General features: G+C 34.7%; 1 pseudogene; it reads left to right on the top strand.

Annotated features, from left to right (window-relative positions):
- The first annotated feature begins 13,201 nt into the window (after positions 1–13,201).
- Positions 13,202–71,527, top strand: LOC122894475 (annotated as a pseudogene).
- The last annotated feature ends 562 nt before the right edge of the window (positions 71,528–72,089 follow it).

The following is a 72,089-nucleotide window of genomic DNA, read 5'->3' as shown; positions in this document are numbered from 1 at the left end:
AAATGATGACCAACACACACATTTGAACTTTTTGAGGAATGGAGAAGGTAATAAGCAATTCCTTAAAACTATTACTGACAGTTTTGATTATAAAGCTTACATTTGATAGAGGAATGTTCCGTATCATTGATAAGTTTTAAAAATTTGGCAGTACACCTAGGAGTGTTCTCATTTTTCCTAGGAGAACATACTACAGCTATTCAATATGATGGTATGAAATATAAATGAAGTTATTTATTAGGAACTGTAAGTCAAACTTTTCCTTAGGTCACTAACATAAATGAGATCTATGGTTTGCAGACCTTATATCAGCAAAATAAAAGTAATTGGATCATACTTCATCTGCAAATAATGCTAAATTCCTTTTGTCAAAATTTAAAGTTACCATTTTGCTTATAGAATAATATATTCTAATGCTTAGCTATCTATATAATATGATAGAAAACATTTAAGGCTAACTAAATAAAATATTTTCATTTAACAGAAAATATATTATACAGAGGTGCTTATGATGAAATTTGACTTTTAATTGATCTTTGAAAGCATTTTTGTATCTATTTCACAACTTGTTTCTTATTTTTATGATATATGATTCATATAAATGGTCCAGATAGAGTCTCCATTTAGTTCTTGGAGGAACTAACATGAATTTAGAAATGAAACATTAAAGTGAGTACCTATCATGCTCAATCCAAATCTGATACCTATTAGAAGACAGTTCATTTCAATGTATTTATATTTGAATTGAATCTCAACCACTTCCAAATAAGAATTGTCAGTTGACTTGATGAAAGACAAAACAAAAGAATAAAATACTTGCTAGTGATACTTTTTGTTTTTTTCAGTGCTTGCAGATTCATTTGTCTAAATAGTTATAAAATGGTAAACCACTTTAATTTTAGGAGTATTTGTTATATAGCCTAATATGTATATTTAAAACAATGTATCCCTATTTACATTTACCAACCTGAATACATTATAGCTGAAAAGATTTCCATTGAAAATTTGAGTCAAATTAAATCATATGAAATCAAAGTTAGACTCTTCTTGCACTCAGTGACTACCATAAGTGCAAAATATTTCCTGTGGCCAACCACAGGGTTAGATGCAGTAGATTTCATGGTGAATGTGATACAGTTCTTGACGTTCTTCATATTATATGGTTGCAAAAGATAAAATAACAACAACAACAACAACAACAAACCCTATAGATTACAATAAGTGTTAAATTTAAAATAAGCTTAAATGAGGTAGAGCCAGATAGTGGAGAATAGAATGAATGCAGTATAGTGAGTATAGTGTAACCCCAGTGAACTTTATAATTTATTGGAATGTAGGGCCCATGAAGATAAGGACACAAGATGCCTGAGGTACTATCATATCCCTAGTGATTTGCAGATTATCTAACCCATAATAACACTCAATTAACATTTTTAAACTAAATGAGTGAATGAGTGGCATATTTTTTTCCTAAAATGACCTTCTCAATGACTTTCCAAGGTCATCACTTAAGTATGGACTTAAAGGATGAAGAGGAGTCCAACATAAGCAAAATGGGTGAAATTTATTTCAGAAAAAAAGAGAGTAGGTAAAATGGCCAAAAGGTAGAGAAAACTATTTGTAAAACTAAAAGACTATACAGCTTGAACAGAATTATCAATGGGGGATATGGAAGAAGTTAAATTGGGGTGTTAATAGAGCTTACTGAAGTAAATAGCATTATAGGACATGGAAAATTTAGACTTTTCTTTCACAGTCATTGGATGGGATTGAACTGCTATGAAAATGTTTCTGACAACTATCAACTCATGAGATTGTCCTAATGAGCTATAAAAAACAGTGTCATTGCCTCCCTTGACTTGCAATCCACTATAAATATTTCTTGCTACCAACAATAGCTGACTTTCTTTATTTGCATGGCACAAGTTTATGTAGTGAGTTTGGATTAGAAAATATAAGACCTTTTTCTTAATGTTCTTGAATTTGAGATAGTAAATAGTAAGATTTAAGATAGAAACTTTTCATGTAAAATATATAAAAATCTTTTGATTCTTTAATTCAAATTGTGAAAGTTTAAAAAACAAAACCTGGGACGACAAAGATTATCTAATTATAAATTAGACCAAAAATAAATAATTTTAAAAAATGTATAATTATAAATAACTATAAAAATATAGATATAAAGTAGACACAAATCATATCATGGAGAAAGAGGCTTTATCTTTCAAAAGAGTGGGATTTTCTTATATCAGACACTGTATGAATATATTTCATAATTTAAGATGACTGTCTAGTGGGGGAAAACAGCTATATCCTAAACAAACAACAACAAAAAAATGTACATTTTGAAAGCATTAAGAGGGAAACAATGCATTTTATACACCAACAGTAATGGAAGTCCCCTGGAGAAGGCAATGATTAGACTGGCGCCTGAGAAGATGAGATTTTCATCAGGCAGTCCACCATATGGACATACCAAGCAATGGGAGATTCAAATGCCATATAGAGCTGAAACTGCAAATGGGGCCAAATCTTGCTGTATTTTTTTTTAAGTATTTAAAGCACATATGCTTTGTTAATCAGAAGGCCCACCATACTTTATTACATTAAACCATTTTAGCTTTGTATGTTAACTCCTGGCCACTGTAAGCACCTTAGTTGGTAACTCTTTAAAGAGAAACTAAAAGAAAGAAATAATAAAAAGCTTTCCAATGCCCTCTGTGTAGTCAACTAGCTAAAAGGCACAATTACTGAAGATTTTTTTTATTTTATTCTTATAAATAACCCAAATCAGCATGCAAAAAGCTATAGTCCAAATCAAATTGCATCTTCTATGAATCTTTTAAATAAAATTTTCTTGAGACACAGCCACAAAAGTTCAGTTGCATGTTATCAGTGGTTGTTTTCATATGATAATAGTAGTGACCATATAGTCCGTAAGCCAAAAGCAGTTATTATATTGCATTTTAAAGAAAAGGTTTGCCAATGCCTAGTCTAAATGAAAGAATAACTGAGAGCAAAGTCGTTCAATTATGTATAGATACTATCATATCAGTATACATGACATATAAGGAAATTCATATGTACTTTGTCTTATTTACATCTGCACAGATCTTTTTTGCTGTAGTGTAGCTGAAGATGTCTTGCATGAATCCAGAGGCAGAAATGGAATCCATTCGCTGATTTATCAACAATACTCCTTTAGCATAATTTCCCAGTCTACTTGCATGCTGTTTAGTGAAATCTGAAGGGGTCATTCATTACACAGATGATCAAGCTATCCACGTGTCACCTTAAAAGAACACCAGTTGCACAGATAAGAAAATGAAGTAAAGACCCAAAGCTCAATGTAAATAAAGAATGTTGAATTTTAAGTTAAGTAAAAAGTGATAGTAAAAAAAAAAAAAAGAAAAAGAAAAGAAAAGAAGCATGGCATTAAAATAAAATAGATTAAAAAAAAAAATAAAGCTAAATGCATATCCTGGCTTTGATTGTATTCCTGCAAATACTGGCAAGGGGAAGGAAAGATGAATAAATCGTATCATCGTCATTCCAACTTTATTTTCAGTGTCTGTCTGTCTATCCATTTGGCTCTTAAAATAAAGTGCAGGCACATATTTTAAAGCAACCCACAACATGATTAATAAGGGCAGCACTGTAAAGAAACATAAAACTGCCCTGTCTCCTTCATCTGTTCTTCTGGTGCAGTGATTAACCTTTGAGTTTATGAGTATTTTTGCACTTGCTTCAGATAAAGTATTTTATGAGTTCTTCCCTCCCAGGCAACTTGGATTAAACTTATCAGGCCCAGGAAGATAGTGACCCATAATGGCTGTTCCCTTTGAAAGCATAATCTTCCTCTTGCTGCATTATCGGAACATTCCTTGTGCAAACCAGATGGAAACATCAAGGCAGAGACAAGGCAACTTGTTATAAGGTCACATTCTACACCATATACATCATTCATGCTTAATTGATTTGCAGCCCCACCTAAAGACAGATTGCCATACATTATGAAGGCTGAGAATATGAAAAGATCATTTTTGCTCCCCATTAATTCCCATTTGGAATGGCTCCTGACTTTACAAAACTTTTTGGCAGCACACTCAGTGATGACTGATCACTCCTTTTCCGTGTAGAAAGAGGGCAGGAGCAGGAAGATTTATCTTTTAGTAAATTCCTAATGAAATAACAAAGTGTTGTTGGGGTAATTTTAACTCTCAGCATCTTACCATCCTCCCAAAATAGCAATTCAACAATGACTGACTTCACCAATAGTGTAAGGCTCTACAGTCATCTCCTATAAAGGGGCATTTGATTCTGCTTCTGACACTGTGTCCAGGATAAGGGAATCAGGTTAACGTCTGTTTCCACCTCTGACAGTTCACATCTTTCTGTGTGTCAGGAAAATTCATCATCCTGTTACCTCTCCCAAACCTGGGCTTTTATACCAGGATTGGTGCATATCTGATCTGAGGTAACTCAAGACATCCTCCTCATTAAAGCGTACCCCAATTTTGATTGGTAATTGTCCTTGTTCCTCTTCCATTAGGATAAAGAATATTTTACCGGCAGTAAAACAAAAATTAGGAATGTTTTCTGTCCATGCACCTCTACTCTAATCTGTGGTTTTTATTTTTTTTTAATTATTAACATATAATGTATTATTTGCCCCAGGGGCACAGGTCTGTGAATCGTCAGGCTTACACATTTCACAGCACTCACTATAGCACATACCCTCCCCTATGTCCATAACCCAGCCATCCTATCCCTACCCTCCCACCCCCCAGCAACCCTCAGTTTGTTTTGTGAGATTAAGAGTCTCTTATGGTTTCTTTCCCTCCTGATCCTATTTTGTTTCATTTTTTCCTTCCTTACCCCTCAAAACCCCCATTCTGCCTCTCAAATTCTTCATATCAGGGAGATCATATGATAATTGTCTTTCTCTGATTTATTTCGCTCAGCATAACACCCTCTAGTTCTATCCACTCCATTGCAAATGGCAAGATTTCATTTCTTTTGATGGCTGCATAGTATTCCATTGTATGCAGTGATCCAAAGGGGCACGTGCACTTGAATGTTTATAGCAACAGTGCCCACAATAGCCATACTGAGGAAAGAACCTAGATGTCCATCAACAGATAAATGGATCATCTGTGGTTTTTAATGAAGGAGTGTTCTAGAACAAAGGAGAGAATGGTAGACAGATGGGGTTATTCAGGAAGAGATGAGACTTAGAAATAATCTTTCAGGAAATGTGGTAGCATTAAGAAACAAAAATAGAGATTTCCCTGGTACACAAAATGTCTTCAGAAAGTGCCTCAGTAAGGAAAACAAAACAATATACACACACCAACAAAAGAAACTTCTTATAAAAAATTTGTCATATTGGGGCGCCTGGGTGGCTCAGTGGGTTAAGGCCTCTGCCTTCGGGTCAGGTCATGATCCCAGGGTCCTGGGATCGAGCCCCACATCGGGCTCTCTGCTCAGCGGGGAGCCTGCTTCCTCCTCTCTCTCTGCCTGCATCTCTGCCTACTTGTGATCTCTGTCTGTCAAATGAATGAATAAAATCTTAAAAAAAATATATTGTCATATTGAGGGAAGATGTATGAATCGAGCCAAGAGATGATTCCAAGTCAGAGATTCAGAAACTGAGGACACAACGAGGACAGCATGAGTAACATCATATGCTGGTTTACAAGATCCTGACTTGTCGCCTTTCCAGTAGGGCTGTGAGTGATATTCATCACGGTGCTTGCATTTACCATATGGTGCCATGCAGTTCATTTTGGTTTGATAATATTTTCTGATAATATGGCCTTCACCAAAATAATGCTTTTAAGTAATTTTGTAAATAAGGAACAAAGATCTTTAATCAGAAGATGTCCAATCGTAGATTTTTAATAGAAGTACTAGTTAAGAATTGTCAGCCTCTCCATGAATCTGGATTCTGTAATCTAAGTCCTGATTCACAGAAGAAAACTATGATTTTTTTTTCCTAGGGCTAATTTTAAATGGATAAGAACCAATATGTATATATTTCTCAATATTGCAGCATTTGTTTTCCTGAGAAAAAGATCAAAACGGTGGTTCAGGAAAGGCGCTTCTAGTGCCAACATCTATTCTGCTAGTGTGACCACCACATACACCCACCTGTTTCCACAAACCTTTGGTTTATTTTTTGAATGGAAATCACACTGGCGGGGATGATAGGGGAGATAGGATGAAAAAGAAACTCTGGTTTGAAGTCTGACATCCCTTCTGCTGGCCCGTGAGCCTACACTGGCAGAAAACAAGAAGGCTTTTGTGCTCCCGGAGAGACTTTGCCCCTCTGTACCTTCCACACCTTCATCTACTAAGTCAGGTGGGACCACAGAATTCTGTATGCCCCTGAAGAGAAGTCCCTCATGACTCAACTTTGAATCATCAGGATAGTTATTTTTTTTTCCTTTGATCCATGTTTATACCAGTCACCGTAAACAAACCAGGTCACTTAGATAATAATGTCACCCATCAGACCTTATACCTCTGTACTTGCCATCTTGAATTTCTTCCTAATGTTGGAATTCCTTCCTCTGTGCTCTCTGCTAATTATCCATTTTGTTATCAAGATCCTTTGCATGTAAGAGAAGTTATCCGAAAGTTTTCTTTATCTTCTGAGATTGATTCTCTGAGGTACACCATCCCCTGCCGTCCTCCTCATAAAGGTGACTCTTGTAACTTTTCTCCTGCTACTTCACCTGAAGGGAGGGTGGCAACCTTTCTCACTCCTCACAGTCATTCATATCTTCCCCCATGAAAATACCAATCTTTGAATTTCATGGCGTTAAACTGTAAAACACACTACCCCTGTTTATAAAAATCATTCACTAACTCCTAGGGCAATTTTATCCTCCGGTTTTGTATATTTTCTCTCCTGGCTCACTATTCCTTACTTCCACACTATTCCTTCCAGAACACTTGGTGATTGCAACATCCACATCGATAAAACTTCCAGCAAACTGACCTCTCAGTTCAGTGGTTTTCTTGTCTCTCATCTCATCAAAACCACTCGATGTCATGGTGGTTCTCTGGTAGAACTTGTCCCTACTCATAACTTCAGCACTTCTTAAACTCAATTTCAAAACTTCTACTCTCCAGTGATTTCCATCTGGCTAGTTTACTCCATTTACTTCCTTGTACCTGACAATCTTTGCAGCAAGTGACATATATAAAACGTAAGTTCATTTAACGTACTAATATTTAATTATTCCTGGTTCCAATCATCTTCCTCTCTTTTCTCCTTACTTGGCATAAATTCAACAGCCAATTACACTAGATTTTTTTTTCCCCCCATACATCTTCACATTCCTTAGTCTGTTTTCATTTTTTAGTTTGGTGAAACCGTAATCCCGATTTAACCCAATTTTTATCTTACCTTGTTTTTGCATCAGTGGCAAGCAAATGAGAGTGACGGAAAATGTAACTATGCTGTCATCTCTCACTTTAAATTCATAATCACTCATTGCAAATGAGTCATATTGGCCTCTAACTAAATACTATACTTATCTCGTCTATTTAAGTCTTCCAAATAATTATTTAGTAAATCTGTCCTTTTATATCAAACTCCTTCTCCATATTCACACTTTTTTTTTCCTATTTCACTGAACAAATTGAAAACAATCTTTATGTTCCCATCACACATTGAGCCATCAACATGCATCCAAGTTCATGTGCTGTGCCTTTTCTCCTGTTCTTCCAGAAGACCTATCTGTGCTCCTAGTAAAAGTAAACTCTGCTACTTGTCCACTAAAATCCATCCCCTATTACACACTCCATAGTATCACGCCAGCGACTTTTTTTTTCTCAACTGTTTCAGCAATTTGTTCCCTTTTAACTAAATCTTTCTATCAGTAAAATTAGCTTGTGTTTTCTTATTTTAAAAAAAGTCTTAAAAAAAAAAAAAAACCTCTTCAACTTACCTCTCTCTCCACCTGTTGCTTAATTTTCCTCCTTCTTTTTATGGCAACATTTCTAAAAAACAAATCCTTTACTTATTTCCCACTCAGCTTCCTAAACATTTATCACTGCTATGTCACAGGGCTCATTCTTCATGCTTCCTGTTTGCTTATATTCCTAAGCTTCCCTGGCAATTCGTCTATTTTTTTTGTTTGTTTGTTTTAGACACTATCTATATGCTCATAACTAACAAATACATAGCCAAGATCAGTTTCTCCTTGAACTCCAGACTTCTAAACCCAACTCCTACTTGACGTTAATCTCCATTCAATTGTCCAATAGTTCTCCTGACCTTTCAATGTTCAGATCTGCTCCTCTCTCCTCCTAATCTGTTCCTTCTCTTCTTTGTTGTCTGTTTGTGGCAACTCCTTTTTTCCAGTTGCCCAGCTCAAACACTGTGGAATAACCCTTCTTTCCATTCTTGTCTTTTATACTCCACATTCAATGAATTATCATGTCCTGTGGAATTGGTATTCTACCATTTTCTGCTATCTAAGCAAAAAGTCCTATTGCCCTAATCACATGAACTATGATCTTTTGCCCAATGTTTTGCTTACAGCTTCCAAACTGAAGACTGTGCTTCTACCCTTAAGCCCCATTAAGTCTGGTCTTAATATTGCAGTTAGAATGATTCTATGAAGACTAGGTCAGATCCTCTTTTCTCTATGTTCAATGCCTTCTAATTGTTCTTCGTCTTACCCAGAGGAAAATCCAAAGTCCTTACAATGACACATAAACCCTTCCAGGTCTTGTTCTCTGTTACTGACTGACTCATATCTTTCTAACTCCATTCTTCTCTTTCCTTTGGACATGACAAGTATGTTTCAGTCTCAAGACCATTGCACACACCATTCCTTCTGCCTAGAGTCTAATTCCCCTAGATAGCCATTCCACTCACTTCCTCACTAGCTCCAAGTCTTTATGCCAATAATACTTGCTCATAAAGACTCATAAAGACTCCCATAATCCCCTACATAAAACTAGAGCACTACCATACCCTCACATAGCCCCTGATTTGTCTCCACAGTAATTCATCCAATCTAACATACTTTATATTTTATTACCTGTATTTTGGAGGATTTTTTTTTCTCTGTCTCCTATATTAATATGAACTTCACAAGGACAGAAATTTTAATCTGTTTTAAGTCTGCATCTTGCTTTCCATCCATAGCCTCACCTAGAACAGTGTTCCATTCATGGTTCAAAGGAATGAATGGATAGGTGAATAAATAGAAATATCAGCCCTCATCCAATTTTCAGTCTCATGGAAGGTAGTGAAAGGGACAGAAGCTTTCAACATTATATCTGCATCATTACACTTTGACTGCAGAAAACTCAAGGTGTCACAGAGCCCAAGTGTCCATATATGACAAACATTTGGAGAAAAGCCCCCTCTTCCTAATTCTTTCCAGATCCAGCAATTTATTTGGCAATCTAAAAACCAACAGTATTCTACAAATGACATTTTTGATGAGCAATGACCATAATGTTATTTTCTATATTATATTTCAGAGCAGAGACTATGAGTCTGAGGGGGGAAAAATGAGGAAACTGTGTGTGAGGGATGGATCTGCAAAACACAATCTGTCCTAGCATATATTAAACCTTAATTTGGAAGTCTCAGAAACTATTGCTCTACTTAAAACTTTCTGAGGTGTATCTACTCTCCAATAATATATAACCTGTATGAGTCCCTTCCAGAACACATACAGGTTATATGGGAATAAGCATTGCATATGCTCTTTTTCTGCAGACTTGGAAAGACAGGGCCTATGAACATTGTTCTACACATTATATAAACTCACTGAAATTTCATTCATCTCTAAGCAAGGTGAGGATCTTAGTTGAGACACTGTGATGTTACTACCAGGCTATTCACAGGAACTTCTCCAGAGGCAGGAAGCCACATACAAGCTGGCTCAATGATTTATGTGGCTGTTAGTCCCTCCAAAGTCTAGTTGATTTTTTAAATGCCTGAATTAAGCATCTTCTTCAACAGTACATATTTAGTTCATTATGGGAGAAATAGGGAATTTGGGGGTGCTTGGGTCATTCAGTCAGTTAAGCATCTGCCTCCGGCTCAGGTCATAAACTCAGGGTCTCAAGATTAAGCCCCACAGAGCTCTCTGCTCAGTGGGGAGTCTTCTTCTCCATCTCTCTCTGCCCCTTTTTTCTCTCACTCTCACTCTCTCAAATAAATAAAAGAAGCTTAAAATGAAGAAATATAGAATTTTATAGAAATGAGTCCTAGAATTACAGTCCACAACTGTAAATAAACTGGACATTTATTTTACAAAGTTTTTTTTTTTTTTCAGAAAGGTTTTTTTTTTTTCCTGTGAATAGTTTCTTCCTTAACAAAAAGTAATAAAACAAATACTACATCATGACTTATCTTATAAGGTTACCTCCAATTATGATATATTTTAATCTTTAAGGAACATTCTGATGCCTTGTGTAGAATGTTGTACTTGTAGGAGTCAATAATATCATGTGTACTAAATGTGTTTACTTACATCCCTACCTCTCCCTCTAAGAGGGATGACAAAATGTTTAGGGAAAGAGAAGCACCCTTATATTTGCATACCAACTACATTTTATAGTGGTTGGCACTTGGTAGATTTTTGTTTGAAATGTATAGACTGTTTGGAAGAAAAAAAAAGAAGAGGAGGAAGAACTAATTTACTTGCTCCTTATTGCAAAAGCCTGTTACATGTAGTGTGGTAATCTGAAGAGAATTCGGGTTGTGGAGCCCTGTTAGATTTTGTGCATTTGGAACAGCACTTGCATTTAAAATAAGGGTCATTACTATTTCAAGTGGTAAATGTCATCTTACTAACAATTTTACATCTATTCATTGTTGATTAAAATGATAATTCTCTGTACAAAGGGGGCAATTTTTGAAATAATCTAAGGTTGCATTTAGTAAGAAAAAGCATCAGGAAGATGGGAAGACCCAGTTGCCCTCCTTAAAAGAAAACACTTTTTAACACAAGGTTGCTTCCATTAGGAAACAAAGACATCTTTAAAACTAAGTTTACTTTTTTAAAGTACATTTTTAAAAAATACATATTTTTATAGATAATGAGCCTCATGAGACCAGGGACTCTGTTACTCATCAGGGTTCATCCCAAGGACCAAGGGAGAATTTCACCTCTAGTATGCATCAGTGGCCTTTATCTGAAAATGGAATGACACAGTCCACACAATCAGACGAGGAGAGAGAGGGGTCCAAGTTAACATGTCTATGTCACTGGGGCAACTTGTTCTATTACATTCATCCCTTTCTCAACATATGAACCAAATGGTCTCTGACCATGTCTGAGCAGGAACTGCATCCAGGAGAAAATCTTGCCTTTGTCTCTGCTTTTAACAGGGGCCTCATTACCTTTAACTCCCCCAAGAGCATTCTAAGTGGCATTCAGAGAAAAAAGAAAAAAAAGAAAAACAAAAAACAAACAAAAAATGGATTAGAAATTTGAAAGCAAGGAATATGCCAGTCTGCTGCATTTCTGACAACTACAATACTACCAAGCAGAGGCAACGTGTCAAGGATGCAACTTGTAATTCAAAATAGTTTATTTCTTGAGCTCCAACATTTAGATATAAACTGTCACTGCTTCATGGCAAGATGTCTTCCCTTCCTCCCCACCTTGCTCAAAGGAGCTGTCAGGTCAGGAAAGGGGAAAAATAAAACAAATGCTTTTTCTCTTTCGATTTCCCAGCGGGGAAGCCCTGTTGAAATGCCAGGCATGCCCTGCTGCTTTCTGCATCAACAGATGGCAGAAGGCTGCATTCCTTGTGTTTGTTTCCCATTCAGCAAATTGCAGGTCACATCTGGTCTAGCCTCTGCTTGGTCTGAGCAGATGGGAAGTTCACATTCTTTAAAGGTGGCTGGCTTTAAAAAAAAAAAAAAAGAAAGAAAGAAAGAAAAAACAAAAGTGGAAGAGAATAGAAATAAAAGAGAAAGAGAGAGAGAGAAGCCTTTCAAATGGTGACAAGGAAACCTGAACAGCTGGTATGATTTCAGGAGCAGCAAACCATTCAGCCAGACCCCAGCCAACAATGAGCAGGGCAGAAGCACACTTAGAGACAGCTAAGCAATCCAGGACAGCAGAGCATAAGCTTCCAGATGTAGCAAAGAAGATACGCATGCAATTCCATTTACCCTGCAGAGATTCTGTGGTTTACACATTTTTCTACCCTGATTTTTACAAGTGAGCTTTAGGTTTACCATGTATGCTTTATAGTTTTAATATGCGCATCTACTATTTGTGATAAATCACTCTAACTCTTCTTTGAAGATTGCTAAAATTGACCAAGAATCTGCTAAACGACCATCAGGCAAAACAGTTGACCACAGGAATCATGGTTATGTGCTTTGGGGCAGGAAGAATGTTTCTGAGCGACACTGGCAGTATTAAGAAGCAGTTCCCAAATTTGGATGTTCATGATACTCATCAGTTGTGATAGATATAGATATAGACATAGATACAGATATAGATATACATAGATATATCTCAGAATTTCAGCCTCAGCTATTCTGATTGTGTGGATCTAAATCAATGTTACTAAAATTTATTTTTGTTTAAAAATAACCTTTGTTGTTAATCATATAAGGTTCAGAATCTCCCTTGCATCTATGATTCACATGCAGTAGTTCTGGAGAAACATTTGTTCACGCACATTTTTTTAATGAATATTCCAAAGGGTTTGTATGCCAACAAAGTTTCAAGAACACTTTAGAGTAAAGCTTGGATATCTTACTATTTAAAAAGCCACACACGTAGTTCAGGTGTTAAGAGAGGCTTGAAATATCTTATTTGGAGGTTAATGTTTGACAATAGTGTCTAGGTTGTACAGCATCAAACCTACTGTAAATATTTTGGCATTGAAGTCTCAGTTTTTAAACTTGGTCATCCTCAGACCTCAGACACCTTGAACACTCCCAAAGAAGAAAGAAGGAGCAGATTACATTTAGTAAATAAGCTACTTTTTTTACAACGAGAAGAAGAATGTCTCTTTGTATTCATATTTGCTTGGACGGTCACTTGTGTTGCAACACTTGTTTTCAACATGTGAATTTGTTCCAATAGGTTTGATATATTAGAGAACAATTTGAGCATAACGTGAATTTCATGTTTGCTTATGCATGAATTTCTCTGCAAGAAACACTAGGAAAACACAGAAAACTGTATCCAGCGGAATGGAGGTAAGCAGAAATAAACAAAATGGACCGCCTCACGTGCACACGAGAGCACACACACACACACACACACCTCAAACATCTACCAGCTACAATGGTTCACCTCTCCTGTTATCAGCCACACCCATTCACATCTGGTATTACAGCCTGCAGTCTGGGGTTATTCACCTTCTGCTACCTCCCCAGAATCATGTGATACAACCCTTCATACAAACCTCCACACCTCTCAGGGTAATCTTTTCCTCTTCTCACTGATATTTTTCTCTCTTTTCTTTTTTTCTCTCTCTCTTTTCCTTTCCTCTGGCACACAGGGTAGTAGGCACAGGAGTCAAGCTGATGGGCCAGAAGAGACTGGGAGCTCATTTCCTTTAGGAACTGTGAGGTTCAACAGTCATACTGTGGAAAGAGCCGAAATGCCCTTCAATAGGCGAATGGATAAAGATGGGGTCCATATATACAATGGAATATTACTCAACCACCCAAAAATAATGAATACCCAACTTTTGCATCAACATGGATGGAACTGGAGGAGATTATGCTGAGTGAAATAAGTCAAATAGAGCAAGTCAATTATCATATGATTTCACCTATTGTGGAACATAAGGAATACTATGGAGGACATTAGGAAAAGGGAGGGAAAAATGAAGGGGGTGGGGGGATATCAGAAGAGGGGAAGAACCATGAGAGACTGTGGACTCCGGGGAAAAAAACTGAGGGTTTTAGAAGAGAGGAGGATGTGGGGATGGGTTAGCCCAGTGATTAAAGAGGGCACATACTGCATGGAGAACTGGGTGTTATACAAAAACTATGACTCATGAAACAGTACATCAAAAACTAATGATGTACTATATGGTGACTATCATAACAGAATAAATGAATGAACGAATGAATGAATGAATGAATGAATAACATACAAGTAGTGAAAAGAAAAAAAAAAAAAAGAACTGTGAGGTCTTCTCTGAGATAATTTACCATACTATGTAGGCACTTAGCCATTTAACACGAGTCAGATTGTGATGCTTTCTTCCTTGCTTTCTAACTTTTTTACATATTGCTGTCAAATCTTTTAAATGTTGCACTCTTAATCCCATAGTTAACTTAAGCCCCATGTATTTTATTTTTTTTTTCAGTTTAAAAAAATTTTAAAGTATAGGGGGGTGGGAGGTTGGGGTACCAGGTGGTGGGTATTATAGAGGGCACGGCTTGCATGGAGCACTGGGTGTGGTGAAAAAATAATGAATAATGTTTTTCTGAAAATAAATAAATTGGAAAAAAAAATAAATTAAAAAAAAAGTATAGCTCACACCCAGCTATGTATTTTTTAATAAGCTTTATTTGGTTGGGGGGGGTGGCTCAGTGGGTTAATTGTCCAACTCAGTTTTAGTTCAGGTCAGGTAAATCTCTACCTATTTGAAAGCAAACTATTTACATAAATTATTTGTAATTCTGCACTAGAGATTATTTTCTTCTCTTCCATTTATTTCTTTATTATATCACATATTTATATTAGTGTGTTGTGCAGGGTGGGGGCGTGTTTCTAGCACTTGCTGGCTTTCTGATACTACAAGATGTGCCAGGGTCATTTTGTGTATTTCTTCCCCAGTCCTACTATTAGTCCTTTTTCCAAGGAACCTGAGTTCCTTGTCTTGGAAAATGGTATTAAAAACCCAGATCTGGAGGCCCTCTCAGCTGAGAGCAAAAAGAAAAATTATGTGTGTTATTAACCTGCATATGTGCACATATCTGTAAATATGCCTGCACATAAACATCTGAATCTAATATTAAGTGAAACATGAGTTCATACTGCTATCATCAATGGTAACCCATCATCATGTGGATCATTCTAGCCTCTGTATCTGCTTCTCTGTAACCTCCCAGAACATCAGTGAGAACTTTGCCTCCCATAATCTCCCATTCCTTTACTTACTCATTCATTTTCAGTATACATGAATAGCAGTATCAGAGTTATTTACTCATATACTCACGGGAAATATTTTCCTTATCGACCAGAGTGCAGTCCTTATGGATGGTCTATTTTACCTTGACTCTTACAAACTTGACTTATTTCCAGTAACTTAGGTCAGCAATTTCAGTGCAAGTGTTTTATACATTTGTAATGCATTTAGATTGTTCAATCACGGAACACTTTCTATTTTAGCACCCCAAACCTCCTAGATGATTTTTTTTTATTTATGTAAATTAAAGGTCACTCTATGTGCTGTCATGTTCCTATGGGCTTGGACAAATGCACATTGTCATGATGTATGTAATTATGTTACTACTGAGTCTCGCTACTCTAGCATATCTCCTGTGCCTCACAATTCAACAACCCTGCTCCCTGAAATTCTAGCAACCACTGATACTTTTTTATCATACTTATAATATTTCCCTTTCCAGAATGCCATAAAAATGGAAATGCAGATTATGTAAAATTTCACATGGAATTTTTATATGTGGCAATATTAATTTGATATTCATCTGTGTATTTCTGTGACTTGATGGTTCACATTTTAAATAGTCAAAAAACACTTTTTTGTTAAAATGTAACAGTTGTTTCTGTACTCACTTGTTGAAGGGCAACTTGGTTGCTTCCCTATTTTGATTATTAATAAATATACTATAAATATTCACAAGCAGGTTTTTGTGTGGATACACATTTCCAAATCAGGAGTGCAATTTCTGAGTCACGTGGTAAGATTATATTTACGTTTGTGAAAAACGTAATAGTACGTAATATAGTCTTCCAAAGTGAGAGAATAACTACACATTTTTTATAAGCGGTGGATGATAGAGCCTTCCGGTTGTGCTTCATCTTTGCCTGGAATTGGTATTGTCAGTATTTTGGATTCTAGTCATTTTAATAGATGTGTGATGTTATCTCATTGCTGTTTAAACTTGATATTCTATAATGAAAAATCATGTTGAATGTCTCTTCACGTGCTTATTTGACATGTGAATATCTTCTTTGGTGAAGTATTTGTTCAGATCATTTGCTCGTTTTCAAATAGAGTTATTTATTTTCTTACTGTTGACTTTCAGAATTTGTATAAGAACCTTACCAGATATGTGTTTTGCAGCATTTTTCCTATCTGTGGCTCCCTCCCCCCATTTTTTAAATAGCCTTTCACATAATTATTTTTTTTAATTTTAATAAAGCCCAACTTGGCAATATTTATTTCATGGATTGTGGATTTGATGTTGCATCTAAAAACTCATTGCCAAATAATAGTAATAATAAACAAATTTTCTCTTACATTATCTTCCAGAAGTGTTAGAGTCTTGCATTTTACAAGTATGTCTATAATCACTCTCGAGTTATTTACTGAGAAAAAGGTGAAAGTTCTGTGTCAAGATTTCTTCTTTTGCATTCAACACCAATTGTTCAAAACTGTGTGTCAAAAAAAAACTATTCTTTCTATCTGGAATTGACTTGTTCCTTGAAAATAAATTAGTGCACTATGTTTTTGTAGATCTATTTCTGTTTTGTCGTACAGCTGTATTTCTGTGCTTTTTCACTCATACCGAACTGTCTTGATCACTGCAGCTTTTTAGTAGGTGTTGAAATTGGGTAATATCAGTGCAACTCTGTTCTCCTTTTTCATTTTTCTTACTCTGATTCTTTGCCTATTTGTACAAACCTTACAATCAGTTTGTCTATATCAACAAGAGCTTTCTGGGATTTTGATAAAGATTGAATTGAATCCATAGATCAAGTTGGAAAGAGTTAACATCTTCACAGTATTTACTTTGGGTACAGACTATCTCTTTAGGAAAAGAGAACAGGGGCTCCTGGGTGGCTCAGTCAGTTGAGCCTCTGCCTTTGGCTCAGGTGATGATCTTGGGGTCTTAGCGTCAGCCCCATGTGGGCGGGAGTCTGCTTCTTCCTCCCTCTCTACCCCTCCCCCTCGCTTGTGTTCTCTTTCTCAAATAAATAAATAAAATCTTAAAAAAATGATATAAACTAAGAATACAGTATATCTCTCCATTTATAAGATATTCTTTAATTTCTTTCATTGGAGTTTTGTAGCTTTCCATATATAAACTCTATAAATAGTCTGTTAGATTTACAACCTAGGAATTTACTTCTTTTGGATTCAAATTTTTTTTTCAAATTTTAAATTCCAATTGTTTATTGCTGATGTAGAAAGGCAATTAACTTTTATATATGAAATTTGTATCCTACCACCTTGATATATTTGCTTATAAGTTTTAGAAGTTTTCCTATTGATTCTTTGGGATTTTCAATGTATTATAATGTATTCAGGGAACAAAGAAAGTTTTATGTCTTCCTTTCCAATCTGTACACATTTTTATTTTACTTTACTTTATTTTTTTAAGATTTTATTTATTTATTTGATAGACAGAGATCACAAGTACGCAGAGAGGCAGGCAGAGAGAGAGAGGAGGGTAAGCAGGTTCCGTGCTGAGCCCAATGAGGGGCTCGGTCCCAGGACCCTGGGATCATGACCTGAGCTGAAGATAGAGGCTTTAATCCACTGAGCCACCAAGGTGCCCCTATTTTGTTTTATTTTATTTGTTTCATTTCACCAGCTAGAACTTCCAATATGATGTTGAATAGGAATATAAAGAGATGATATTTTTGCTTTCTTTCAGCTTCAGCAGTAAAGCATTCAGTCTGTTCCCAGTAGGTATGATGTTAGCTGTAGGTATTTTTTGCAGGCATTCACGATCCAGTTTAGGAAGTTCTCTTCTATTCATTTTTTTTTTTTAATAATGAAGGGGTGTTGGAGTTTTTCAAGTCCTTTTGCTGCTATTGATATGATTTATGATTTTTCTTTAGAATATTAATGTGTAGGTTATATTGATTTTCAAATGTTGAACCAAACTTGCAAACATGGAATAAATCCCCCTGCCCATAATGTATAATTATTTCTATACATTATTAAATTTGATTTTTGTGTCTATATTAGTGGTATGAGTGTGTGTGTGTGTGTGTGTGTGTTTCTTTTTTATTATGCCTTTATTTCACGTTAATATTGGAGTAGTGTTAGCCTCATTGGATGTGTTAGAAATGTTCTCTCTTTTATTTTCTGGAATAGATTGTGGAAAATTGTTATCATTTCTTTATTAAATATCTACCTCCTTTGTAAGTTTATGTCTTAAAAGAATTTGGAGTATTTCAAGTTGGTGGACATAGAATTATTCATAGTATTCCTTTATTAACTTTCTAATGTCCAAGGTATCAATAGTGATCATGTCTCTTTCATTTCTAATATTGATAACTTGTCTATTTTTTTTATCTTTGTCAGTTTGATTTGAAGTTTATAAACTTTATTGATCTTTTCAAGACACCAAATTTTACTTTTGTTGATTTTCTCTATTGTGATCCTATTTTTAATTTCATGGATTCTGCTTTATTTTTTTTTCTCTGCTTTATTTTTTTAATTAATTCTTCTTTTTTCCTTTCTTTAGGCTAAAATTACTCTCCTCTCTCTAGTTCTATATGGTGAAAGCTTATGTTATTGATATTAGATCTTTCTGCCGTTAGATTTTTTAAGGTTTATTTTCAGGGTCAAAATGGGGTCTATCTTGGTGAATATTCCATGTGAACAAAAGAAATATATATAGTCTGCTCTTGCTGGCAGAGCAGTATGTAAATGTAAATTAGATCAAGTTGATTGATAGTGATGTTTAGGTCAACTAAATTATTTTTTTTTTTTGATCTATCAAAAACAGTGAAGTCTTCAATGTAATCATGAAATTTGTCTATTTTTCTCTGTAGTTCTATCAGATTTTTTCCTCCTATATTAAACACTCTGACATTAGTTGAATACATATATAAATAGTTCTGTCCTTTTGTAGATTACACCCATTTATCGTTATGTAATGATTCTCTTTTCCCCTAATAATTCCCTTTGTCCTGCAATCAGTTTTATCTGAAATTAATATAGCCACTCCAGCTTAATTTTGATTGGTGTTATTTCAGTATATCTTTATTTATGCTTTTAATTAGAATCTTTGTATGTAAAGTAGGTTTCAATAGACACATCTTGTGTTGGTTATTATTATTATTGTTGCTTATCAATTATAACATTAATTATTAGTGATTTTAATTAGTTTATTTATGAATCACTAATTTATTATTAATATTAGTTTATTCACTCTGAAAAACTTCTGCTGTTTAAATTATGTATTCTAACAATTCATATTTAAAGTGATGATGTATAGAGATGGATTAATATCTATCATGAAAGTGTCTTCTCTTTGTTGCATTTATTCTCCTCCTCCTTTTTTCTGTATTCTCTAGTTTTAAGGAACTACGTTATAGCATTCTATATTATTTCCTCTCTTATTGTATTAATTGAACTTTAAAAAAATAATTTTCCTTAGAACATTCAATATACATTTTTAACTAATCTAAATTCCACATTCAGTAGCACCATAGTACTTAACATGTAGTACAAATACTTATAACAGAGCCTTCTGAATTCTTCTCTCCTCTCTGTTTGAGATTGTTATAATTCACTTTATTTATCTTCATGCTAAAACTGTAATGTAAACTTAAGTGGATGGTTCTACTACTAAATATATGATGTTTTTATTTCTTTTTTCAAATTAACTTTATATATATGATAGAACTTTGATAGGAGGAATGTAAATAGGGCAGCCAGATAGATAATAAATGATAGATGATAGTGTAACCCTGGAGCTGTAAAGTTGGTTTCTTCCTTGTAGGTCTTACTTGTTCTCTTTTAAAATCAGTAGCCCTCAGTTCCCTATTCAGGACAATGAGAGTAACAATTATTTTGTAAGTATAGTACCCAATGGTACAGTGCCAAACACAAAATAAACATTATGATTATTACTATATTTTTTAAAGATTTTATTTATCTATTTGAGAGATAGGGAGGAGGGAAGAGCAGAGGGAGATAGAGAAGCAGGTTCCCCACTGAGCAGGGAATCTGAAGCAGGGTTTGATCCAGGGACACTGAGATCATGACCTGAGCTAAAGGCAGATGCTTATCTGCCTAAGCCACCCAGATGGCCCTGATTTTTACTATTTTATTAGGACTCATCATAACTGTGTAATTGGAGACATTTTCTCTGCCATGTAGTTCCTTTCTTCAACATGACCTTGGGTTATATTTTCTCCATTGTTCCCAAAGATACCCAAACTCTTCCCTCTTCCTCACCTTTGTTCCTTCTTTCCAGGACGTTCCAGGGCTCAGCATCCTTCAAACTCTCTAAGTGAAGTATTTATCTTCTGGACTACAGGTTTACTATTTACCAAATAGGAAATAATCACTCCATGCCTTGTTTCCTAATCAGTAAACAGGAAAAATATATAACTGATCTCATAAAATTGTTGTGAAAAGTAAAGACAAAGTTCTTATATGATGAGCTTAGCACAATATTTGGAACATAGTAAGTGTTCAACAATCTGAGGGGTTTGAAGTGGCGGGGGGGTGGGAGGTTGGGGTACCAGGTGGTGGGTATGACAGAGGGCACGGATTGCATGGAGCACTGGATGTGGTGAAAAAATAATGAATACTGTTTTTCTGAAAATAAATAACTTGAAAAAAATTTTTTAAAAAGTTAATTATTCTTAAATTTGTGACTAGGCATTTTAATTTCTATGTGTGTGTATCTGCAAACGTGTGTATCTGTGCATTTGTGCCCTCATTCCCCTTAGTGTTTTACATTGCGTGAGATTTTTAGGGGCACCTGGGTGGCTTAGGTTGAGTGTTAGACTCTAGATTTTGGCTCTTGTCATGATCTCAGGGTAATGGGATTGAGCCTGCATCGGGCTGTGGGCTCAGTCCAGAGTATGGTTATGGGATTGAGCCCACATCGGGCTGTGTTCTCAGTCCAGAGTCTTCTTGTCCCTTTCCCTCTGCTTGCACTTGTTGTGCCCCCCACCTCGTCTCTCTCTAAAATAAATAAATAGATAGATAGATGATGGATAGATAGATGGCAGATAGATAGATAGATAGATAGATCTTATGGTGCATGATATTTTTAGTATTATTTTACCCATACCCTTCATCCCAGTTGTACCAGGCTATTATGAGCTGATATTATTTTAGGCTGGCTTTTCCTAAAAGCAAAACTTGAGACAATGATTTAAGAGCAAGTAATTGATTTGGGAGTTGATCTCAAAAACACTTCTAGAGGATGGATATGTGAGGTAAGGAAGAAAAGGAAACAAAAACATGTTGCATAAAAGAACTGGCTACCATGATGGACTGTCCTCTTGTGGAACTCTGGGACACTACATGCAACGCACCTTGGAGATGTCTCATCATGATTGCAACGAAATATGGTATTTATCGCCCAATTTCAATTCATTACTGCTCAAGCACTGTTCCCTGGAACATTAATTCTACATGGTGTGCATGCCAAGAGAGAACCCTCAAAAACAAAACCAAAAAAGCCACAGAAACTAACCATAAGATGCAACTGCACATACTAGAATGGAGGTTTGAGCGGCACCAACAGCATCCAATTCAGTCACAGTCTTTGATGCTGCACATGAAATTGCACACTGTTTTTTGTTTTTTGTTTTTGTTTTTTTCTCCAACTGGAATATCCTACTCTTTATCATTTAATTGTTAAATATAAAATTACCCTTTTTAACTCAATAGATATCATTTGTGGAAGTCTTCATGATAGCAGGTGTCCTAATTCTTCACAATAATACGTAATGTGGGTGTTCTAATTTGCTGTACTTTCTTCTAGAACATTATTTAAATTACTGGATTTTAATGATCAATTGACTTTTCCATTACCAAAATTGACTCTAAGCTCCTTAAAAGCAGAGTCTTTACTGCTGTATGCCCAGAATTTTGCGTGGTGTTTGGCACATAGTTTCTTCTCAACAACTATTAGTTAAGAAGATGTTTATTTTTAAGTGTCAAATCTTAAAAACACTTGAGCACAATCAGGGTTGATGAAAATTATATTCATTGAATGCTTATTAAAATATATATCTGAGGTCACAGTGTTTCTTTTGTTCACAAATCTGCATATATGCACTGTAATAAAAGGCAGTTCTGTTTTATGATCATTTTCAACAACCATAAAATGATGCTTTTAATGAAAACAAGGTAACTTTCTAAGCAATAAAGCAGGTATATATATATTTTTTTCTTTTTTCCTATTCTCTATTCCAAGAGTACACTCCTTTGTGCTACTTCATTCTATGTTATGCCATTAATATCACTTGCAAAGGTTGAGATTAGTTCATACTAAGTAGATTGAAGTTATTCAAGCGGAGCCTTTGTTATGCACTGGAGTGAAAAGCAGCATGGGAGTTCCAACCCAGCCATCATTTTAGCTTCTATTCCGAGTATAGGAGTTCTTTACATCCCATCAATGGAAATAATGTATCAAAAGATTCAGTTCTTAGAACTCAGCATTTACTATTTTTCCACTTACACCACTACAAAATAAAATAACACAATCTTCTATAAGGAAGAAAAGAGGAAGATGTAGCTATAGATAACGCCTTTTTTTTTTTTTGCCTGTTTAATGATAAACTCTTCAGAGAATTACTGAATTACCATAGAAAACCCAGGTGAAAATAACAAACTTAGGTAGATAGAGAGATAATAGATAGGTAGTTAGGTAGATAGATGATAAATACATAGATAGATTTGTTTATTGAGTTGGAATGCTATAATATCGTTGCCCTTTCCATTGTATTAAAGTGAAAACAGTGTTTTCTGGAGCCTTGAGTGGCTGTTAAATAAACATGTCAAATTTATGAAAAGAAAAATTATAGTAACTGTGACCATCAATAGACATAATTAAATCAAGTTTTATTTTCACTATTTCTTTTTAATGTATGGTCAGAATTCTCTTGGGAGGAATTGTGGGAATGGAATTTCAAAGATATTGAGAAAGGGTTGCAAAATATTGATGGGAAATGAATTTAGATTTTTTTTCATATTTTGAGGTTATATTTTACCCATACTCAGGATTATTCAATCCTATTGATTCTATTTTCATGCCAGATATTTTTAAATGTCTAACAGAGCCTATATTTATTTATATATTTATATGTATTTATGTATGTATTTATTTATTTAATTTATTTATTTAGTGGACAGAGAGAAAGACAGCAAGAAAGGGAACACAAGCAAGGGCAGTGGGAGAAGTAGAAGCAGGCCTCCTGCTGAGCAAGGAGCCCCATGCCCTGCTCCAACTCAGGACTCTGGAATCATGACCTGAGCCAAAGGCAGACACTTAATGACTGAGCCACCCAGGTCCCCCAGAGCTTAAATTTCATACCATACACTGACATTAGCTGTCACATACATTATTAGAAATTCCTTTAAAAATAGTGAATAAATCAAGTAGAACATTAATTACATGTTTAAGTATATACATTCTCCTTAACAATTAAAAATGATACATTGCTTTTTTTTAGATAAAAAGATGAGATTCTCTTGTAAATCTTTAGCTCCCATTTCTTACCTCCTATATTCTCTATTCTCTAAAATCCAGACTTCTAAAGGTATAACTATGAATTCTACTAAAAATTAAGTATTACACAAGTATATGTTAAATTATATCCAATATTTTTGCTTGCTGAGAGATTAGTGGATTTACTTATAATGATCAATTTGCTAATATATAAAAATGCATTGCAAGAATTCATTCAAGATCAGGTAGATTGTCTACAAAGATGGTCACCAAAACTCTTTCCATCTTTCTATTTTTTAAAGGGATTTTATTTATTTATTTGACAAAGAGAGATCACAGGTAGGCAGAGAGGCAGGCAGAGAGATAGAGGGGTAAGGAAGCAGGCTCCCTGCTGAGCAGAGAGACCGATGCAGGACTCAATCCTAGGACCCCGAGATCATGACACGAGCCAAAGGCAGAGGCCCAAACTACTGAGCCACCCAGGTGCCCAACTCTTTCCATCTTTAAGTCTTTATACCTCTTCTTTGTTCAAAATGTGGGGACTATTTCTGTTCCAGCTGAACGTGGGCTGGACTTATGATTGCCTTGACCATCAGAATATGGTAAAGATAATGAAGTGTCAGTTCCAGAAACTAGGTCCTTAGAGACCTGGTAATTTCTTTGCTATCTGGAACCCAAATGGTACCTTGTAATGAAGCTTGTCTAGATCTCTGGAGGCTGAGAAACCGCATGGAAGAAAACCAAGAGGCCCCTGCCGAAACTACCATCAGTGCCGGGTATGTAAATAAGGCCATCTTGAGATTGCCAGGACCAGCTGCTCCCTTCTGCAACTTCAAAAGTGAACACAAGAGAGACCATCTGAAGAATTGCCTGACTGAGACCAGTTGACCAGCGGAGTTCAGAAGAACCATAAATTGTTTTTACTTTAGGCCACTTTATTTTGCATTAACTTGTTTAGAAACAAAACATAACTAATGAAAAAATAAAGGGAAGAACAAAGTATTTCTAATCTAAAACTAAATCATTCCACTTGATAGAAAGCATTACAGATTTTAGAAAATTATTTCCTATCACTTGGTTTTCTATTTACATCTTGTCATAATTAAGTTCTAAACACTTTTTTTTTTTTTTGCAAAGTAAGGCATAGCTGTGAAAGAAAACGGTAAGATCAATGTATATCAAAGATTTTATAAATATACAGCAATATATGACATATGCAAAAACAAATATATGTTGGCAAAGTCTACAGAAAATTTTCTTCCTTGTGCTATTTAGAACAAAAATATGTTTAACACTCATCTCAGGGTTAAACAGTGGATTGAAAACCCCCTAGTTATGAAGTCACTTCTGGAAATACATTTCTATTTGAGAAATTAATATTAGAGAGAGGAGATGGGCCTTATAATAAAATCTTGCAGAGTTATTACATCATTGAAGTAGTACTTCTATCACTTCTATCAAATACCACAATAAAGTAAATTTTAAAGTAAAATTTTGTCTGTGCTGATGTGTCACAGTAATACATGATTGGGGTACCAGGTGGTGGGTATTATAGAGGGCACAGCTTGCATGGAGCACTGGGTGTGGTGAAAAAATAATGAATACTGTTTTTCTGAAAATAAATAAATTGGGAAAAAAAACTGTAAAAAAAAATACATGATTCATAGTATTACATTTGTCAAGATGAATACTTTGACTAAAAATGCCCTTTTATACCTTCATTCCGTCATCCTTTTTCCATACATTCCTAATAAAGGGAGACTCACACTGAGTGGTAATTTAAACTGTAAACAGAGCCTTTCAGAATGTGTTCTGGTATTCAGACAAATACAACCTGTCCTTCTCAATTCTGGATGTTCTTCAGAGCCTTCTATAGCAGAATAAATCCCTCTAGGTGTTCTGATAGGCCATTAGGTTTGTAAACCACTGCTTTATATAAAAGGTATCGCTTCACTGCTAAAATCATTGCTGGTGGATTCCGAGTTAAACCATAATGTCTCCTGTTTATATTTTGATAGTCACATTCTGCACCAAGGTTTTCAGGTCATGCAATGTCTCCTTCCTCCTCTGGAGTACTGTCTCAGAGTGGATACATTTGGAGCAAATGTGTCAGATTGACCTAGGTTGGTTGGAAACATTTAAATTCTCAAGCCACTTCCACAACCTGCTAAATCAAAATGTTTAGAGAGAGCCTGGGTATCTGTATTTTATACAAGCCCAGCTGCTTGGCATTCTCTCTCTTTTTTTCCCTCTTTAATGAAATCATCAACAATGCCTTCTGTCTGAGCCATGCATTTCATCAAAGCTAATCTGCATATCACATTCAAGCTTGGATATCACTGAAGGGCGGATGTTTTTTTTTCTTAAGATTTTTAATCTATTTTAGAGAGAAAGAGAGAAAGAAAGAGTGGGAGAGAATTGCAGAGGGAAAGCGAAAGAGGGAGAGACAGAAAGAATCTATAAAACATGGGGGCTTAAGTGGGTAGGAGAAGAATCCATGAAACAAGATGGGATAGGGAGGGAGACAAACCATAAGTGACTCTTAATCTCACGAAACAAATTGTGGGTTGCTGGGGGGAGGGGGGTTGGGAGAAGGGGGGAAGGTTATGGACATTGGGGAGGGTATGTGCTTTTGGGTAAATTGGAAGGGGAGATGAACCATGAGAGACTATGGACTCTGAAAAACAGTCTGAGGGGTTTGAAGTGGCGGGGGGGTGGGAGGTTGGGGTACCAGGTGGTGGGTATTATAGAGGGCACGGCTTGCATGGAGCACTGGGTGTGGTGAAAAAATAATGAATACTGTTTTTCTGAAAATAAATAAATTGGAAAAAAAAAAAAAAAGAATCTATAAATAGGCTCAACGACTAGAGCCCAACTTGGCTCCATGTCATGTCCCTGAGATCATGCCCTGAGCAGAAACCAAGATTCTGGCTTAACCAAGTCTGTTACCCAGGTGTCCCTGAAGGATCGTTGCTCAATGTAAAAAGCCTCCCAAATATGTTTTACCTCTCAGTATTATCCTTTGGTGATGTACCTTTCTCATGTTGCATTTTCATACTCATGATGAGAGAAATTTTAATTTGGGGGCTGCTTTTAGCTTTCCCTTTTACTTTCAAATTATGGTATTGCAGACCACTACTACAGAGCCCACGTACAAGTCAGTGAGGAAAAAAATCCTCTACTGATGATTCCTAACTGTGCAGAGGGACAGTAACTCATATTAGAGATAAGCACTTACAACGTATAAAACTGCACTCAATGTATTTTGAAATATGCCATGTTGTATATCCACTCCTTTTGTGGACTCGTGCCTATTGCAAAAACAATGATGCAGCTGGTTTGATTAAGCTGACAGCATTGAGATATGCAAGAATATACGATGTGATGATTTCTTTCTAGACTTCATCAGCCAAACATGAAGATAAATTATACTGCACGATCAGCTTTCCAGCTACAGAGTGTTTAAATTGTTAGTGTGAAGTTGAAACTTAATAATGCCAACATAGGAGCCAGGTTTTATTATTTGGAGATAGAGTTTGGGCAGATAAATTCTAATCATTTCATTTAAACCTTCCAATTTCATACTATACATGAAATAGAATGAAATAGAAATATATATATATATATATATATATATAGCAATAAGGAAATGTGAACATAAAAAAGATTTTTAAAACCGAAGCAGTACAATGGTCAGCTTTTCTATGAGAAGACAAATATATCTGCTTTTTAAATTGTAATCATTGGAAAATAATTCATATACCATCTTGTTCTACCCCCAACTTCTGAGAGAAAGGAAAGAAATTGAGAAGACTTTGACTGTCATCATTTTTCTGTGGGATCTTAGGCAAAACATGTATCTCTCTGGACTGCAGTTTCCTTTTATGCATATTTAGATCATTAAATGAGATGAGTTAAGAACCCCTCAATTTTGGAGAATTTCGTTGACAATTTGCAGATATTTACTGTGCATAAATGTGTGTATAAATAAGCTACTTAGGGGCATCTGTGTGATTCAGTGGGTTAAGCATCTGCCTTCTGCTCAGGTCATGATCCCAGAGTTCTGGGATTGAGCGCTGCATTGGCTCCCTGCTCAGTGGAGAGCCTGCTTCTCCCTCTCCTTCTGCCACTCCCCTGACTTGTGCTTTCTGTCGGTCTGTCTCTCTGTCAAACGGGTAAATAAAATCTTTAGAAAAATAAAAAAAAAATAAGCTACTTAAAAAATAACTAAATTCTATCCTCACAGCATTTAAGATAGAAAACTATTCTGTACCAGCACAATAAGCTATTATTTTTATTGAGAGTTTTCTATTTGCCAGTTACCATGCTAAACTATTAATATGCATTTTCTATATTTAACATTCACCACAATGTCAGGTTGTCATTTCATTATTTTTCCCTTTTAACATAATGATGCTGAGGCTTAAAGAGTATAATTTATCCAAGATCTCACAATTAATTGGTAATAGTTGGAGCTTAGATACCCCAGGGATTGTGACTATGGATTCTGTGGTCTTAATTACTTGCCATGAAAAAAAAAAAAAAATTGCACCTTACTATGTGTGTGGTGAATTCCAGTGTGAGAAAAATAAAGTTGTCTGTACATTCTCTAGTAAATGCTTGTTGGAATAGATTCCAAATCATAGTAATTTCCCCCTCTTTTCTATGTGCTCTTATTCAAAGGTTAGTGTCTGGCAGGCATGTCCTAAAATAGAAAGTAATGAGAGGGATTAACTCTACCAGATATGTAAACATTTTGCAAAGCCTCTAAAATTAAAATAGTGTAGAACCATGTGAATAACAGAGCAATGCAGTGGAATAGAGAACTCAGAGAGAGACACAAGACCACTTGAAAATTTCATATAGAATAAGACTGGCCTTTCAAATACTGCAAAATGGTGCTCGCTTCGGCAGCACATATACTAATATCAAATACTGCAAAATGGATGAACTTTTCAAAAAAATGGTATTGGGACAACTGTATAGACATTTAGACAAAGAAAAAACTGGATCCGCAACACACACCATTCAGCAGAATAAACCCCAACCATTTCAATGATCTAAATGTAAAACTAAAATCATACGAGCATGCAAAGTAAGCAAAATAAAATTTGTTACCTGCTATTACAGTTAGCTTTTCTAAACTGGTCTGAAATCCAGGAAACAAACAAATAAACAAAAAGGATTGATAAATTGGCTAATCATTTCATTTAAACTTTCCAATTTCATACTATACACGAAATAGAATGAAATGGAAAAAATATATAGCAATAAGGAGATGTGAACATAAAAGAGATTTTTTAAACTGGGTGGTGTGCAGGGTGGAGGTGTTGAATAAAATACTAGAAGGAAAAGCAAAAGACACTAACAAACTGGGAGAAAATATCTGCAACTTGTATCTCAGAGGTAAAACTCATGAAATCAAGAAAATAAAGACTAGAAGTCCCTTTAAAAATTGTGCAAAATACTACACAGTTCCCAGAGATTAAAAATATTCAAAAAACCCATAAGCATCTGAAAAGATGTTCCAATACAAATTAAATTTCTATGGAGATATAATTATTTATATTACGGTTTGGCAACATTCAAAATCTTGTCAACACACTCTCTTTTGGCAGATGAGGGAAAAACTAGCACTCTTAAAATGCTCCTGAGAGGGACGCCTGGGTGGCGCAGTTGGTTGGACGACTGCCTTCGGCTCAGGGCGTGATCCTGGAGTCCCGGGATCGAGTCCCACATCAGGCTCCCAGCTCCATGGGGAGTCTGCTTCGCTCTCTGACCTTCTCCTCGCTCATGCTCTCTCTCACTGTCTCTCTCAAATAAATAAATGAAATCTTTAAAAAAAAAAAAAAATGCTCCTGAGAATGGAAAATGAAACAGATCCTATAGAAATAAATTTGGAAATATCTAATGAATATTCATGGATTTTTATTATTTTATCCAAGAATCCCACTTTTAGAATTTCTTCATGAAAATATTATGCTAAAAATACCAACATCTTATAGGCCAAGTTATTCGTAAAAGCAATATATTGAAAACAACACAAACATCTTTCTACAAAGAGATTGGTTGAAATACTCCTGTCCACATACACACAATTAAATACTAACAAATCATTTTTAAAAAATGAATAAGGTAGGTTTATGATTTTTCAAATTTGTGATTAATCATTCTCTCCTTCACTTTCCAATGAAACATATTTTAATTGTTATCCCAGAAGAAAAAAAGGAAATCTTATAATTTTCCCAATATATACCTCCATCTTAGTAACAGACATATATATTGTTTGACCTGAACAGGAAAACCCAGGGGGGAAATAAGTGAAATGACAATAAAAACCTACCTCTTAGATAGTTATGAGTGATATGGAAAAAACAATTATATTGCAATAAATCTTAAGGTCAAATCAAATTTCAATTTAAATCACAATGGACTGTGACAAATATAGATAATAACTTGCAAGCAAATTTAAATTGTGATTTTGTAGCTTTTCCCATCAACTGAATCAGTTATGCCTATGTTCACAAATATTTCCAAAAGTTCTCTTCTATCTGCATATAGTCTCTATTATTTTACCTTTGTGTAAATAAGTGTGCAATTAGAGATATAATTATTCAGAATATGTAAATATAATTAAAAGAGGGTCAAATTTAAGGTTATATTAGAAATACTTAAAATCTATTCACAGGAAGACATTAAAATAATTTTTATCAATAAAAATAGATTTACTTGTTTTAAAGTTCACAGAAATGGAATGAAGTCCAGATTTATTAAACTGTTTTTGAATGATATCAACAAAATGGTCAAGTGAGGAACTCCTAAATTCATCCTTCCATAAAAGCAACTGAGACACTGGCAAAACTATCAGAATCAATTCTTTGGAACCCTGGAAATTACCAAAAGCAGCATGGGAAGCAGTTATTCAACAAAATGACTGAAGCACAGTAAAAAGAGCAAGCTTTTTATTGTTTTTATTTGACCTTATTCTCATCCCCCATACTTCAACTCAGTGGTAGCCTTGAAAACAGTGGTAGTTGTGAAAATACTACAGTACAGAATAATTTCCTCGAAACATATATGAAACCTAAAGAGACAAAAAGAGAAATCGAAAATCAGAATAGACCTGTAACAAGTGACAAGGATGAGTCTGTAACCAAAAAACTTCTATAACAAGAAAGTCCAGTACCAGAAGTTTTCATATCTACCAAATGCTTAAAGAAAAATATCTTAAATCCTTCACAAACTCTTCAAAATAGAAGAGGCATTCTTGCTAACTCAATCTACAATGCTAGCATTACTCTGACACCAACCAACATCACAAGGAAATGAAATTACAGATCAATATCCCTTATAGATAGATACAATAATCCTCAACAGAATACCAGCAAACCTCATTCAGCAACATATTAGAATGATTATACACCATGACCAAGAGAGATTTATACCAGAAATTCAAAGCTGGTGCAACATACAAAATTGATCAGTGTAATAACATACCATGCTACTATAATAAAGAAAAAAAGGATGCAGAAAAAGATTTTGAAAAACTCCAACACTCTTTCATGATAAATACACTCAACAAATTAAAAGTAGAAGAAAATTCTTACCTTGATAAAGGGCATCTATACAAAATCCACACTTCCATCATACTTAATTGTGAAAGACTTAAAACAATAGCCCACAGATAGAAACAACACAAACGTCCATCATCTTATAGATGGATAAATACAATGTGGTATAGCCATAAAATGTTTTATTTATTATTTAACCATAAAAGAGAATGAAGCACTATCTAAAACTAATGTAAACATTGTATGTCAACAATACTTCAATAAAAAAAGAAAAAATAATAATTTTGAGCTAAAAAAAAAAAATGTGGGGGGAGGGATAAAGTACCAAAAGTTGCTACAATGCCCACGCACCTTGAAAACATGTTGTATGATTCATTTACATGAAATTTCCAGGATTGGTAGTACTAGAGAGAGAGGAGGTAGGTTAATAGATACCAGGAGAAATGAAGAGGGGCAAATTTTTTACAAATATTTATTTGAATATTCAGTGATGAAAATACTCTGGAATTAGATAGTAGTAATGGCTTTGCTACATTATAAATATTTTTAAAACCACTTAATTATGCACCTTAAATTTATTTCAGTGGTGGGTTTTATGTTATATGAATTTTGTGTCCATTAAAATATTATTTTATATGTGATATAAATTATATTTATGTCACATTTAAATACATAAATTCTTGTATTTCATTCTTTATTTAAATTTAAAAGATGAAAGAGAATGAACAAAATATTTTTGAGATCCAAAGTTACCTTTGCCTGAAGAAAATAAATTTTTAAGTATTGATGGGCTATTTCAAATTTTTTAATTTAATTTCTAAATCTCATTGCTTTCCTAAAGTTGAAATCTTTCATGCTTGAATCATGCTTTCACATAGTGCATTCATCAGACTGAGAAAGACCTAATGCCCATGGCTAATTCACTTAAAAACAAATTTCTGAATGAGGATAGATTTTCTGAGATAAAGTTATAACAATGCAGAAAAATAACGACACAATTCTCTCTCTCTCTCTCTCTCTCTTTTTTTTTTTTTCCACTTATATCTTTCACAGATCATCTCTCTTGGAAGATGACTTTGGTCACTTCTGTTTATCTGATCTTTCTCCCCATGCCAACATTCATTCTTCAGTCTGTGGGCTTCTGCCAAACCTGAACTCACCTAGCTCTAGAGTTGGGCAGGTAACAAAGTTCTGGGCAATCAGAGAAGTACAGTATGCTCCCCCTGTGATTAAGTCATAGGCAAGCTGGGGCAATAATAGCAATTAGCATTTTGCTTGGAATGTGACTCTAAATCTGCACTGTCAAATTCTGTAGGCAGTAGCCCAATGTGACTTGTTTAAATTACAATTAATTAAATTTAAGTAAAATTAACAATTTAGTCACTCAGTCACACTAGCTATACTAGTCAGGTGCTCAACAGCCACAGTTGCTTGGCTATCATGTTGGACAGTAAATACACAAAAATACTTCCATCATTACAGAAATTTCTATTGGACAGTACTTCTATAGTTCTTCTAAACCAGCATTGTTCAAGATTTATTGTTTAAAAAGTTTAAAATTATAGCCACATTCAAAAAGTAAAAGGAAACAGATGAAACTACTTTTAATAAAACATTTTAATAGGCTATCGTTTTATTTTATTTTTTTTAAAGATTTTATTTATTTATTTGACAGAGAAACAGCGAGAGAGGAAACACAAGCAAGGGGAGTGTGAGAGGGAGAAGCAGGCTTCCTGCCGGGCAGGGAGCCCAACACAGGACTCTATCCCAGGACCCCGAGATCATGACCTGAGCCGAAGGCAGACACTTAATGACTGAGCCATCCAGGCACCCCTAGGTTATCATTTTAACAGGTTATCATTTTAACAGGTCATCGATATGAAAAATTTTAATGAGAGATTTTGAGCTTTTTTTAATAATAAGTCTTCCAAATCTGCTATATATTTTATATATTTTACTTAACATATACTTCAATTTGGATCAGCTGCATTTCAACTATCCAATAACCACATGTCATTAGTGGCTACCATATTGGATATTGTAGATCTAGAGTTGAGGTGGGATTTCTCAACTTGAGCATCAGTGGTATTTTTAGATGAATTAAGTTGCTTTATTAAAGGTTATCCTGTGCATTGCAAGGTGGTAGGCCATGTCCCCTGCCTTTACTCACTAGATGGTAGTAGTTTCAAATCCAGTTGTGACTAACAAAATGTGTAAAACATTGCCAAATGTCCCTTGGGGGGCAAAATTGACCCATTCAAGAACCACTGCTCTAGAGAAAGGACTGTTCTCTTTTCTGGAAGACAATTCACAAGAATAATGTAAACCTTGAACTATTTAGGTTATCAAGTGGAAACTGAGAATAAAGACAATAGAACAGGAGACAGAGCACAGAAGTGGGAAGCTCTGAGTCTGGTAACATGATCAGTCCCCAAGTGCCTGAGGGTCTCAGTTAAGGCACCAACTCTTGATTTTGACTCAGGTCATGATCTCTGGGTCCTGGGATTGAACCCCACTTGAGGCTCCATATCCAGTGGGGAGTCTGCTTCAGGATTCTCTGTTCCCCGCTCCCCCCGACCTCTTTCTCAAATAAATAAATCTTAAAAATTTTTGAATATGATTTCAGTCACTTGATGAAAACTCACCTGAATATTCTTAAACCACTGGACATTGCAGTGACATAAACCGATGTATTTCTTTCCTTAACCTAAGCCAGTTTGATTGACTTTAATTTACAACTGTAATAATCCTAAATGATCCGTCATTACAACCTAAATACATAAAATACAATCATTAGTATTTTCCCTCAAAAAGCAAAGATTAATTCTCCCTCCCATATGATTTATGATAGCTTTTAATTTCCTTCCCAGAGTTACCCCATACAGAATGAAAGCTATTTTTTGCACACTTTATGTTTCAGATAAATATATGCAATTGGAAGCCTTGATAGAACTTTTTGCTAGGGTATTGACATTAACTTTGTCCATTGTTAATAAAATCCATTCATCAAAACTCTGTGATAAGATGGGCTGCTTTTATAACCTTAATCCTGTTGCTTTATTTTGATTCTCATATTTTTAAAAGATGAAAATGTTGCAGCCAGTGCGGTAGTTCCCACTGGGAATAAAATTGTAGCATTCTTTGCGTGCTTCTGTTCCTTTTTATCTGAGCTTTACTCAATAATAATGTCACCCTTGGATGAAGCTAAAAAATTGAGATAAAATCTAAACAAAGCTTTCATCATGGTGTGAACATGTGTCACCTCCACTGTTTTTGGAAAGATGCTATTGATTTTTCTCCAAAAGATCTGCTTAATTGTCATTAAAAAGTGAAAACACATCTTTGAAATAGATCTAGATAAAATAAGAATTCTTATAAGAAGTAAAGAAGGATAAAAGTCAGTTTGATTTGTACAAAGGAAATTTTAGCTTAATTATACCACTTCTTCCATCACTTTTGGGTATTTTAACAAAGTCTCGTGATTTTTTCTGCACATAAATAAACTCTGCCAGTATTTTCATGTATACATACTTCTCAACATATAAATTTTCAGACCATTTTTCAAAAGATGCATTAGAAAGAGAGTAGTTGAAGGGCACCAGCGTGGCTCAGTTGGTTAAGTGTCTGCCTTCAGATCAGGGCACGATCTCTGGGTCCTGGGACTGGATCCAGGATCAGATTCTGGAATTAAGCCCTGCATTGAGCTTCCTGCTCAGTGGGGAGTCTGCTTCTCTCTCTCTCCCTCTGCCCCTCCCCAGTACTCATTCTATCTCTCTCTCCCTCTCAAATAAATAAGTAAAATCTTAAAAAAAAAAAAAAAAGTAGTTGAGAATATTCTGAATAAGATACAGTGAGTGTCTTTATTTATTTATTTTTTTTTTTGGCTTCTTTTAAAGTTGATGTATCTCTGTCTGCCCAGAGGCCAGCACTCTTCCGGGCATTTCACTGCTTTACTCATATACTTAGCCCTTTTACAAAAGAAAGTGAGTATATAAAGGATCTGTGTAAAGGTATGTCAGAAATAGCCCTTTAGGTCAGCTCATGGTACCAAAAGAACTGATGACAGACAAAGCAAATTAGTAGAACCATTCTTGGCCAAGGAAAATGCACAGGAATTTTGCAATGAAATAAAATCATGTCACTCCAGAGACTTTCATAATGGTTAAAAATTTAGTTATTTCATTCTAACAATTGACCTCCTTTTTTGGAATGGCTTTGTGAAAAAGAAACAGGGTCATGCCTAAAAAAGAAAACATTTTGAAGCACTTAATGATAACTGAAATAAAGGTGGTACCATATAAGTCTAAAGAACCTCATTTTTTTAATAATAATTTTTAATGTGGAAAAACGTAAATAACATAAAATTTGCTAACTCAACTATTTTAAGTGCACAGTTCAGTGGCATCAAATACTTTCATTCATACTGTTGTGTAATTATTACCATCATCCATGTATAGAACTTTTCATTTGTAAAGCTCAAACTATACACCTAAAACAATTACTTCTCATCCCTTCCTCTCCCCAACCCCTGTTAACACCTATCTACTTTCTATTTTTTTAAATATTTTAGTTATTTATTTGACAGACAGAAATCACAAGTAGACTGAGAGACAGGCAGAGAGAGAGAGGAGGAAGCAGGCTCCCCGCCAAGCAGAGAGCCCAATGGGGGCTCGATCCCAGGAGCCTGAGACCATAACCTGAGCTGAAGGCAGGGGCTTAACCACTGAGCCACCCAGGTACCCCATCAGAATTCTTTTTATTTTTAAGGCTGACTGATATTCCATTTTATGTAAATACTACATTTTGTTCATTTCTTCATTCATCAATGAACATATGCATTGCCTCCATGTTTTAGCTAATGTAAATAATGCTGCTAAGAACATGAGTGTACAAATACACTTTTAACTCTACTTCCAGTTATTTTTGGTGTGTACTAAGGAATGGAATTGCTGGGTCATATGGTGATTCTATTTTGAATTTTTTGAAGAATTTCCATACTTTTTTCATAGCAGCTGTACCATTTTACATTCTCATCAACAGTGCACAAGAATTCCAATTTCTCTGCAACCTTGCTAACAGTTGCTATTTTCTGTGTTGTTTTTTTATATATAGTAACCATCCTAGTAAGTGTGAGTGGTATCTCATTGTGGTTTTGATTTCAATGATTAGTGTTGGTGAGCATCGTTTTATGTGTTTATTGGTTGTTTGTATATTTTCTTTCAAAAAACGTCTATTCAAGTTCTTTGCTCACTTCTGAATTTTTTATTGCTATTGTTCACTTTAAGATTTTCTCTGTATATTCTGAATATCAATCCTTTATCAAATATATGATTTATAAATATTTGCTCCTATTCTGTGGGTTGTTATTTTACTCTATTGTTAGTACATTTAACATTTGGGCCCCTAAAAGTTGTATTTTTTTAATTTTATTTTCATAAAGTCCAATTTATCTATTCCTTTTGTTGCCTGTGCCTTTGGTGTCATAGCCAAGAAGTCATTGCCAAATCCAGTGTTGTCAAGCTTTTCCCTTTGTTTTTTACTAAGAGTTTTATAGTTTTATCTCTCATGTTTAAGTCTTTGATGTATTTTGAGTTATACACCGTGTAAGGTAATGAACTAATTTTAATCTTTTGTATGTGGGCATCCAGTATTCTTAGCACTCTGTTGAAAAGACTGCCCTTTCCTTATTAAATTGTCTTGACAATTTTGATGAAAAGCATTTAACAATCTATGTAAAGGTTTATTTCTGGACTCTGTATTCTATTCCAATGCTCTATATAAACTGTCTGTCATTACAAATAGGTGTATATGCCACTGCCACACTGTTCTGATTACTACAGCTTTGTAGTGAGTCTTACAATTAAGAATGTGTGAATGGGTTTTGAGATTTTTTGAGAAGAGAAAACTAAGAAACTAACAAACAAAAATACTTGACATTTTATTATTCATAACAATCTCACTAAGGTAAAAATGTTGGGTTAAATGTAATGAGTGTATGTGTGAGGGCATATCTTAATTAGCAATATCATAGTTATCACTCTAATAATTCATAATAGGTATGCAAGTGAGATAGATGAAACTGAGAATTAAAACATTGGAAAACATTTTATTTTTAATAATTCAAATGATGGGGCGCCTGGGTGGCTCAGTGGGTTAAAGCCTCTGCCTTCTGCTCAGGTCATGATCCCAGGGTCCTGGGATCAAGCCTTGCATTTGGCTCTCTGCTCAGCAGGGAGCCTGCTTCCTCACCTCTCTCTCTGCCTGCCTCTGCCTACTTGTGATCTCTGTCTGTCAAATAAATAAATAAATAAATAATCTTTAAAAAAAAAATTCAAATGAGTTTTTAAGATAAAGTAAAAAAAAAATGCTACTCTCATTCTTACTGGGTGTGTGCATGTATGATGAAGTCTCAAGCCAATTTTCTTCTACATTTTTTTCAAAGTATAACATAATAAATATTTATTAGATAAAAAAGTTTTAAGGTGCGCATAAAGAAAAACTAACCATGTCCACTTCAGTCTCTTAACTGATTTCTGAGAGACTAAAAAGAACTAGGGCAGAAAGGGAAGGATGACTCAGGTGTGCAAAATTGGTTTTCCTTTAGAAGGAATTAAGGCCCATTTTTGTTGCTCTTAGAAAAGTGAATGTTAACTTTCGCTTACAAAAGCAAGAGATTTTTACCTTCTTATAAATAAGCTTTCTAAATTAATTTATCTGTTTTTGACTTCTTATTATTTTATTGAACTTATTTATCATTTTAGTGAATCTTTGAAATTAAGCTCCAAGTAGTGTTGAGTTTGGAACCAATAGCAGATTTTAAATATGATTCATAAAGCATGTTTAAACTGATGGAATTGTTTTTGAATACATTGGAAATGTTTCAGTGTTGATACAATTTTATATTCCCTTAATGTACAAATTTATTTCACTTTCTGGGTTTTCATGCTTCCCACTAGTTGAGGAAACAAAATGGTTTTGACACATGTAGAGTTACATGCATTATATGTCATCCATCATATTCACAATATAAAAACTCAAATATGCTAATTCACCAAAAGTTGTATGTTACAGAATGGAGAGTTTTTGTATAATCAAACAGCTTTAGGTAAAACTTTTTTTTTTTTAAGATTTTTTTTTTTTTTTTTTTTTATTAGACAGAGATCACAATTAGGCAGAGAGGCAGGCAGAGAGAGGAGGAAGCAGGCTCCCGGCTGAGCAGAGAGCCCGATGCAGGGCTCAATCCCAGGACCATGGGATCATGACCTGAGCTGAAAGCAGAGGCTTTAACCCACTGAGCCACCCAGGCACCCCTAGGTAAAACTTTATAATTAAAAATAACAAACATAAAAAAAATAATAATAACAAACATAAATTGACCTCTGAATATATCTAGGAACCTAATAGATTTCATATAGTATCTCTGGGTGGTTATTAATTATAAGCATCAGTGTTTTTTTGTTTGTTTGTTTGTTTTGTTTTGTTTTGTTTTTTACAAACAGGAAGGAATGGTTGGCATTACATCACTTCAACATTTAAGCCAGTGCAGGAAAAAATGGACCCCTTATTACAGTCAATCAGTTTTGGTTGTTAGCTGCTAAGAGCATGCTTTTTATCAGTAATATAAATTGACAATTAGATTCCAATATGTGCTATAAAGCAGAGTATACACTTAAAAGTTTTTGAAATACAAAGAAAGGAATGAATGATGGGTATTGAGTTTGTGGAAAGCCTTCCAAGGAGGTGATTTTTGAAATAGTCTTGGAAGAAATGACATTTTCTATACCTCCCTTTTCTCTAAAACTTTCTTATCATTCTACTCCTTCCACCCTCCATCTATGTTTTAGTTGCTCCCCTTTACATGGCTTCTTAGACCCTCCAGAATGACTACAGATCATACCTGATGCTTTTATAACACATTTGCATATGTTACATTATATTATAATTTGACTTTTAATTTTAATCTGCCTCATCACTCTGACTTCCCTGAAGACCAAGGGAAGAGGTTTTGTTAACTTATGTAGCAACAGCATGTGAAACAATGTCTGTACCAGCACTAAAAAGTATGGGCAAATCAATTAATATATCATATTTTTCCAGATGCAGATTTGGGGGAAAGGATATTCCAGAAAGCTGTAATAACACCAACCAACAAAATGCAATAAAGAACATAGCAGGAATAAATGTGTGAAACTAGAACTTAGCATAGTTGGAAGTGTCTTACACTGTTCTACTTCTTGATTCTCCAGATTTTATCAGGTTCTACATTAATTGCATTTATTTTTTTTTTCTCTCACTCAATTAGATCTTCAAAGTCAGGATATAGTGCTCTCTTTCTTTGATGTTTTGCCAGAGCCAAGAATAATGTCAAAAGGTGATCTCATTTAGGCAATATTAGAGTTGAAATTCAAACTCAGATCTCAGTTATTCATAAAGTAATTTTCCAAAATCAACATTCAAAAAAGAACATAATAATTAGTGTTATTCTTTAAAATTCATTTCAACTTCAATTGTATATTGAGGATTTAACATTTGCATAATAGCTCATGAATAATAATAAAATGTAAAAAAATAAACAAAGTAGAATCTATTCTCTTGAATTACTCATAGTCTACTACATAATTCAGGTGATTATAGATCTCATGATAAGGTAGAGAGGTATTAGTTACAACAGAGATAAGAAAGTATTTTCTTGAGGCACAGAATTCAATCCTGTTTGGGAAGACTGAAGAAGGATTTGTGGATGAAAATTCAAATATCTCCTTTCCTTGAAAAATAAAATAATAACAAAAAATAAAACCCACATTCTCTAAGCTTAGCACTAAAAGATTAATTTACACATGGGGAGAGAGAGTTAGGTATAGATACATTTGCAGTTCACATTTTTATCACCTGAGGTTCAACATTCAGTTATTTGTTACCCGACAACATTCATTCTTTTCTCAGGAGTGAAAAATGAGAAGTACCCTATGGAAAGACAAATCATGAGGGACAGTCTTGCCTACAATTTTTAACTTACCGTGGTTGTGTGAATTTTCTCCCTTCACTGAAAACTTTTCAAAAGTATTGATTTTATTTTTTTTAAAGGAAGATGATTCTTATGTTGTTAATTTTGTGCATTCTGACAGGTAACAGATGTTGGTGAAGATGCAGAGAAAGGGAAATACTCTCGCATTGTTGGTGGAAAAACAAACTTGTGCAGCCCCTCTGGAAGACAGTATAGAGTTTCCTCAAAAAGTTAAAAATGGAACAACCCTACAACCTAGCAATTGCACTACTAGATATTTACCCAAAGGATACACAGATACTTATTTGAAGGAGCACATGCACTCTGATGTCTACAGCAAAAGTATCAACAATAGCCAAATTATGGAAACAGTCCAAATGTCCATCACTGATGAATGGATAAAGAAGATATATATATATATATATCACACACACACACACACACACACATATATATATATATATATATCAGTGTGTGTGTTTGTATACACACACACACATACACAATGGAATATTACTAAACCATCAAAAAGAGTGAAATCTTGCTATTTGCAAGGATGTGGATGAAGCTAGAGGATATTATGCTAAGCAAAATAAGTCAATCAGAGAAAGACAAATACCATATGATCTCTTTCACATGTGGAATTTAAGAAATAAAACAGATGAACATGAGGGAAGGGGAAAAGAAAAGAGAGGGGGAGGCAAATCATAAAAGACTCTTAACTACGGAGAACAGACAGAGTGTTGCTGGAGGGGAGGTGGAGGAGGATGAGCTAAATGGGTGACCGATATTAAGGACGACACTTGTGATGTGCACTGGGTGTTGTATGTAAGCGATGGGTCCCTAAAAGAATTAGTGAAACCATTATCATACTGTCTATTCACTAACTAGAATTTAAATCAAATCTTGATACAAAAAATAAAGAAAATGATAGTTCCATAAAAGAAGAGTAAACTTTCCATAAAGAAAAGAGTTTACTTTCCATAAAGAAAGAGCTTACTTTCCATAAAGAGAGTAGAATTTCAAAAGGAGAAACATGGCATAGACATTTCAGTCTCAAGAACACCAGACACAGGGACGCCTGGGTGGCGCAGTTGGTTGGACGACTGCCTTCGGCTCAGGGCGTGATCCTGGAGTCCCAGGATCGAGTCCCACATCAGGCTCCCAGCTCCATGGGGAGTCTGCTTCGCTCTCTGACCTTCTCCTCGCTCATGCTCTCTCTCACTGTCTCGCTCTCAAATAAATAAATAAACACCAGACACAAATGCACAATTGTGCAAAGAAAATATTATTGAATGGAGGATGATTCTGATTTGCCGTGTGGAGTAAGTATGAGAGTGTGTAATGGGGAAGACTGGAGAACAGACTAAGGCAGCATCTTTTTTTTTTTTTTTTTTTAAAGATTTTATTTGTTTATTTGACAGAGAAAGATCACAAGTAGATGGAGAGGCAGGCAGAGAGAGAGAGAGAGGGAAGCAGGCTCCCTGCTGAGCAGAGAGCCCGATGTGGGACTCGATCCCAGGACCCTGAGATCATGACCTGAGCTGAAGGCAGCAGCTTAACCCACTGAGCCACCCAGGTGCCCACTAAGGTAGCATCTTTATTGATATGTTGGATTTGGTTAAACAAGCGATGAGGAGTTAGAAAAAAAATATGCCCATCTTCCTTCAATGTGAATGGATTGGAAAGATCAGAAAATAGAAGCACAGATCCTCAAGATAATATGCAAGAGACTACTGCCCAAACCCAGGGCAACAGAAAAGTCATGAGTGTAAGAGTTCTGAGTAGGTTCTATAAAATGAAAAAAACAATAAAATCACATAGCCCCTGAAGAGTAGAAAGAGATGGAGCTAGGCTTCTTCTGCATTGTACCCAGTAAACTCCAGAGAGATGTTAACCTAGAAAAGATGTCAGGGCTAAATTCTATAATGAAAATGTCTCAAAGATTTATATAATGATCAAATGGAGTTCTGTAGATCCAGTTAAAATAACCAAATCTCAATGTCACATGAAAATCAAAATCACAAACACTACGAATCTGAAAAAGAATTTTATTTCTAAATTCCACCAAAAAGATTTACTGTTAAAAATACCAAAACTAATTGGAAAAGATAGAGGGTGTGTGGCTTAAAACCCCAAGTATGTAAATCTATACTCTATCTTAATGGAAATCTTAGTGGTAGAAAAAGAATAAATAAAATAAGATGACTGATCAGATACATATCTAAATACTGCTATGTTTTCTTGGTATTTAACTTTATTTTATTTTTTGACACAAATACTTCATGGGAAATCAATTGTTATCCCTCTGTTGTTTGTAAACTTTTATATACACAGAGGCATATATATTTCTTCTTTTATTTTAGAACTAGAAAAACAATCGTCAACCTGAGGTGAAAATAATTATTCACCAATATGTTTTCTAGTTATTTTATTTTAGATATATGTATTTACTCTTCTAACTCAGCAATAAAATATTTTGCAATATATTGCTGATAGGAATCTAGCACTATATTTTCAAACTTTTTAGCTTTAGCCTCAATGTCATTTATTCAATATTCTATACTTCCCTCACTAAATTCAGGTGCATTCTTTTATGTAATAGCTAATTATATAAACACTACTCAAATAATGTTATTAACTAATAAGTTAAAAAGAACGTTCAAATAAATATTCCGAGAATATTGGCAAGACTGTACAAGGAATGAAATATAAAATGTTATCAATCTTTTAAAAATGTTCCACTTCATTATGCTAATGGAGAGTCTATTTACTCTCCCAGAATGTGTTTTCAGTCATTGAAATACTTTGAATGTTTGCACATTTGGGGGGCAGGGAGGTTGTTTGTTTTTAATTGGAGAATGAGATGGTAATTTGGCTTTGGAAGAAGACAAGCAGACAAGCGAAGGGGAATGGAGTTTAAGGAACAGTATCTCATAATTTTCTGATCTGAGACAATTCTTTGGTCTGGTATGCGTGAAAAATGGATGGAATTATTCATGATGGACTTCGAGACTATTGACACTGCAAAGCCGCTGTGAGGCACAGGTAGCTGAGCTGTGAAGGGACTGCTCTGACCTGTCTCTAGGAACTAGCAGCCTCTAAGGATGGAGAGTTTTGAGTAAATCCAAGGACTGCCTCTGGCAAGCAGACGCATGGCAGCTCCTATGGTGGCCTGTGGCCAATGCAGACTCCAGAGCAGTGCCTTAGTAGGAATAGGGGTAGAAAAGGAAGAATAAAAGATTACTTAGGAGGCATGTGTGGAGCAAAGAAACAAAAATGAAATAATAGGTAATCATACTAACCAGCACAACTTAAGGTTCTATTATTTTGCTGGATGTTGTTCTATGCACTATAACTATAGTCAGTCTTGTCACATCTGTATATGGGAAGGACCATCAAATTATGTGACCAGAGTCCACTGTAAGTTTCCAGGGAAGAAATTCCAGTTATCCTTTAAATGCCTATAGTAGTAGTAACCCTAATATGCAGAAAAATTAGGAACGTAATTCAGAATCTCAAGAAGCAGTAAGTAGCCTGTGGAATCCCTCAAATAGCAGAGCTACCTAGGTTGATTACATTGATTCTAACTTGCCCTGGAAGTTGGTAATGAAATGGCTTAATCTCAAGAATGTAGGTTTCTACTTTCTTAAATTTTAGAATCAAAGAATATAGTAACTATACGAAAGGGTTTATCTTGATAGATTCATAAACAAAATTTCTCCCTTAAAATGTAATAGTTTTGCAAAAAACTGAAAGTTTCTAAAAATGAACGTCCCCTGTGCTGGACGATCCCACTCCTGGGTACATACCTTAGATAAACAAACATATATGCTCTCTCAAAATCCATACGTAAATGTTTAGAGTGGCTGTATTAACAATTATTCCAAACTGAAAACATTCCAGGGTCCTTCTATAGACATGTTTTGCTTTAGCTGTACAATGGAATACTAATAATAAAGATTTTTTTTTTTCATTTGACAGAGAGAGATCACAAGTAAGCAGAGAGGCAGGCAGAGAGAGAGGGAAGCAGGCTCCCTGCTGAGCAGAGAGCCCGATGCGGGACTCGATCCCAGGACCCCGAGATCATGACCTGAGCCGAAGGCAGCGGCTTAACCCACTGAGCCACCCAGGCGTCCCTGGAATACTAATAATAAAAAGGAAAAAACAATTGATAAACACAAGTATATAGATGAATCCCAAAGACATTATGCTAAGGAAACAAACCAGTCTCAAAAATTATATACTTTATGATTTCTTTCATACAACTTTCTATTAAAGCTAAGCTATAGTGACAAAGAATAATTTGGTGATTTCCAAAGGTTAAGATTAGAGGGAATTCGTGATGGAAAGGGCAGCAGATGAGAATTTGTGGGGAAAGGGCAATGAAAATAAGCTGTATCCTGATTGTGGTTACACAATTCTATACAAGTGTTAAAGTTCATAGAATTATAGATGACAAAAGAGTCTCTTTTATTTTACATTACTTTTATTTAAAAAAATTACCCTGATAAGATATGCCCTCAAACATTATTTATTCATGTATGAACAAAGTTAAAACCAGAAAAATAAAGAATTAAGTGAAGAGTTATTTAAAACACAAAAGTTATTTTCTATTTTCCTGGAGAGCAGAAATCTAAACATGTGTAATAAGTTAAGTGCAATTAGTTACTTTAAAAAAATTTGGCTTATACATTTAGTGTAATAGCTTCCTAATTACAATTTAAAATAAGTTGTTTTAACAATCTATTCAGACTTTTAAGTTGAAATTTTACTAATTATATACAATCTTAAGTTTCTAAAAACATATTTTACCATACTTAGAAACTTATTATACTTTTAATAATTACTTAAGTAATTATAGACACTGTGTTTAAACCAAGTAATTAAATGACTTAAAATGAAAACAAATGGTGTAATTTTAATTTAAAACATTTGGCCTTAATTTCACCATGTATATTAATGATGTCAAGCATTATTCAAAGGCCACTTTAAAATGGTTTTCATATTTCTTTCTTCTTTTTTTTTTAAAGATTTTATTTATTTATTTGACAGAGAGAGATCACAAGTAGGCAGAGAGAGAGGGGGGAGCAGGCTCCCTGCCGAGCAGAGAGCCTGATGTGGGGCTCGATCATAGGACCCTGAGATCATGACCTGAGCCGAAGGCAAAGGCTTAACCCACTGAGCCACCCAGGAGCCCCTGGTTTTCAAATTTCTTAGACTTGTAAATAGAATAATCAAAATCATAGGTTGAACAAAAGCTTAAGGAAGAGGTAGGCAATTGGAAATTTGTATATAAATTCAAAGATCAAAATAACACCTAAATAACTTACTCTTCACATAAATTTATCTTCAAGAACATCAAAGACCTGACAGAAACAGGTGTTATTTTCCCCATTTGTCAAATGAGGAACAAGACACAAAGAGGTTAATTTATGTTTCATGTACAGAAACACTACCTAGTATTCCTCCAAAAGTGAAGTATTAAGAGCCCTTGTATAGTTCTGTTTTAATTGCAAATTATAACCCAGAGGGCAATTAAGCAGCATCAGATTTCTAAAATATGTCATTATATCTGGTAATTCCTTTAGTGATCATATTACCTTATTAAAAATTTAACCTTTAAAACTTTTAACCTTCATTATACTCAAAAATTGGGAAAAAACAATGTCCTATATCAAAGAACTTGTTTAAAAAGAGAATCGGTTAAATCCATACAACATAAATGGCTCAAGAGCTATTTGATATGACACAGTAAACTCTGAAAATTTTCTTCTAGAAGAATATTTAAATATTGGTATAAAAATGTATTAAGTGAAAAAAGTTTAAAGTAGTCAGGATGTATGATTTTTAAGTGCACTGGTTATATACTCATATAAGGAATGACATGACATGGAGAGAAAAAAGAATTGAATCATATATACTAAAATGATTGCGGTGTATTTTTCTAAGTGGTGAGCTGATTTTTGCTTTACTCTTTTTCTAGCTTTCTTGATTGAATGACAATATATCTGAAAGAGAAAAATATATTCCATTAAAAATAGTCAGGTAGTGCTTATATGCAATATTGTGCACTGATTCATTCATTCACTGAGAGAAGAAAACACAAGCTTGTCATTGGCTTCATGATTGCTTTCTCCTGTGTAATTGTATTAACTGATTCTGTTCTCATGGTCAGCATCCTCTCTCAAAGGACTTCATGGATATAATTTCATATATGGGTACACCTTGGTAGTTTTGGAAATTGAACATATGAAGAAAATATCTTTTTCAGGTTGGTATCATATTTCTTACTTTATGTATAGATTTTTCTTCTAAGATGATAAACTCTGTGTCTTCAGAATATGTTTTCGTAAATATTCTCCAGATTCCAAAGACCAAACATATAGATGGATGCTTAACCTCTAAAACTCAGAGAAAAACCAAAGCCTAAGAAAGATTCAATAACTTAGCCAAATTCCTGGCTCATACTCTACATTTTTCTTCCTGGGCAAGATATCATAACCTAAATTGGATTTCCTTCAAGCCTGATTGTCACAGACTTCCTCTAAAGGGCTGGAGGCCCCCTTCTTCTACTCCTTGCTGTTTTCATTCAGTCATCCAGATTTTTGAACAGGGTCATGTGCAATGTACAAGATTAATCTTCTCCTGAAAATAGCATTTCCCAAGCAGTGGTTAATCCGTGAAAGCCTCCAAATTAAAGGAAATCTTTTGACTTCAAGTAACATAAAGCACGGATTTAGGGTAGTGTGTCAGTCTCTAGTTTTGCCTTTGATATTTAGATCCCTTTCTGAGCCCACTTAGACATTTGTAGACCTCCAGGTATGAGGAATATATGACTTTGTTTTGACATCAAAGTTCAGGGGGAGCATGTAGAATGTTAATGAGCACTGTGAGCTCCAAAGGACATGATTAAGCTATAATTGGTAAGCAGGTGCAGCTCAGTGAATAATTGCAAAGAATACTCAACCTGAAAAAATAAACTAAAATAATCTCATCTGATTTTTCTTTTCTTCTTCTTTCTTTCTTGTTTTGTTTTAGATAATAGTGCACAGTTAATAACAGGAGATACTGAGTCATTGATTTTTCTGCAGAAATTGCTGGTTAAGGTAATAACCAATGACAAACAGAGCAGATTAAATATTTGTCACAAGAAACTGGATTGAAAGATTTCAAACACTAAAAAAAAAAAAAATTCCAGTTTGGTTGCTGTGAAGTAGAGTATGTTGCGACCCACCATCTCCATCATACTGCTCATGAAATTCTTACCCTGACTCCTAATACCCTGATGAGCAGTCTACTGGAGTTGGTGGGTTCCCCTTCAATGTCAAGCAAAGCAAATCCTGGAATCCATCTGCTGGAGTGTGGCTGCTATGAGGAGTGAAGCCCTTTGTCTGGGCAGCAGGGCTACAGGACCTTAATGGGAAAAGAATCTGATTGCCAACACCGAATTTGTTTCACAATGACTAGCCAACATCTATTTGTAAGCAACTGAGAAAAGACTGGCATTCAGTAATGGGATGGAATCAAGCATGGTACTGATGGGCTGTGCCATGGAAGGATCTTCCAAACAGTTAGCTAAGCTCAGTGTTGAAAGTTACACTCAATTTTAGGCATGAAAAGTATGCATTTTCATAGAATCACCTGATTGTTCACTGTCAGAACAAGTGCCCTCATCATTAAAACAATAACAAAAAATACAACAAATATTGTCCTATAGCTCTGTCTCCCATTTTAAAAATTGGATTTTTTAAAAAATTATTTTGTTATTTTTTAAAAATTGTATTTCACGTAAAGATCTGAGATTTTCTTATGAACCAATGTGTATACAGTGTGTGTGTGTGTGTGTGTGTGTTTAAGAAACAGAGAGAGGGAGAGAGAAATTTCTTCATTGTTACACTGTTATTCGATGGTCCAACTCCACCACTTATAAAAGGAGTTTATTGAATTAAGCGGTGTGAAAGGTACTTTACACCACATTGATGACATCAATTTCCCCAATGCCTTAGTTAAAAATACGTAACAGTTTACATAGCTGAAAGTTTTTTTTTTTTATAATACTCCTGAAAATCAAATAAGTTATTTTTCCCTGACAAATTAAGGAAATATCTGAAAATCTCTTTACTAGGGATGTTTGGAAGAGATTTTGTCAATAATATCAAATGTCTTAAGTCTTGCTATACATACTTTCCTACAGTGCTGTAAAGAATTACAGCAATTTTCTTTTGCCAACAGTGACTATGTTCCATTTCACTAAGTCCTCATCAATTTGAACCCATCAATCTTTTTTTATTACTTGATTTTTTAAAATCTCATTTTAATTCTTTTGATTAGTACTGAACCTAATTTAATACTTACTTATTTGTATTTCTGTGGTGTATTTTTTGTTTTTTTCATTTGTTTACCACCATCGCTGACATATTTATATACTATGTATTCATGAGTTTACCTATAGGGATAAAGCTCTGTGTAACAATTGTTGATATTCATCTGGATTTCTTAGACCACTTCACTGAGGTATGATAGACATACAATGAGTTGTACATATTCAATGCATGCAACTGGATTTCCACAGTCTAGGTCATTAGCATATCTATCATCTCCAAAAGTTTCCTCCCATCCTCCTTATTTATTATTAGTGCTATTTTTTTAAAATAAAAACTCATCATAAGATCTACCCTCTTAGCAAATTCTTAAGTATAAAACACAGTATTGCTAACTACAGGCACTATGTTGTAGGGTAGATCTCTAAGACTTATTACTCTTGTATAACCAAAATTTTGCATCCTTTGAATAATACCTTCCCATTTCCTCCTCCCGCACCCTCTGGCAACCACCATTCTCTGCTCTTCCAGACCTTTCTTCTTTTAGCGTGTTTTGATTTTTTTTTTTCACTTAAAAAAATTGATATTTCAAGATAGTTTCTTTTAGAATGTTTATGAATTACTTTTTATCCTCTAGTGTGTCATGGATTCTTATATATTTTCTGATTCGAAAAAAAAAAAACCCATGATTTAAAAATAGGAAAACATAAAGAAGAAAATAAAAATTATCCATAACATAGAATTTAAAATTATCCATAACATAGAATTTATATGTTTTGCTTTACAATGCACATTAAATACACATTAAATGCACATCACAACACTCAAACAACTGCTTTCTAATTTAAAAGTTAGTTATCAAGTGATTTGATTCAAATTAATGTGGCCAGCTACTCTGATTGATTTCGAATTACCATATGATCCTATAATGCCACTACTGGGTATTTACCTAAAAACTAAAACAAAACAAAAACAAAAAACAAAAAACAAAAATACTATCAGTATTTCTGATAGAAATAACTATGTGCAATTTGGTTACTAATACTTCTTTTCAGAATATGATAAATACAGAAGTGCCTGGGTGGCTCAGTCAGTTAAGCCTTCAGCTGCCTTCAGCTCAGTTCATTATATCAGAGTCCTAGGAAAAACTCCCAAATTGGATTTCATGTTCAGTGGAGAGTCTGTTTCTCCTTCTCCTCTGTGATCTCTCTTGCTCTCACTCTCTTAAATAAATAAATAAAATCTTTAAAAAAAAAGAATATGGTAAATGCATTCTGCAGAAAAGTGGTAAGTGGTAGTGTATGTGCATATGTGGTCATGTGTGCACTTTAAATGGTATGTAATAATCATGATGTATTTATCTTTTTTACTATGGCCCTTTTGGTTACTTTTTACTTTAATTATTATACAAATTCAGAGAAAAATTATTTGCATATGTAAATTTCTGTATTACCCTTGAATATTTCTTCATGTTAATTTTCCAGAACTGAAATAACCAGGGCAAAGAATTTTCTCTTTCTTTGAAACTGAAAAATTTCACAGAACTGCTATTTAAGAGTTTATGTCTTCAAATTTCCTTAGATCTGGTGAACCTATTGATTTGCAGATTTAAGTCTTAAGCTCTGGATAATTTTCCCCTATTACAATACACTTGGTGCATCTTTTTTTATTCTGTTCTAATACTCAAAAATATTATGCATGTATGTATGTATATGTAAACATGTATATCATGGATATACACCCATACATAATATGGATAAATACTCTTTAGATGACATTTTTACTGTCATTAATTAATCTCTTTGGTTTTTTCCTTAGGAATTTTCTCCCCACCACTATGTAGATGCTTTATTATCAATTTTCTTCTTATCCATACCACTTCTAATTATTGATTCACATTTCAAATTGCAATCATTATTTGGCCTATTTCTGCTCCTGGATATTTTAAGTGCATTTTGATATGATATAAACCAAAGGGCAGTAAGTTGAAGAGGGATATGAAATGTTCATGGACATCTTAGAAAGCAGTTGTTTGAGTGTTGTGATGTGCATTTAATGTGCACTGTTAGTCAAAAATATATATATATATAAATCAAACACAGTAGTTGGCCACATTATTTTGAAAGTTCTTTATCATGTGATTTGATCCTCTCAAATTTCCAATAAGTGGCAAAGATTGAACCTTATGTCTATGTAGCAATAACAAAACAGAAGCCCAAAGACTTTAGCGATGTTTTTCAATTATAACTGAATATAAGGTCAAAGATTTGGTTATTTCTGCTGGACTCATTATAGCATGTACTAATATGGGAGAAAACAGAATGAGCATAATTCTTACATTTTTCATGGGCTTTATTTCTCATGGGCAAATCAGCTCATGCCAGGCTATATACCATGGTGCCACATATTTATTTTCAATATAAAAGCAAAACCAAATTGTTGACATAGTTGTCAAAGTACTCATTTGTTTATGTATGTAGCTACAGCTTTTGAAGATATTTATGGGTAATAAAATGGGATTCTTGGTTTTCAATTTGTTACTAAAAATATCATGCCAGATCCTAAAGTCTAGATGCCTATAGCTAGTTGATTCCTTTATGAAATAAGTTTAACATTTATGATTACGGTTGCACTTCAAACTCTGCACCGTTGTCTCATAACTCCAAGCTCAGAGATATATTTTTTTAAATACAGGCAGCAAAACAAGACCTGGCTTCTGGTTGAAAGCCAGCCCTTGGTATTTGTGGTTCACCTACAGTTATTTTTGGTTAACTTGTTACATATACCTTCATAAATACCCACTTATTATACAGGCTTAATTATATCATTTTTGTCAAAGACTATACTCATAGTACCTTTAAAAAATTAATTTTAAAGAATTTGTTCTCTTGGAGGTATGGAGGATTTTTTTTCTCGGATATTGTAGTATTTTTGATGTTTGTTTTCTTTAAATCCACTTATACCGTTGAAAAGCACTTAATTTCAATCAAACTTTGTACTTCACTAGAATGTATAACTACATTTCAAATATTATTTCAGTAAAAATGCATTATTTATTCATTCCTTCATTTAATAGATATGAATGTAGATATTCATATCAATATAGATATGTGCATATATAAAGATTATATATAGATCACACCTAAAATATGCCAGGCACTGTTAGGAAATTCCAGGTAAATATGCAGTTGTTCAAAATTTGTTAAAGTTTACCTAGTTTTGTGTTGAACTGAATGATGTGAAAATATTCTGATTTTCTTTTCCTCACTTCTATTGTTTTGAATTGTGCCATTAATATAGTTTGGAAAATTACCCTTTCAACCCTTTCAACTTTTTATTGAGTAACTCTTCTCATAGTTGGAATTGATTTCTCTACTTTTATTTATCTATCTTATTCTTATACTCATTTTAGTTTGATTTGCATGATGATTGTTGTGGACATATATGCCTTCTTCCACACATTTGTATATTCCTTTAAAAAAAAAAAGATTCAGGGGCGCCTGGGTGGCTCAGTGGGTTAAGCTGCTGCCTTCGGCTCAGGTCATGATCTCAGGGTCCTGGGATCGAGTCCTGCATCAGGCTCTCTGCTCAACAGGGAGCCTGCTTCCTCCTCTCTCTCTCTCTCTCTCTGCCTGCCTCTCTGCCTACTTGTGATCTCTCTCTGTCAAATAAATAAAATAAAATATTAAAAAAAAAATGATTCATTCTTTCTACCTACCCAGATTCAAATATACCGCTTTATGTATAGAAGACATCCTAGCCTTGTTAAAATTCCTTTTTGACTTTATTAAAGCAAATGGGTAAATACATCACATGTCATCAATTAATACTTATTAAACACAGTGAATAATTTCAAAACATTTAGGCAGAGAGAAACTAAATTCCTGACACTTAGTTTAATCCATCTGTTCATAATTTTTTCATGAATTTTCTATGATCTTAGTACAGGCAATAATCTAACAGCTAAACATAAATGATAATAAACACCACACAGATTCTTTATTACAAGATTTCATTTGCTCAGAATTCTATGGTTCTTCATTTCCTGACCCTTGACCTCAATAGATAAAATAAGGATTTCCAAAAATTGAGATTTATTTTACTAAAAATCAAGCTGTTAGCAAATGCTTAAAATGTTACTCGTTGATATGTAGGTTTAAATTCCTATTTGCCTACCATGCTATTTAGTTTTTTATAAACTTAGAGAAATATGTATAAGGAACAAACTTCATGGAAATGTAGCCAACCTTTTTAACCTTACTAATCAAGGTAATGCTGTATTAAAAATAATCATAGAGAATGTGCTATACAAAATAGATCAGAAATTGGGTATATATTTTCTATGACCTATATTGTGAAAATATTATTCATTCATTCTTTTATTTACATATTTTTTCAAAAATATTAATTAAATGGCTGTAACACATAAGACAATATACATTCTTGCTAAACACCCCTATCTGTTGTTTCATCAAAATATCTGAAGTAAATCAGAAGTTTTATTTGTCTAATTGGTTTATTTCTCTACATAGCTGGAATAGAAATGGCCCCATTAAACTCAGAATGTTTAAAAGTAATCATTCAAAGTATATGTACTTGAACTAAAAAAAAAAACAAAAACAAAACAAAAAAAACATAAAATATTTGGCTGTGATTATGAATAGATACGAATGATCTTTAAAAGATTCACATAACCCTAAAAAATAATGTGAAATGCTTTTTTATAGGATGTTTTTATTTTACTTATATATTTTGTTAATTCACTGAAAAAGTGTGTTGTAAGCATCTTTTATATGCCAGCACTGCATTACGTACTGGAGCTACAACAGCAAGCAAGATGAAGACCATCAATGATTTCATGGCAAATTCAGCCTAATGAAGGAGTTTTCCTCCATCATGGAAATATAAAATTAATTGTATAATCTTTTAAGTTTTATATAAGGTAGTATAGAGGGTCTTAGAAATATATTATACAGGGGCAGAACTCAATGACTAACTGGAGATCGGAGAGAAAAAGTCATGGATTAGACTTTGGATCTCGGCTGCATAAACAGCTGGGAACATTCACAAATACAGGAACCTTAAAAGACTTCATAAGAAATCATTCACAGGTTTGCAACAAAGATCATCAACTTTGGTTTTACACATGCTAGTTTGATTTTCATTTAAAACATTTAAGAAAGTTTGACAAGTAGGCAATTGGATATACACATTGTAAACCACAGTAACAGATAATCCATACTGTCCCTTCTCACATCAATAAAAGTAATACAGAATACTTGAATAAAACAATTTGACAAGTTTAATTATTTCACCCAAATCGATTGTTTAAACTATCCTATTTTATTCATAGTTAATTAATGTATTTGTTGGGTTAGTGGGGTGGGTTAGGGCAAATGCTATAATTCCAGACCAAATCAATTACTATATTGCTTTTATGAAAGGGAGAAAGTTCAAGGAACATTCTATCCTCACCATTTTTCATTTCACAATTTTTATACAGACAGTTCTGAAAGTAAAGTGCTGATACACTATTTCCAGTTCATTCAAAATCAGAAAACAACAAAAATATTGCAAGGTGGGGGTACACACATTTATGAGGTTCTGGTTTATTTTGCTGACTCCAAATTTTAGGTGTTTCAGATTGGAAGTAATACGTTTTTATCCAAGTAATCTACAACTGAAGTATAAACTTCAATATCAGGATCCCAGAGAAATGGAACTGACTCAAAATATCAAATAGACAATCTCCAGTGAACTGGGTCATGACCTCCAAGTTCCTTCCCTCCGTGTAAGGCGCTCTTGTCCTAAGCTGCCAGAAGTGTTGATCTCTAATGGTTTAAAATTGAATCCACCTCCAGAAATTTCAGAGGAATCTGGGAGAAAATCACTTCACCCAATATTACTCCCTTTCCAAAGCAGACCTACATTAAATTACTGATTTACCTGGAGGTAGAAGGGCCTGACCCTGCTTTCTTGAATGGAAACAGTTCTGAGGAGCTGTGGCAGCTGTAAAGTTCCCATAGAATTGGATGGTACAGCTTCATCACAGCTCAATGTTCTTGCTCTGCTCAGTCCTATCCCTCTCATCCCTTTGAGGTTGTGATTGATAGAAGTACCTTCCATGAATAATCCTTGATGCAAATCTCTGCCTTAGGTTTTGGTTCCTGAGGGCCCCAACCTACACAACGTGCATTCCAAAATACATTCTTTGCCTGCAGCCATGCCAAAAATATGAATGGTCTCAAAATTTTCCAAATCTCATTAAAAACAGAGCCATACTCATTTGAAATATCTTTATTAGGGAGGAAATCCTCCCTAATGGTTGGAGAAAAGATGGATGATAGGGTTGCATAATTATATTCCAAAATACATTATATTTACATTAAATTTATTAAACTGATATGAGCTTTTAGTTCCAGCTCACTGTACCTGCCCTTTCTTTGCATTCCTAATTCCCTCATCTTCAATTGCTAAATAAGTAATTTCTCTCTTCAGTTCTCTTAGACATCTCACCCAAATGTCCTATATGTGCTTGAACTTGATATGTTCAACTGAACATATTTTCCTCCTTAAACCTACTTCTTGTATCCCTCAGAGTGTGTGGAACTAGCATCCATTTGACTAAACCGGAGACCTGAGATTTCTTTCTCCCACAATTCTATCTTTTCCCTCACTCTTACTCACTATCTGCAGTTAGGGAGTACTTAAAAATAAAAGCAGGGAGTACTTAAAAATAAAAGCTCAAAAAATAAGCAAATAAAGGCATATGAGCAATATCAATATTAGAGACAAATATTAGTTGGTACTCTCCCCATGTTTTAAAAATAAAATATGTAGTTATAAAATAATAAAAGTAGCTAGATTAAAAAAGAAGTAATGAGATTCTTACTCTGATTTGAAGATGCATACATTAGATTCTCTTAGTTCCTTCAGACAAAACCTAATAGTTTAACTTTTCTACTTTTCTATCAAACCACTTTCATCTTTCTGATAAAGGTCCTCAAGAGTCTGAACAAGCCTATGATTAAAGAGTACAAAACTGGTCACTACTGGGCAACTACTTTCCATTTTACAAATCACTTTTACATGTCATTTGTTATTTGATACTAACAAAAATCATGTGCTAGATTTTATTTTAATTAACAGATGAGAATGCATGTATGAGAATTTATATATTAATTGAGGCCAGGTGGTTTGTTCAAGATCAAGCTTCTAAGTGATAAAATAAGAGTAAGATGGAGGCCATCAGAATTCACATCCTCTCCATTGTTAAAAGGAGTTCAGACATTAGCTTTGGAAAGATCTATCATCTATCGCCATTTATCTATGGTGATTTCTCCTTGGTGTTACAAGAATCACCTCAGTGTGTAATCTCCTGAAACTAAGAGAACACAACACAAATTCAGGTCTCAGTATATTCTCCATAAAGACTACTTCCATGTTGCCTTGTTTACTACTCCATAAATCAATATGTAAATATGTATGATGATACGGTCTTACGCTCAAGGAAGAACTAAAGGGGGAATTGAAGTATCTGGAAATCTGGAATTACTTTCCTACTGATGTCTAGTTTATTGTATCTGATGTTTGGAATAATTTTAGAAAATCTAAATAATCTTTATTAATTTGTAACATATTCTACACTATTTATTGAATGTCTACTCTATGCCAGTCATTTTGGTGGGTAATGTGTAAGAAGAGATGAGAGCAATAAAATCCCTACTCTCCTGGAGAATATCACCTAATAAAGTGGAGACTTCATGACAAGTAAACAAACCCATAATAAAGTAATCACAAAATGCAAAGTGTATGAAGGAAATAATCATGAAAACTGGGGTGCTAAAATTCAGGATAACGGAAGGCAAAGGGACTGCCCAACTGGAACATCATTGCTATTAATACTACCTTTAGTATTCATAATACTACTAGTACTAGGTATTCAAGCTGCAAGCTTCTATTTTCCTAAGGTATTAAAATACTTGCAGCTATGAACCTATTCAATAAAAAAAAATTATGTGTGCCATACAGTGTTGCAAAGATCCTTCAGGATTCTCAGTTGAAAATTTAAGTGTATTCTCATTTTTGTTTATGATTATTTAGATTGATACATCTCTCAATTAAAACAAAATATTTCAATAGCACTTCTATCCAATAACATATTAACAAAGTGATTGCCTTGACCTTCATTTATTTACTTTAGGTGAATACTGAAAGGTTTTGCCACAAGGAAGATTTCTGGTCACCTTTTAATTTTCCTGTAAATTGGAATGGGGATTGCTACCGATGTTGAGTGCAGCGGGTGATTCTACACCTTTCAAAGCAGGCAGACGGTAGCAGCAGATGGGACATATTTATAATCCCAAACATCCCCACTGAGCAGTCATTTAAACATCTGGGTTTGAGAAAGGGTCACTACTGCTGGAATAAGTTCAAATATGTTATAACCTGCTTCACCTAGCCCATCATGTATACAATGATGGTTAGAAATTCTCAAAACCAACAGGCTGTTCCAATTCTTTCTTCGGTTTCTTCTCCATTCTGGTTTTTTGTTTGTTTGTTTGTTTGTTTTTCTGAAGCAGATAGATTTAGTGGGGCGGGGTGGGGCTGGGGGATGAGATTGTACATTTAGTGTATCCATAAAAGAACTGGCTAGCCTTATGGACACTTAGTATATGCCAGACATTGTGATAATCACTTACATCCATTATAACATTTAATCTACTAAACTTCCCCTTGAGGTAAACACTATCATTATCTCATTCCCTAAATTCTTCAGAGTAGAAAAGGATGAAAAAGGATTCAATAACCTTTCAATAAGATGAGTCCAACTTTCCTCTGGGCTCTGCTTCTCCTCCACTAGGACATTGTAACAATTTTCAAGTAATTTAATCAGCATTACCACTAGGGCAGTGAAAGCACCATGGAAGGAAATTTCCTACCTGGAAATTGCCCCTCTCTATCATGATGAAAATAGTTTGCTGAGATAGTGAGTGAAAGATATTTATAAAGATTATCATTCTAGATTCTAATGGTAATTATCACTTTAATTTTCTGCCATTTCTCTCCCAATGCCACCAGAAGTCCAGCAGCATTTACAGAGGGGAGCATTAAAGGTTCACCTTTCAGTATTGTAAGAAGGCTAAGAATTTGACTCATGCTATTAAATAAAACGAAAGCAAAATAAAATTCTCAGGAATGTATAAACTTCTTAAAATATCAGGTACTGTATTAGAGCTAGCTGTATCTCTTCACTTATGCTGTATGCTATATCATTCACACACACACACACACACACACACACATATATGAATGATTTGTGTGAAAGTTACTATAGCAGAGAAATAAAGGAGACAAATAAATGAATATATTATTGCAGTTACAATAAAAACTAATTGGAATCCTATCTACTTCATAAAATATCACAGCTTAAGCCAGAAACGAGGTGGTTATATGAGATGATGGCTAAGCCGTAAAGGGACAGAAACATCCCTTCAGACACCCCAGTCCTAACCACTCTTTCCCACAATTAATTCTTTGTTATGCGAGTGTCAGCTGAGAAGCATCCTTCTCTCACCTTCTTGAGCTGCTCATCACCTGACTTCTTTAACTCCCCATGCTAACTTTTATTAACAGGAACTCAATGCAGTTTGTTGTACAAATACAATTTTGCCAAGAGTTGAATTGGACTTCTCTTCTATTATCAAAGGGCTTTTTGCTTTCTATAATATATTTTCTTACAACCATTCATCTGATTTTTCTCAGTTGAGTTCTCTTTTCACTCACATGGACTACAGAGATCTTAACAATTTTCTCAAAATTGGTCTAATATAACAATTGAACAATAAATTTAAGCAACCATTGTTTGCACCTCTGAGCAGTCTGCTATGTTATGTGCTGCCATGGTACAATGATGAAAATTGAACACAGTCTCTTGAGAAATATAGACATACAGAGATATTGGAAAGTATAATATAACGTATTTTTAAAATACAGGCTATCATAACACCTTCCGCAGTGTAGAACTTCTGAGGTGAAATTAATTCCAAGGGTTTGCAAGAGAGATAGAGGCCTCAAAAGACATTTTAGGGAATAGGGATAATCTTTAAATGCTATCTAATGGAAAATAAATCTTTCCCAAGATGTGAATGACAAGAAGAGCTCTGTAGGAGAGAAAACAGAGGTGAGTTTAAAAAAAAAAATGGTGGAGGGAAAAAATAGGACTCTGTGATACCAATGCAAGAATAAACAGCTCCTCAAAATACTTTAATACTGTAAAACCCCTTGGACATTAACAAAAATAAATCAGTAAAGAGTGGAAAATTATAACTGTAAATATTTCAAATACAAGAATCATTCACTTTATTTTTTTATGGACTCTCAGTTGTAACTAAAGGATATATATAGGTTATCAATGTCTTACTTGAATGCTTTCTCCGATTGTGATTTTATTTTAAAATCAATTTCAAGAGATTTGGGAGGAGACCAATTCCTTTGTGAAATATTTGAGGATTAAGTTTGACTTCCAGTTTTATTATTCTATTATATAAATCTATAAAATGGATTCTGTCATCACATAGACTATTTTATGCCTAAAAGTCTTATAATACTGAGCAAATGATGCATTTTCAATGTACACCATACTTATTGTTCAAAGTCATATTTTTGTCACTCTTAAAAATTAACTTTGATTTCACCATCACCTCACTTTAAGATTTGACAATGACCAGGAATTAGTGCTCAATCACATGTCTCTACCCTCTGCTATTCTTTCCCAAGGAAAGAATCATGTACCATGATGATTTTTTAAAATGGCTGGTAACATTACTTATTACAATTCCCTCTGAGATACATGAAAAGGAAGGAGTGAGAGAGTTACTCAAATCAAGCTTGAACAAAACTCAGCAAGCTAATTCTGCCCTTCAGGTCAAATATTGTTGCCTTGTTTAGATAATTGCTCAAGCAATGTGGATTATGTTATAATACTCTAACTTTTCTCTCAAACAATGTAATTATCCCATCAGGAAGCTTAAAACAATGCATTATACACAACTTTAGCTATAAATTAATTGCACATGGATTGGTTCATTTGGGGATAATCCAAGTTTTTCTCTTACTAGGGCTTGGCTCTTCTTGCTCCATGTTCTCCTCATATAAACTCATGTCTATAATCTCTTATCTGAAATTTGGAAATCCACCAACTTCCAAAAGCCACAATCAACATAATTTGGAACACATTGGGGTCCTCTACTCTTGGAGCAAACATAGGATTATATTCATTCTTCAATTGAAGCCTTATTATTTATAACTTGAGAGTCCTCTTCATCTCAGCGTCTTGAGTTGATGAATCCATATTCTCTTGGATAATAATAGCTGTCTATTTTTGAACTCACTAGGAGATAGGAATTGTTATCATCCATTTTTCTGGATGAGAAGACAGAGTCTTGAGAAATCCAATAACAGGACCAGAGTAGAACAACTAGAAATCGAGGAAGGCAAAATTTAAACCTGAGCAGCTTGACTCCAGAGGGATCCATTCTCACCAATTATCAAAACTTCACTCCATCCTTCTAACTCTTGAAGGCAACTTAGAGAAAGAATATTATCTCAACTTTTACTCTAGGAAAAGGTTTTTAAGACTATTTTATTGGGGTGCCTGGGTGGCTCAGTGGGTTAGGTCTCTGCCTTCAGCTCAGGTCATGATCTCAGGGTCCTGAGATGCAGCCCCGCTTTGGGCTCTGTGCTCAGTGGGAGGCCTGCTTCCCCCTCTCTTTGCCTGCCTCTGCCTACTTATGATCTCTCTCTCTCAAGTAAATAAATAACATTTTTTAAAAAGACTATTTTATTGACAGTTTCTTAAAATATATCTACCTGATTATGAAAAGATGTTGAGACTATCCTGGGTAAGACCCACTGGGAACATCTCAATGACACACTTAGCAAAGACTTATATGGACAATATTCCATAGGATGTATTTCCCTCCCCTCAGTTATTAACACTCCCTTCTTATTTATTTCTTTACAACGCTGAAGTATTTTCAGACATAAATCTTTCCCATTGGGGACTAACTAACTAAACAATATTTTAATCATGTTTCTTTGGTGATTTCTGTTGGATAAATGTCATACCTGGCATATCAACATCTTTCATGTCAATAGTTATTAACTGACTTTTGCAGGTTGCATCTAATTCATTGAGCTTCATGTAATTATCATGCCGTGTTCTCAAAAGACCACCTTCATTTCTCTCAAGAGCTATTCTTTTAATGAACGCATAGAATGGCTCTTTGATTAAAGGACATACCTAAAACTTCCACATAGAAATATAATTTCAATTGTTCCATTGTTTCATAAATGTCTAAGCAATATAAAAAAGGACCAATTTTTAGTATTTGAACGAACAAAGTTTATGAGAGAAAAATACTGTAGCCTAAACATGAGGCTACTTGACAAATGGGACTCAGAGTTGAAAGCGATTTTGTCATAACTTTACCAGATACTGATTCATAGATATTTATAGACACATACAGAGTCAGAAAAACTTATTAATGCTTACTTTTCTGGATGAATGTAATTTAATCTGGGTGCTAAGGGCCCAACGGGAAAACATAGTGGGATGGATCAACTCTACACTTCAACATCAAAGTGAGTGCTAAGGCCATATTTTTTGGTGACATTTGGGCCTTGAGCAATAATTTGGGTCCACCTGGATCTGATTAGCTCAAAGTAAACTAATGTCAGAATACTCTTTAATGTACCATTTGTCCCCACCCCTAATCACCTGGATCTCCCCGTCTACCCTTAGGGAAAATAGCTGTTCATATTCAGTCAAGTTAAACAGCATTCTACGTTTGTTCCTCTGGGAATTCTGTATAACATTGGCTAACACACTTGCTAGTTATACCATTGTAAGCAAGTCATTTAAACTTTCTATACCTCAATCTCCATGTAGGTAGAATAGGGATAATAGTAATTATTCACAATGGTTGTGCTAGAAATAAATTGAAACACTGCTTAAGATATATTAACCATGTGGTAAACGTTGACTATTTTACTTGTGCTAGAAATAGAAGATTTAATTGTGAGGAAAATAACAACAACAACAAAATGATTCCTGCTTCTAAAGAATAAAATATTTTTACAAGACCTAAAACTATCATGGAGCTAATAAGCCAAAGATGAGTTATGGCCTATGAATGATTGCTAGATCTGAGAAAAGAAAACTTAAAAAGTTGAGGCCAACACTGGAGACTGATCTTATCTCAGAGCATCTGCCATTTCTAGAAGAGATATTTGAGGGGCTGAGAAAATACATACTGTTTTAGACAACCCCGTGGCATTATGTGTATAAAGATTAGAATGTAGGACCCTGGATATGGAGGCTCTGATAAACCTCCCCTATATTGGATTAGAATTCCAAACAATTGCACTTTAAGAGTTAGGATTCCAGAAGATCATACTCTGAGAGTAAGAGTAAACTAACAATAGATAAAATTGCAACAACTGAATACTAACTTTAAAGTTTTTTCAAAAAAAAAATTACTAAAAATTCTTAGCCTTAAAATAATTTTTCTTTGTAAGATTAAAAACAGAGTAACAAAGAAAAGAAGAACAAAAAGTCATGTATCAGAAAAGAAGGTAGGATGCAGCACCTGTGTGGTTCAGTTCCTTAAGCTTCAGACTCTTGGTTTCCACTCAGGTCCTAACCTCAGGATCCTGGCATGGAGCCCTGCATAGGACTCCATACTCAAGGGGAGTCTGCTTGTCTCCCTCTGCTCCTAACTCCCCCACAACTCTCTTTCTAAAATAAATAAATAAATAAATAAATAAATGTAGGAATAATTACCCACATTAGAAAAAGAGATTAAATAGGTATCTTTATTAAGGATATAAAAGGAAAAAAAATAGTTAAGAATTTAGCCAAGAACTGAAATCTTAAAAAAAAAAATAAATCTAGACCTGAAATGTAAGATAAAGAAATGGACGAAATAGAGGGATTATTTTAAGAACGGATATGACCTAGCTAAAGATAAACTTACTGATTGAAAAAAAGTTCATGAGACAATATCTATAATAAAGTGTGAAGACACAAACTTTGGAAAATATAGAGAGCAAGTGAAAGATACAACTGATTCAGAAGGAAAAAAATCTAATATCTAACACATACATAACTGTCCTTGTGTATAATAACTGATATCTTAAATGTACATATCAACATGAATTTGATGCTTTGTTTTTATTGTGGAATGCAAAATCTGAAGAGAATATGATCACTGCTGGGAAAGATAATTTAGGACTTCAAAGGTTTGTCTTTAGGATATGAGATTAGTTCTTAGGTGAATTTTTCATAATTAATTTAGTGCATTTATGTCTCAATCTTCCACTAATAATTTTTAACAGAGTAGCATATATATATAAAATATAGGAATCCATAAGTTAAATATATCTTATGGATTCCTATATTATAAGCTAGATATGACTTATACCCACAAAAGTATGTGCTTTCATTTGTCAGTACAATAGATCAGTAACTGATTCAAGAATTCCTGAAAATTAGTTATATAAAATTAGTTATATAAATGTTGGAGACTGTGACCATCATAGCCTTTTGGGCACATGTTAATTTATTAATATTTATCTCATAAAGCATTGTGCAAAAGTCTTTCTAATTTTTGAGATACAGTGAACATAAAATATAGTATCACAGTTACCTTTGATTTTGAACTCCTATGAATATCAATATAATTTAAGATTTATTTATCTCAATTCCAAATGTATGGTGAAATACATATCAAAAAACTGACTGCATGTTTTCTATGATTTAAAGATAAATTTTTAGACTGGCCTTTGGGATGTTTCATAATAAAGATCTCAGTTTTTAGGACAGAGAAGAATCCCTGGGTCTGTGTGAACAGGGAAGGTAACAGGACTTAACTGTTAGGAAATGCGTCAATACTCGAGTAGGACTCAAGATCTGCACCATTAAACACGTGGCATATGGCAAGGATGTTGGTGGTATTCTGCAACATTCGCAAGAGACATGGTCTTCTCTTGTGGTTGCCTCCTTTATATATTCACTCTATGGTTTTCATTACACCTCACTCATATAGTGTTTCTAATTGGGCAACTAGGCACAGTTTCTAGCTCTTCCAAAAGTAGGCCTTGGCCCTTTCTTCCTCTAACATGACTGAGTGTGTGTGAGTGTGTGCGTGTGAAAATAGTAATTTACCATTACTCGTGCATCTGGAGATTGGCTAATTCAGGTTAGCCTTGGCTGGGCTCAATTTAAGATACAAGCTGAGTCTGGGTCTATTCTAAATGTTTATTCTCTTCCTGTTTTGTTTGTTTAATTCCAATATAGTTATCATACAGTGTAATATTACTTTTGGGTTTACAATATAATGATTCAGTAATTCCGTACATTACAAAATATTCATCAAGGTAAGTGTAGTCTTAATCCCCTAACATGATATATTTTTTTTTACCTTTGTTCTCATTCTTCCCTCCTAAACCACTTTCTTTCTCTTTCTTCTATCAAATACTGATAGAACTTTCCAACTCAATTATTTCGTTTTTCTGTAGCCTTCTTTTATTAATCCTATCTTTTGTAATGTTGTTTTATCCAGATCCTCTGCAACCCATACAATTCATGTGCTTAACTTCACTGTCATCATTTACTCTTTACTAGGGAGAAGCTTATGCTTGCATATATGTATCTGTCCAATCCAGATGGCAAACATCTAAATGGTAGAAACCATATCTTATTTCTTGACTTCATATTTTGTTGACACATAAAAGGTAAACAATATATTCTGATTTACATCCTGATGATAGGAAACAGTAAGAAATGCAAATAAAACTGAGAAGCTTTTTTAGCGTCTTTTGCCATAATATTATAACATAGATTTTTATTTTTTTACTTTAAATTTTTTTAAATTTATGTATTAGAAATTTTAAAATAACTCTGTGTATTAAAATTTCTATGCTCTTCCCAGGTACTATAATGCAAAGTACAGTTTTGATCAATTTATTTGAATTATATTTTATACACATATTATATATTATTATATGTATTACATAAAACATTATATATTGCTTTATATTTCTCTGTGTATATATACATATGTATACATTAAATGCCTACACAGATATATACACATACATATAATCGCATATAAAACCCTATAAATTATACAGATATAATTTTAAAATAATTCAATTAGTAAGTCAAAACCAGTGAGATAGAAACTTTGAATGCCAGGATTTCATTTAGTATAATATTTTCTGTTTCATACAGTTTGCCCTTTATTAGATATTTGTTGGAAAGAAATGGAATATAATATTCAAAGAATGTCCAAGGGTCCATTTTCCTAGATTACCTTTAATTCAGCTTCTATCATTCTCCAAAATCTTGTGTAATATTTAGAACTGGTACTCTATCGAATAATTAGATTCATCCTATCAATACAATAGGTGGGAGTATCAGAAATAATATAATCACAGAGGGAAACACAATTTTATACTTAAACCTGAATTTAAGAACCATGATGTTCTACAGTTAAACTAAAACACCAGAAGCCTAGAGCATTTTCATTAATCATGTTTTACTTTATTTTATTTCTGCCCAGGCTATTATACTAGTTCTCAAAAAGAAGCACTCTATTTTGGTTTTGTTTTTGTCTTCAAATTTCCTTGGGTATCAAAGATACAATAAAATGCATTCAAATTGTTCATAAAGTGAGATGAATTCAACACAACACAGTGCTTTATTATTTTGCATTCTCAAAACAATTTAATGTTCTGTAAAGATTTAAAATAGCATTGTTATCTATCTGAAACTAATTAACTGTAGTTGTTTTTAAAATTTTTCTTCTTCACCTGCAAGTTTCTTTATTTGCTACCCTAATGCGAGATCCAAGATAACACAAGCCTATGATTCTCTTCTTAGTTCTTTCTAAATAAGACAATTCCTCTGAACTTCATTTCTTGTGTGTTCATGGCTTACAATATTAATAACTCTTTTATTATTTTTTTTCTTGCAAAAGTTAGCTTCTCTTAATTTAGTGCTTGATAAGAGTCTGACAGGCACTGTGCTAAGCTTTTTTACTTATATTTCTTCATTCATTCTTAACATTCTCATCCTCAACTTATTGATGAAGGAGATAGAGTAAAGAGGACAAGTTGTCCAAAGACATCAAGCCAAAAGGGCCTAATTGAAATTCAAGTGTAGATACATCTTACTTGAAAGCCCAGGTCAGGTTCTTAGTCACTATACTTCTACTCCACATTATGTGTTTTATTAAAGATAAATCCTGGAAGCAACAGCAGAGAGCTGAGCCTCTCAAAATATACAGGTATGTCATTGAGGATGGGAGCTATTCTTTCATGGAAAAAGCAGAACTGCTTACTCAGAATTAGTGGAAAGCCTCATATTGAGGTATTGAGACAAATCCAGTGGATGGGAATATACAAAAGATATTTCTTCTGTGAAAATTGTATTGATATGTTAATATTGACAAGATAGCAAAGTAAATTCTCTCTCAACTTTATTGAGTCACACTGGGCAAATAATGGTAGGCAAAGATCAAAACAAAACGATGAAAGGGGAAAATGAAATTTAAAAATCAAAAACTTTCCTTTTTTTGGCAGAGCCTGATTTTCACTTTTTTTTTTTTTTCTGGAGGAAAACTGGACATCACATTGCACTGTGGCCCCAAAGAGTTTATAAGGGGAAATGCCTGTAATATTAACTCAAACATTTCAACTAATAGGCTAAAAGAGGGGCGGGAATTTGTGGAGAGAGAAATAAATCCCTCAGTCATAAAGTTATGTGATGCCAATTAAAATGCACTCCCAGGCTGCAAAGCAGCTGCCAAACTGCAGAATGTTTTCAGAAAATAATTCTGGAGAGGGTCTAGGTGTCACAAGGGCTTTTAACATTCATCCTCAGAATATTTCATCCACAAATATAACTCCATGCAAAAGCAAAGAGAGTTTGCCAAGCACAGAATTTCATTTAGCACCCTGGTAGTTCACTTAATTAGAATAAACCCAGACTTCCTTAAGACTCTTTTGTAAGCCTAAACCTCATCACCGCAAACTGACTTTTTAATTATGTGGTTCTTAAGAGCCTTTGGGCATGTAATAGGACAGACTGTAAATATAGCCGTTAACACACACTCACACACACACACACACACACACACACACACACTTTTAGATAGTCTAGCAATGGATACAAATGATGTTCATATTACTCTTCTGTAATATGAATTCAGGAAAGGCAAATATTAACCTTTACAAGCTCAATTTCTTATCTGCAAAATAAATGATAATAGTTGTTGCTTCACAGCTACTATTTTGTTTTCAAAATTAGATAATTTTTACAAAGTGTGTAGCATAGCACTCGTGTGATTAAATTTAAGCAAACAAAATTTAAATTAGCATTAGAGAAAAGAATGACAAAAGGAAGTCAAAAGTCCTGAATTAGAGTCCTTTCATGGTCATTAGCTAGATGCATGAATTTAGAAAAATCTCATTGTAATAGTAGCCCTCAGTGTCCTTATATGTCCACTAGAATACATTCAGGATGTGAGTCCTTAATTTTATTACAATCTAGCTTGACTGAATCTCTTAAGAATTCTGAGCAGCTAATATAACTAAAGTTAAGTTATATAAACCTTTCCATTAGACTGTCCTCTTAAATTTGTATTTGAGAGAGTTTATATGTAATAAGAACCTTTTATTAATTTACTTGTGAAAAGATGTCAAAATGAGTAAATTATAATCTTATAATAAATTACTCTCAAGGCTAGCTTTACTCATTTGTTCAGTCCTTGTTTTCAAAAGAAAATACAGAACTGCAATAACTGTAAACAACCATCCCAGTAAAAGCAACTGAGATCAAGACAGATCATAGGGAGAGGAGTAGGAAGATACCATTTGAATTTAATCAACGACGAGGAATGATGACAAGGAATTCACAGAGGACGACTTTAAAGTAAAAGCAGAAAACCTGGGCACTTCACACCAAAGTCAAGTTGTACCATGAAGGCTGGTAATAAAACCTAGGACATCTGATGTTTTTCCTACCCATCTGCACTAGGTAAGGAAGCAGAATATTCTGTCCCAGGTAGCTTCAGGTGAGAAATCCAGTAAGAAATAACCACATTGCACAGTTCTCAATTTTGTAAAGACATATTTTAAATAAATCTCCAGGAAAAAAGAAAACAAGAAAGAAACAAAGCTTTGCAGAGAAAGAAGGCAGTCTTGTAAATTGGTAACCCAGAAGGTGACTCATATGCTCATATGCTCATATGCTCATGGGTCAAACATAAAACAAGGAGGAACTGACTCATTATAACTGAATGAGAGCAAAATCAAGCTTTGCATTAAAAACTGTGAACTGCAACTATTGTGTTGCACCTTTCATGTGGAATTGCTCAACTTACATTTTCACCATGGAAATATGGGGTATTGAAAAAAAAAACAAAACAGGACTTGAAAGGTTTTATACCTCATGGTTGTGTTACAAAAACACCAAAGCCTATGTTTGGCAGGCCTCCAAGGGATTTAAAAATTTCCCTAATTCACCCATAAGTAGGAAAGTTTTTCATATGAACAACTATGGTAGCTTCAGATCTCACTATACATCACTATAAGTCTATTTGTAGTTTATCTTGTGTGTGTGTGTGTGTGTGTGTGTGTGTTTAGGAAAAGGAAGTGGTTTTATATATATATATATACATATATGTGTGTATATATATAATATATAACTTAGAAGTGTGTGTGTATGTGTGTGTGTGTGTGTGTATAGTGCTTAGGAGAACAGGAAAACCAAATCCCTAACCAAGTTGTTTTCCCTTTTTCTCCTTCATTTGGGAGGAGCCAATTGTAGAGATTGCAAATGACACCATCAGTCATTGAAATTGATGGAGCTGCTAAGATAACATTTTTCACCCCAGTGTAAACACTGATGGATCCTTCGAGGGATGCCTTACATTGCAAGTCTGGGATTTAGTTTATGGGTCTGACAAGTGTGACCTTTAAAATAACGTATTTGCTATAAAAGAGGAAAGAAAACTCTTTATAAGTAAAATATATTGGCTACAAAATCACTTTCCAGCAAGTAGTCTGATTACAATCAAAATAACACACCAAAATGAAACAGTTTACCTGTGATCAATTTAATGTGGTTGTAAAATGCTAATTATGAGAGAAAACACATTCAAAGTTTGTGGTACCGTCTATAAAATTTGCAGAGAATCTAACATTCAGTGATGTGTAGCACATATGGGTAAGCAGATGGCCGAAGTATTATTTTTAAAAACAGGACTTTTGCTGACAAAATACAGAATTGGAATGGTGTGATTGGAAAGCTAAGAGGATGTTATTTATGAGGCAGTAAGCTCATGCTCAGTAATTGGATTCTTGCTAAATGGCAGATAAAAAGGACTTGGGGGGAAAAAAATGAGTGTTTGCCACTATAGAAATGAATGAGAAATTCTTCTGACAATATCCTATCTGTAATTTTTATCCCAGTCCAACACCTTTCACTTCTTTGCCTTTGGGTGAGCTATAAGAGAGGGCTACCTTACCACTCTGGGCTTGGTTTATGCAAAATGTTACCTTTCTTTTTGGTAAAATTCTGGGGGTGTGGGAGTTGGGGGGGTGGCATGTAAAGAAATGATGCTGAATGTGCCCAAGTACAAATTAGATATAAAATATATTCTAAATCTCCATACAAAAAAAGAATATATAGCAAAGCCTAAATTGGCCACTTAAAATAACTTGGTCAAAGGGTTCAAGCCTTCAGTTTATACCACTGAGAGTACATTGTAAATGTTCTCAGCACACATGAGGTGGCTGTGTGAAGTGATGGATACGTTAAGTAGTTTGATTGTGGTAATTATTTCACAACATATGCATATATCAAACAGCACAATGGCAACCTTAAATTAATACAATGTTACCCCAATAAAACTGGAACAAAATAACTTCCTGATTCCAAGGCCTCTTCTTTGAACTATTTTAATATCTTGTTTATAATCCTAATACTCATCGTATGTGAATGAAATTTGGGGGGAACCCATATGCCTTCTTGGATTTACTATTGCCTTGCTGGAAACAGGAATTATCTCTTGTACATTTTTTTATTCTCCTAACCAAGCATTAGGCTTGGCATGTAATAACTGCTCAGTAAAATGTTACTGAATAACTTAATGAAGCCCTATTATCCCTATTATTCCATTAATAACTTTCAAACAAATTTGGGGAATATGAAAGTTTAATGTATCTTTAAAAAATGACCATTTTTAATAAAAGACATTTTAATAATTCTATGATAAGAATTAGCTTATATCTCAAATTCCCTGCCTAAAGGTGAATTATGCCTGTATTAGCATGTATAAACTACATTTTCAAGACATCTGTACAAAATTCACACAGTAATCGTTCCAAATATTAATGATCAACTACATTTCCTCGTATTTTATTTTGAAATATTTCAATTCAGTTTTATGTGTTGTTATATATCATAGGTATCTCTTGTTATATATAAAATACATCTTCAAATGTACATTTTCACAGCTGAAACTTGACTAATAGGAAAAAGTATGTAAATAGAATGTCATATGTAATTGCGTTTTTGAAATCACGTTTTGGTAAGCTCTCCCCACCCTTCCGAAAGCTATTGCAGCAGACCTTCTCTTTGCCCTGGGCATCACAGACACGGAGGTGTGACCAGTTCTACACCCCGCTGCACACCATATGACCGACCCATGAAAGCCTGGCTCTTTTCCAAGGCCAGGCCACCACAGAGTAGGCTGGGGCCAGGAGGAGAGCAGTCCCAGCCAGGCCTTGGCACAGGCTAGGTTAACCAGTAAGGACTCTAGAGCTATAATGAACTCAATTCTGCTCCCCCTCCCTGTTGGTGGTTGATGGCTAAGCCCCAGACAACAGGGGAAGAGGGAGCCCCCAGCAGAGCTGCAGCACCAGCCTCTGCTGGCACCAATGGTTAGAAGAAAGTCTGTGTCTGCCAGAGACAGGTCTGGTCCCAGCACGGGAGAGCCCTGCTTAACCCAGATGGGCCGCACACCATGTGATGTGTGATGGCAAGGTGAGCATCACTGCATCGTGTATGCACACTCAGCACTGACGAGAGGTGCAGGTTGAGGAGCTGGTACAGCTGGTGGACACCATACCTCACACGCAGATGGACTCTGCACTCAGCTCATGAAGACAAAGTTCATGGAGGGCACAGTGATGGCCCTGGAGGAGTTCTTCCACTGCAGCTGGATACTGACCAACCACCTGAAGCTGCTGAAGACCACTGGAAAGGGGGATTGGAGACCGATGCTGGGCGGTTATCAAGGGAACAAGGTCGCTGTTCAGTGAGTGAAAAATGATGCCCAGGTCTTCCTGCCTGAATCCTCAGTCATGACACAGTTCAGCCACTGCAAGCCGGCCCAGCTTCCTAGTGTGATCCTGGAGGAGAAAGGCAGAACTACATCATCACTGAGCGCAGGACCAAAGGAGCCTGGTGGATGACCTACCTCACAGACTGTCTCTTCAAGTTCTCACTAGAAGTCTGAAAGGCCATGAAATACCTGGAGGACAAGTACTTTGTGCACTGGGACCGGGCTTCTGCAACGTGCTAGCATCCAAGGACAATGTGGCCAAGGTCAGTGATTTCCTTCTCACCAAAAAGGCCACTAGTCCACAGGACACAGGCAAGCTTCAGGTCAAGTGAACAGTCCCCAAGCCCCTGAAAGAGAAGAAATTCTCCACCAAGTCTGAAGTGTAGAGTTTTGGAATCTTTCTCTGGGAAATCTACTCCTTTGAGAGAGCATCTTGTCCAAGGATTCCCTGGAGGAACTCATCCCTCAGGGGAAGGGTTACAAGATGGATATCCCAGGGCTGCCCACCTATAGTGTACAGGATCAATTAGAACTGCAAGCACCTGAACTCTGCCCCAAGGCCCTCCTTCCTGCATCTACATGAGAAGCTCCACATCAAAACTCACAAGCTATACCTGTGATAGCTGACTTCCAACCAGCTGACTTCCATGGGTCTGTGGGGACTGAACCTGGAGAGTTTGTGGGCGTGGTGTCTCCACTCACTGGATCCAAATCTGAACTGAGCCTGGAGGGACAATGGGTCTCTTTCCTCTGTTTCAACCTGTGCACCCTCTGTCCCCCAACCCAGATCCCACCTCAGTCTGGCACCTTCTTTCATGGACCAGATTATGGGGCTTGAGCCTACTCTAAGGGAGGAGACAGATACCCACTACCATGGTCAGTCTTCCTCTAGCCTCCCATCTTGCCTAGATGGGACTTCAGCTATTAGCTTAATTATCTAAAGTCCAGTGTCCTTACATGCAAAAAAGGCAATCAATAATACCTACCTCATAATACCTACAGTCTTAGCACTGTGTGAGTCAATAGGTTCTACTCTTTGACTAGTCAGTGCCTAGCCCAAAGTGACTTCACCCAATGATTCTGAAGTCACTGATACAATCTATGAAATGATGCCCAATGAAGGCTTAGCTGGATTGGTCAGGGTGTGGGCATCACCCATATGTTAAGTCAGGGAGACTCAGA

This window comes from Neovison vison, chromosome 13 (assembly GCF_020171115.1).
Source record: "Neovison vison isolate M4711 chromosome 13, ASM_NN_V1, whole genome shotgun sequence".
NCBI lineage: Eukaryota > Metazoa > Chordata > Mammalia > Carnivora > Mustelidae > Neogale > Neogale vison.
Note: the sequence above shows the minus strand (reverse complement) of the source record. Positions and strands in the feature narration are given on the sequence as shown.